Genomic DNA, 72,089 nt, shown 5'->3' with positions numbered 1-72,089 from the left:
GCTCACCCTGACTTAATTCCCAGCACCCAGATGGTCATCTAAGCCCTGCCAGGAGTGATCCCTGAGCACAGTGCCAAGACTAAGCCCTGAGCACTATCAGGTATGGACTCCAAATCCAATAATAATAATAAAGTGATTATATGAAAAGAATAACAAAGCTAATAAAGGAGATAAATCCAATTTTAATAACCCAGTTTAGTAGTCTGGATAGGCTACTGGGTAGACAGTAGTCTAAGCACATGCTTTGAACATGCACATGCTAAGCATATGCTTTGCATGTAGGACAAACAATTCAACCCCTGATGCCACATTTTCCTCCAACCACTGACAAAAGCAACCCCCAAGCACTGATCTGGGAGTACCCCACAATACTGCTGGGCATGGCCCCCAAATTTTAAAGATCTACTTTAGTCATTGAAAACAAGTTATAATCTTTATTCATTGAACAATAAAATGAGAATATGACTGATTTTTCCCTTAATACAAGAAAATTGAGAGCTTCTACTTTGGAATTTTTGAGTTATCTCTCTATCAATATCACCACCTTCTTCATTGTGTCTTGATTTTCTTTCCCAGTGCACAGCTCTGTGCCCACAAGGCAGGGCTATTGTACTCCATAAATCAATTTAATGGTACCCTTCTAGGCATTAGTTTCCAGCACCTCCTTAATTCACATGCAGCTTTTTGCATTCAAGGTTTACAATAGGAACCCTATAAGTATGCAGCATGCTTGACAGACAAAGACATCAGTTCCCAAAGAATGGGGAGGCACACAGATTCTTATTCTTCACCCAAGCATATTCTAGTCTTCTATGTATGATCAGAGAATATGTATAATAGTCTAAGATATGAAGAAGAACTCGAAGGAAAGCAATTTTGGTAAAGCTGTTCTTGGGTAATGGCACAAGGAATTAGAGTCCAGACTTTTAAAATCCAAATCTCTAGATCTCATTCTTTGTTTGTCTTTAATTTACAACTTCATTAACATGGTGATTTAAAAATTGCATCAAATCCTGGAAACGTGCTGTATTTTTATTCTTGTTTATAATATCAGTTATTCTATTCTTGGGGTAATTTATACTGGAGACCTAATTATCTCCGAATTCTATGAGTTGAAGTCTTCGATTTTGTGTTTTGAGATAAGAAAATTGCTTCTCCAGCTGTGCTCGCTTTTATTTATTTTTTAAAGTAAAAACAACCCCAAGAACAAAAAAAAAATGTCTACCTATGGGTGGGGAGAGAGTAGGAGAAGAGGATGATCTATTTGCCTTGTGATGTCAGTGTGCCCTACTGGAGACTTATGTGAGGCAGGGAGGAGAAAGACGGTCTTTTTCTCCCCATCTGACTCTGCCATCCAAGTCCCTCAGGGAAGACCAGTGTGGAAAAGTCTGAGATGAGCCCCTACTTGCCCAGACTTGAGACCCACCAGCCCCGCTAGGTGGTCATTAGGCCACGCCTGAAGTCCACTTGATCTTCTAAGTATGGGAGTTGATCCCCATCACCCAATTTCTCAGGGAGCCATGGACTCAGGTTGAAGTAAGGATTTGCTCTTTGCAGGAAAGGAGAGGCCAGTCCCAGGCCTTACCCAGGGTTTTCAGGGATCTTGTCCCACCTCGCAGAAAAGAATTTCAGGAGTAGACAAGCAGTGAAATAAACAAATTTTATTTGAAGGTTTGAAAGGGAGAAGAGAAAGAATACCGCACTCAAGGGAGAGTGTGGGCTTCCCCAAAGATGGAGATGAAATGGCCTTTAGGGCTGGCTTTTATATGGATATTCCTAAGGAAGCCTTAGCCTGGAGTTTTCTGACAGAGGTGGGGATTGATGGGGTATTGTACTGAAAGAACAGCTTTGAAGTTTCTGGTGAATCTCTTTCAAGTCCTTAATTGTACTGTTATCTTTGTTGAAGTTCATCATTTCTGTAGGGGTCTAGCTTCCAAAGTTTCTGTTTCTGATTGTTGTTTTTTTTTTTTTTTGTGCTGATGATCTTATCAGGCTTCAGTTCCTGTTTTTTTTTTTCCTGCTTTTCTATTGAGGGTCTTATCAGGTTCTCATAACTTCAGGACTATTTTTTCCCAGATCTTTTCCATTGCATTGGGAGGGGGCCTTCCCTACCTGGCTGCCTGCTTACATCACCTTGCATGTGGTACAAAGTCCTAACTTTGGCTCCTGGAACTGCATGGCCCATTGGAGCGCTTCCAGGTGTGGCTCTGGTAGCTCCTGATTACTGCTGTGGTGAACAGCACCACATTGCTGCCCTGAGCAAGGAACCATCAACTTGCAGTGCCACACCACTGGGCTGGGCCCCCGAGCATCACTGGCGTGATGTTCAAAGAAATTCTTCTTTACCTGTTGACATTGTACTCATGTTAAATGCTGCAGTTTCTTATAAGCACATGTCCTATTAGGGTGCTGGAAAAACAATGGCTTTCCCTAGAGTCAGGGTTGGATGAAAGGGTCCCAAGTGTGTCTTTGGATAGGGTAGCTCAACATTCACAAAGAGGGAACTTGAAGTGATTTCTAAGAGAACAAACAGGGTGGAGAACAATTATTCTTCCACCTACTTTCACATTCGCTGGAAGATTTCAAGACTTGAAAGACAAGCACAGTAGCCAATGAGCTTCTTCAATGACCTTTTCTAGCTCTCTAGGCAAACTAGCTAAAGAGACTCAGTGCTTACCATTTTTTTGAGTTTCTGGTTCAAATTTGTTTTCTGGATTTCTTTGTCCCTCTAAAGGGAATGGTTTTGCGAAGAGTCACAATCCCTGTTTGGTTCGTAAAATGTAACGAGACCTCTAGGCAAGAGGAAGAAGCAGTTGTGGGTTTGCATGTCACTGTCACTGTCCTCCCATTGTTCGTCGATTTGCTTTAGTGGGCCCAGTAACATCTCCATTGTGACACTTGTTACTGTGTTTGGCATATCAAATACTTCACGGGTAGCTTGCCAGGTTTTGCCAGGTGGGCGAAATACTCTAGGTAGCTTGACAGGCTCTCCAAGAGGGGTGGAGGAATCAAACCTGGGTTGGGCGAGTCAGTTGCATGCAAGGCAAATGCCCTACCCACTGTGCTATCACTCCAGCTGGGGTTTGCATGATAATGAAAAAAAGTGTCTTCCTTTCTCAGCTGTCCTGGCTGACCCACTTTTCCACAGGCTCCCCTAACTCCCAAGCAACGGACTCTGAGAAGAGTGAACCCAGAACTCCCCAGGGCTGTCAAGAGCACCCCAACACATGTCAAAACAGAGGACTCTCTCTCCCTCTGACAAATCAGCCTGTAGGGTGAGTGCTCAAAACTTGTTTGCCTGTGCTTTCCAGAAAGTAGAGGCAGTTTGCCAATATCTAGCCACACACCAAACTGAAAAAACACGCAGCGCTGACTCAATCCTGTGCCTGAGTTTTAGTGACTCAATCCTGTGCCTGAGTTTTAGTTTTCAAAGGATCCACGTCCCCTTCAAGGCTATAGCGCCACCTATAGAATAATGTGTGTGTGCGCATGTGTGTGTGTGCGCACGTGCCTGTGTGTGTATGTATGTGTATGTGTGTATTGAGTGGGAGTACAGTGGAAATGGCAAGTGTGTGCTTGGGAGGAAGAGTTCAAACTCAAGGACATCAGCAAATTGGCATTCCTTTCAAAGGGCAGCTCTGAATTTTTCACTATCATCACTCTATTTTAAATTATGGAAAGGGTGACGCAAAAAATGAAATGAAGGAGATAATCAATTCTGAATGAACGGTACACAGTCTGTGTGCATGGATCATATGGGAGCTGCGTGGCGAGGCAGCCAACAGCCGAGTTGACTCTCTCATCCCTCAGCTCCCAGTTTTCGGGCGAGGAAGCAACTTGGGCTCAGGCGTGTTGTGATGGAATCTGCACATGCAGCAGAGAGCTTGCCTCTCTGGGCTTCCCCACAAAGGTCGCTGAGGACCCTCCTCTCTCAGAAGTGAGCCAGACCGATTCTGTCTGAACCAAAGTCGACTCTATGATAGAGCAGGAAAGTTAGTATCTGGTAGACGTGAGGCAAGCATCTGGGATCCTGGGCTGCAGCCTCCACAGAAAAACAGAAGTACCCCCGGTCCTGCTGCATTCCCAGGAACACATTAGACTCCTCTCAAGCTCCATTTCCGGTCTTAAGTGGAAACACAATGGCTAATACGAGGGTGGAGGGGCTGGAGCTATAGTACAGAGGGTGGGGCGTTTGCCTTGCATGTGGCCAACCCGGGTTCGATTCGCAGCATCCCATATGGTCTACCGAGCACCACCAGAATTAATTCCTGAGTGCAGAGCCAGGAGTAACCCCTGAGCATAGCTGGGTGTGACCCAAAAAGCAAAATAATAATAATAATTATAATAATAACAATAATAATAATACAAAGGAGGAAAGAAAAAGCACCAATTGTTTATCTCCTAGACTTGTGACTGGCTGAGCCTGACTGCCACAGGTGTTTGGGATATTATATTTGCAGAAACTGAAGATGATATGTCAAAACCAGATAATGTCGCTGGGAATCATGAATTTCTTTTATGCCACAAACCACTGACACCGATTCCAGGAGAAATAAAAAATTAAATAGGCCCTTAATAAGAGGTTGAATAATAGATTCATTCAGCTCTCAGCATTATGAGGTGACCAGGGTTATGGAAAGGGAGAGGACAAACCAGAGTAGTGCCATCCAAACCAGAACAGTGACAGCTCTCTCTGGAGAAACATCCCTACTCTGGAGACTCACTGGATTTCCTGGCTAAGCTCCCTTGATATTACTAGCCAAGAGCTCTAATACTTTTTTTTTTTAATTTTTATTAGTGAAACACCACGAGGTACAGGATGGGAGAAAGAACTCTAATACTTTAAGAGGAATCTGAGCTCGAAGAATGAATAAACAGAGACCTGAAGAGCACAGCTGCCCTTGGAGGAAGACGGCAGAGTAAAGGGCCAATGTAGTCATGCCAAACCAACGCAAGGAAGAGATCAAGAACTTAAACGATCCCTAAAGCCGTTAAGAAGTGTTACAGATTCCACTGACATGAAGAGAAATCTCGGTGACAAAGAACACTCAGGTTGACATACTCAGTATGAAAATCATAAAATTTGAAGGATCGATATTTTACAAGTTGGAATCTAAAGGCAAAGGGGGTGTAAAGATTTGAACTCTCCTTCCCTCCATCCTTCTCTCTCTCTCTCTCTCTCTCTCTCTCTCTATATATATATATATATATATATATATACGCTTTTTGGGTCACACCCAACAATGCACAGGGGTTACTCCTGGCTCTGCACTCAGGAATTACTCCTGATGGTGCTTGGGGGACCATATGGGATGGTGGGAATCAAACCCGGGTCAGCCTCGTGCAAGGCACATACCCTACCCGCTGAGCTATATCACTCTAGCTCCCCTACATATATTTTTAAATTTGGGGGCCACATCAGTGGTTCTCATAGCTTATTCCTGGCACTGCAGTCAGGGATCACTCCTGGCAGTCTCGGGGATATCATATGTGGCTGGTGATTGAATCTGGGTCAGACAGCAAACCAGGCAAGCACCTACCTGCTATACTATCACTCCAGACTCAGCTCCTACTTGTACAACACATATTCTCTCCCCCGCCCCCTTTTGCCCTCCTCTCTCTCTCTCTTCTCTCTCTCTCTCTCTCTCTCTCTCTCTCTTCCTGCTCCCTTTTATCCTCTCTCTCTTCTTTCTCCTCCCACTCCCCTCTTTTTCTCCCTTATCTTCTTTTCTCCCCTTTAACCTCAGAGACGGAAGAACGCTCTGCTATGATTCTGGCATCCCTGCTAAGGGTTAGCTGACATTGCACTAACCCTTCATTGTTTTTGCCTTTGGCATCCTGCTCACTCCTTTTAAATATTTCTCTCATTCATTTCACCTTAAATTACTCAATTTGATTATCCACCTGTCTCCAGATAGCACTCTGATTTATGAAACTTCTTCAAGAGTTTTGCCATAAAACATAGTTTGGAAAGAGGTTTTTACAGAAGTTTCTATTAAGTAGTTAAGAAATGGGGGTGAGTGAAGTATTTATTTCCTGTTTCTATAAACTTTTTATTTCCCAGAGTTTTATTAATGTCTGGGTTCCTTTTTGCTACCATGTTACCAGGCTTGCTTTATGGTAGAAAAGCAATATCTTCCATGTCTCTGCAAAGCCAACTCGTCTGTAGATGGCTCATCAATTCATTCTCCCCATTTCATCCCGCTCTCTCACTCTCCAATGCTCAGAGCTGCTAACAGACCCCAGATCTGCAGGATTCTGCTGAAGAGAGCACAGGTTCCATCTCCTACTGTGTTTTATTCTGGCTGTACTAGAATGAAACCCATGCCTCCAGCAGTGCACATTTTCCACCACCAATGACCCCAGTATTCCACCCACCTATCCCATCTCTCCCCTGCCTCTATGGCAAACAATTTCCCCCATACTCTCTTTCTACTTTGGGACATTATGGTTTGCAATATAGATACTGAGAAGCTATCATGTTTGGTCCTTTATCTACTTTCAGCACACATACCCATCCCGAACGATCCCTCCAACCATCGTTGACTTAGTGATCCCTTCTCTATTCTAGATGCCTTCTCCCCCAGCTCATGAGACAGGCTTCCAACTATGGAGCAATATTGCTGGCCCTTGTGTCTACTGTCCTTGTGTGTCAGTCTAATATTATGTTATTTTATATTTCACAAATGAGTGCAGTTATTCTATGTCTGTACCTCTCTAACTCATTTCACACCTGGTTTTCATCTTTAAGCAATGTGTTGAGAGACCAACGAGGTGGACACAGGTTAAGGCCAAGCTTTGCATGCAGCCAATCCTCGTTGGCTTCCCAGCATCACAGGGTTCCTTGAGCAATCCTCATACAGTCCTGAAGCCCACAAAGCACTGCCAAGTGCGCCTGTGCTGTTCCCTGGCACTGTAGGGCGCTGGCAGCATCAGGTCCTGGAGCCCTCACATAAAACTGCTAGCCTACTTGGCTAAGAAACTCTGAGAGTGACCCCAGGCCTGCTAAGCAGTGCTTGGGAGACTCTATGCAAGGAACACAAAAAAACAGTATTTTTTTTAAGTTCTCAGGCACTGTGACCCCTTCACTCTTTTCGTCATTGTGGTGGGCTTATCCTCTTGGTTGCTCCTTTATTTTCCTCCTGGTAGGACCTCGGGAGGAGAGGAAAATATGTTTACAGCTCGCTGTTTTAAACAGGAAATGATTCCTTAATTATTTTTGAACCCGCTCAGAGGTGGATTTTAGACAACTGTTACATTTGAAAAACAGACTTCCTGTAGAGGAGAGATATAATTGTAGGTTTCTCAGATGCTCATTTTCCTTAAAAAAAAAAAAGCCCTTGCCAGTTCATTAAATACAGATTTTAAAAGAATTTTTTAATTTTTCATATCTAGCTTTTCAGAAGTTAATATACTTCTGTAAATAGAGTAGTATCCAGTCAAGAAATGTGGAATTTGAGTGACAGTTCATTAACTCCTATGCTTTGAATTCTGATAATTTACATAGGGCCATATTTTTTTTTATTTCTCTGTAGTATTTTATTTGAATATTGAAATAGATTTAAAGTTTTTTTCTTTTTTTTTTAAATTTATTTATTTATTGAATCACCATGGGAAAGGTTACAAAGCTTTCAGGTTTAGGTCTCAGTCATGCAAATATCAAGCACATTTCCCTTTACCAAAACTTATTTTTTACCATGAAGAACCCCAATAAAACCCCACCCCCCACCCCTCCCAGTCCCTGCGGGGCAGATGAATTCTAGTTAACACTCTATCTGCTTTGATTAGATTCATTGTTTCAATAAAAGATTCACCACTATTATTTAGAGTTTACTGCCCCCCCCCCCCGAATCAGACATGCTGACAAAGCATTGTGAAGTGATTTGCTTTCTACAGCTGGGTTCAAGAATTATATGTTGGTTTTGGATTTCTGCTATTTTACTTATTGACCCTGGAAGTATTTCTACTGAAAGTCAGATAGTTAAGAAACTGGTTTCTGTGCTCTGGAGCCGTGGCCGTGCTGGAGAGCCGCTACTGGGGGGCAACTGGTGGCCTCGGTAGGGCGTGAAGGGCGGACCGAAACGCCCCCCTTCCCATGAGGTTTTAGTCGCCCCCAGTCCCCCGGCTCATACCTGCTGTCCACAAGGCTCCCATGCAGCCGCCATCTTTCTTTCCAGAGAGGAGAAGGCGACTGGGGCAACACCCTTTCCCCTCCGGACAGACCTGATGGCCTGGATTAATGCATAGTCCGTTCACTTTTCTGCTCCAAGCTGCCGGGTTCTGCATTAAGTCCTTGTGCTTCTGGGGCCGTGGCCGTGCTGGAGAGCCGCTCGCGGGGGGCAACTGGTGACCTCGGTATGGCGTGAAGGACGGACCGGAACGCCCCCCTTCCCATGAGGTTTTAGTCGCCCCCACATCCCCGGCTCATACCTGCTGTCCACAAGGCTCCCATGCAGCCGCCATCTTTCTTTCCAGAGAGGAGAAGGCGACTGGGGCAACACCCTTTCCCCTCCGGACAGACCTGATGGCCTGGAATAATGCATAGTCCGTTCACTTTTCTGCTCCAAGCTGCCAGGTTCTGCATTAAGTCCTTGTGCTTCTGGGGCCGTGGCCGTGCTGGAGAGCCGCTCGTGGGGGGCAACTGGTGACCTCGGTAGGGCGTGAAGGACGGACCGGAACGCCCCCCTTCCCATGAGGTTTTAGTCGCCCCCACACCCCCGGCTCATACCTGCTGTCCACAAGCTCCCATGTGGCCGCCATCTTTCTTTCCAGAGGGAGGAGGGCGGAAGGGACCAACACCCTTTCCCCTCCGGGCAGACATGATGGCCTGGATTAACGCATAGTCCTTTCACTTTTCTGCTCCAAGCTGCTGGGTTCTGCATTAAGTCCTTGTGCTTCTGGGGTTGTGGCCGTGCTGGAGAGCTGCTCGTGGGGGGCAACTGGTGACCTCGGTAGGGCGTGAAGGACGGACTGGAACGCCCCCCTTCCCATGAGGTTTTAGTCGCCCCCACTCCCCCGGCTCATACCTGCTGTCCACAAGGCTCCCATGTGGCCGCCATCTTTCTTTCCAGAGGGAGGAGGGCGGAAGGGACCAACACCCTTTCCCCTCCGGGCAGACATGATGGCCTGGATTAACGCATAGTCCTTTCACTTTTCTGCTCCAAGCTGCTGGGTTCTGCATTAAGTCCTTGTGCTTCTGGGGTTGTGGCCGTGCTGGAGAGCCGCTCGTGGGGGGCAACTGGTGACCTCGGTAGGGCGTGAAGGACGGACTGTAACGCCCCCCTTCCCATGAGGTTTTAGTCGCCAACATAGGGCCATATTTAAGTCATGTTATCTCTTTTCTGGTGTGTGTGCGTGTGTGTGTGTGTGTGTGTGTGTGTGTGTGTGTGTGTGTGTGTGTTGTCCTTTTATAGCTTTATTAAATCTTAGTTCTGGAGAAATGAAACTTGGGTGAGCTGGAGGAAGAAGTGTCTGAAAGCTGAGCCAGGAAAAACAACTTTTTAAAGCTTAACTTTTCACAGTAAGGCTGTAATTTGCTTTCCTTAAGGGTGAATGTGAACTCACCCTATTTTTACCATGTTCTTCGCCCTGTTCTCTTATTTACCAGCTGACCCTGTTGAGATTCCTCTGAGTTGGTGTTGAAAGGATATTCTTCATATTGAAATGGAAAGAAGGTGTCAAGCTTTGACACCTAGTGAGGGCTTGACATGTACTCCGGGGATCACTGAACCGAGCATATTGCTAGACTATGCTTTTTAACAGGTGGGTCAAGTTTTGAACATTTTGTAAGGAATCATGTGCCTTATAAAATCTACATTCACTACATTTGAAAAGTAGCTGCTTTCCACTGTCCTTCTAGCTGAAACTTTTCCATGCCCTATTGAAAGAGCCTGCTGCTTTTACAGATAAAAGAATTAAATGACTTTACCTTACATTTTAGGGCAATAAAGCAGAAAATCATGTTAAAGTTACTTTGGTGAGCTCTAAAAATAAAAACTATTATGAAGTGACAAAGGGATTTTAGTTTTACAGAGTGAAAGGGGGTGTTTAAGAGGTGAGATTCAGTATGGGAAGGAATTTTTCTAATGGATCCTATTCACATTTTGTTGGCATAAATTCACCTGATGCACAAGCAATCAACATTCTAAAAAATACAGATCCCGTGGTTATAATGTTATACTTCTTCCCCTTCCTCTCTCTGTAGGTGTTCTAGTTTTTCCTTTTTATATTCCAGTAAATGCTTCTATAGCTAAGCAACAAGTGCACCTCATTTCAAACATTGTATTAAATATATGTAAAGATGATCCTTTAACAATGCTTTGGTTGTCAATGCCCCTGTTGATACTAGAGATAAAAAATTATATTGTATTTGTTATACATATATAAATATATTATATTTGTTATATTTCATCATAACAAAGTGGCCCCTCATTTCTTTGAATGAGGTAATAAGATCCCTGAAATGAGGCTTTTTTCAAAATTGTTTTAAAAGAAAAAAAATGAAAACCAACTTTATCATTGGGCTGGGGAGATAGTTTAAGCAAAGAGCACCTACCTGTACGCGAGGTTCAGAGCCAAACCTCCACCACCACACACCTGCTAGTGTGTGAGCACCACCAAGGAATGAGGATAATACTGTTGGGTTGTCCTCAATGCAGTAAAGTATCTCTGGGGATGACTCCCCCTGGTCTGCTCTCCCAACATCACTGGAAATGCTCCTTAAGAAAATCAGTGGTAACAGGGTCTGGATCTATAGTACAGTGGATAAAGTGCTTCCCTTGTACACAGTGACCTGGGTTCAGTCCCTGTTATCCCACATGGTCAGCTGAGTCCACCAGGAATGATCCCTGAGGGCAGAGCCAGGAGCCTTGATCATTGCTAGATGTATCCCATACCCCCCACCTCAAACTATGGAGGAGAGGGAGGGAGTTATTTAGTCAAGGGAACAAATATGCAGACCTCTTGGTGCATGGTGATGCAGAACAAAATAAAGGGCTCCGTGTCTGAGCAGGGCTCTGCCACGTATCTCTCACTAGTTTCGCAAACATTTCACCTCAATACTAGCAAGTGACTGTGAGTGTTCTGCACCCCTTCTTCTCATCCCTGCCTTTGGGATCCAGGTATCTTTTTCAGTTTCCACTCTAAGCACCAGAGAAGGGAAACTGAGGCAGGATGAAAGGAGGGCCGCCTAGGGCAGAGAGAAACAAAGGTAATGAGATGTGGGTGGGAAACACAGAGTTGGGGCTGGGGTTCGAGGACATTGTGGTAAAGAGAAAGAAAAGCTACAGCCCATTCTCCTTGTGCAAATCCAAGGTGAACCCTCTTTTCTTTGTTTTGCATGAATTTTTTTATTGAATCAATGTGAGCTAGACCTACAAAGCTGTTAGTGATTAGTTTCAGTCATACAGTGTTCCAACATCCATACCTCCACCAGTGTACATTTCCCAGGACCAGAGTCTCCAGTATCCCTTCCATCATCCCCCGCCCCAGCCCCCAGCCAGATGCTGCCCCCTTGCTCTCTCTCGCTTGCTCGCTCGCTCTTGCTCTCTCTCGCTCTTGCTCTGTATCCCTCCCTCCCTCTCTTCTTTTGGGCATTGTGATTTTTCAGTACAGATACTGAAAGCTTTTCAGGAATATCCCTTTACCTAACACTCAGTTCTTCCCCAGTGTAATCATTCCTATCTATTACTGTCACACTGGTCACTTTTCTATATTACCTACTCTCTGTTCCATACACACTTGTGGTTGATTCCAACCATTGGCCAGTGTTCCTAGCCCATTTTCCCTTGTCATGTATGTTAGTCTTCTACTTTATATTTTTATACACCACAAATGAATGCAGTCATTCTATCTCTATTCCTCTCCTTCTGACTCATTTCACTCAGCATGATACTCTCCATGTCCATCCATCTATAGGCAAATCTCGTGACTCTATTTTCCCTAAGAACTATGTTGTATTCCACTGTGTAGCTGTACAGAGTGTTTCTTTATTTATTGTCTACTCTCGGCACTCAGGTTGTTTTCAGATTCTGACTGTTGTGAATAGTGCTGCAATGAACATAGAAGGGCAGATGGTGTTTCTGCTGTGTGTTTTTGGACTGCCAGGATATATTTCCAGAAGTAGTATTGCTGGCTCAAATTGGAGCTCAATTTCTAGCTTTTTGAGAAATATCCATATTGTTTTCCAAAAAGACTGGACCAGTTGAGGGCCAGAGTGATAGTACAGTGGGTAGGGCATTTGCCTTGCACACGGTCAACCTGAGTTGAATCCCTGGTGTCCTATATGGTTCCCTGAGCACTGCCAGGAGTAATTCCTGAGTGTAGAGCCAGGACTTAATCTCTGAGCATTGCCAGGTATGACCGAAAAAAAAAAAAAAGACTGGGCCTGTTGGCATTCCTACCAGCAATGAATAAGGGTTCCTTTATCCCCACACCCACTCCAGCACTTGTTGTGATTGTGGTGAACCCTCTTTGGCAGCTGCTCTGGTACTATTGTTGGGAGTCAGGGCCCATGTTGCTCTCAGAGATATTTCTGACCCTTGGTTTTCCTGACCTGGAATTTCTCCAGTGGATGAGACCATATTTTTGTTCTAAAATGTTAATTATAGAGCAACATAATTAGAGTTGAATGGATAAAAAAATAGGCTCTAACTACTATTAATTTTGTAGCAGCATTAAGAAAAGGGGAGCAAAAGAGGAAAAAGGAAAGCTTTTATAAGCTGTCTTCATATTTTATGATAAATATTTAAAGTATTTCTTATCTAATATTTTCCAATCAAGCAGCTCAATGTTTATGAATTTTTAAAGACTATCATTTTGATGGTCAAAGTGTTCACTGATCTGTTTTTCTATTCAGTAATATTTGAAGCATGTGTACCTCTAATATAAGAAAAGTCTATGAATCTTTGATGATTAAATAAGGATAATCAAAATCAATGAGTCTGAATTATTTCCAGTTATTTAATGATGAAATAATCTTCACTGTTTTGCTACAGAGTGTTCAGGACAGAAGGATAAAGTAGAGAAATAATCCACAATAAGTTCACTTCAACACAATCGAAATCATTTTGACTTTGTCCATTTTCCTGACATGCAGGTAAGTGTTTGTTTCTCTAATAGGAACCACTGTGTTTCATCTTTGTATTTTAGTACATGCTTATATTAGCACATATAAACAAAGAAGTGATTTTGTCTCAAGAGATCCCAATGCTGTGAGTTCTCTCTGGATCCCAAGTCTTAAAGCTTTACAAATAAAATACCCTAAATATTTGTGTTTTTCGGCCTTTATGTCACCTGCCTGGAAGCATCAATGTTGGAAAACCAACACATGTGCTACAGGACTGTGGCTGGGTTCGGGGGATCACAACTGTTGACAGGAAGTGATAGGGCACTGGGATGGGGGTCTTTGGACCATGATGTTTGGGAGGAAGAATGGAAAAATGAAAAGAGAGGGACTCTTTGAAAAGAGAGAATAAAGGGGATTCAGATAAGAAATGTGGGTGGGGAATCCACTTTTCCTGATGGCTACCATCAAATTACAGGCCCTGCAATTGACTCCCTCTCTCAGCTACTCCACTGAGAAAGCTGAACAGAGTCGTGGCAAGTTTCTGAGAGGAAATGGAAACCAAAGAGGGTGGCCCTGAGAGCTGAGGCACTAACCTCATGTTTCAGACAGGGAGGATACTTTGGGGAACTGAATAGTGTCCTGCTGGTCAGGTTCCACCCATTTCTGGCAGCCACTTCATGGAGGAGAGAAGGTTCTGCCATATTGACGTAGGAAGTGGGGGAGTATAGCAGAGAATCAGTGACTTGCTGGTCGCCACAGTTGTGGTAGCTGATAGCGCCACAGAGTAACTCCAGCCAGGCCCCTGCCTCTAAACCCTGCCCACTTGCCATTTCCATCATTTTCAGCTTCATGACTCTTTGGACAAACTTCATTTGCTAGAGACTATATCACTGATCTTCAACAGGGCACTAACTTTCACGATAGAATTCACTGTTACATGTGTGCAAGAAGAAACAGTTGGCAATATACAGAAAGCCAAATTATGTTGACTGCAAGCAGATGAAACTTATAGTCAATCTAAGTTGTTTCTGCACAAGATTTTTTTAAAAATTCATTGTTATGATCTGTCAGGATAACACTTTCATTTTTTTAAAAAATGTGTTTTTGAATACAATTGTCATCATTTTGGTGGGAAAATGGTCTGAGATTTCCCTTCTTTTCACCATGCTAAGAATTTTTTTTAAAAAAAACTTGTTCTTTGCACAAAATAATTTTCTCTCCAAGTTAAGACATGAATGACATGAATAATGAAAATAGTGGTATATCTAATGCACACTGCTGCCTAAAGCAGAATGCTCAGACTGTTCTGAACTAAACAGAGTAAGATGTCGCTTGAGACGTTTTTTCTCTGCTGATTTTTCACACAACTTTACTTCAATTGTGCCATCACTGAACGCTTCTCCTTTGGTCTCTTCTACATGATTTTCTCGCTTGGAAAATGCTGCTCTCTTTTGCATCAGAGTCATTCCTGAATTCCCACGCCTACGAACTGGAGAGAAGGTTTCTTTCATCAAGCAGTAACAAACGGCAGATAAAAAATTCTTCTTGAAATTTTCATTCATAAATGCATAAACAATAGGATTACAGATGGAATTGGAAAATCCGATGATTTGCACTATAGCAAAAATCATCTTGATGGTGACATCGTCATATTCCTCTTCAAAATTACCTAAAATGAAAAGTAATACTTTAGATTCCATAGTTGTTGAGGCCAGAGAAGATAGTACAGCAGGTAGATTGCTTGCCTGGCATGTGATTCACCTGGGTAAAATAATCAGCAACCTGAGTTCCATCAGGAGTGGTCCCTGAGTGCAGAGCCAGAAAAAAAAGCCCTGAGCACATCCACGTGTGGCCTCAAAATCAATAAAATAAAATACATATATAAAATAAAATTTTGGTCTCTTGTGGACCTTTACCACTCACTCACAAGCAGACAATAAACTAAAGGTATGGAACATTTTCAAGATTGTTTTTGGGGAGAATCACTGGTGTCTAAAGAAAGATAATCTGGGCCAGAGCGGTAATACAGCAGGTAGGGCCATTGCTTTGCACATCCTGGCTGACCCAGGTTTGATCCCCAGCATCCCTATGTCCTCCCTGAGGCCATCCAGAAGTGAACCCTGAGAAGAAAGAAAGAAGGAAGGAAAGGAAGGAAGGAAGGAAGGAAGGAAGGAAGGAAGGAAGGAAGAAAGAAAGAAAGAAAGAAAGGGGGAGGGAGGGAGGGAGAGAGGGAGGGAGGGAAGAAGGAAGGAAGGAAGGAAAGAAAGAAAGAAAGAAAGAAAGAAAGAAAGAAAGACAGAAAGAAAGAAAGAAAGAAAGAAAGAAAGAAAGAAAGAAAGAAAGCAAGCGAGCGAGCGGGAGAGAGGGAGGGAGGAAGAGAAGGATGAAAGAAAGAAAGAAAGAAAGAAAGAAAGAAAGAAAGAAAGAAAGAAAGAAAGAAAGAAAGAGAGAAAGAAAGAGAGGGGGAGGGAGGGAGGGGGGGAGGGAGGAAGAGAGAGGGAGAGAGGGAAGGAGGGAGGGAGAGAGGGAGGGAGGGAGGAAGGAAGGAAGGAAGGAAGGAAGGAAGGAAGGAAGGAAGGAAGGAAGGAAGGAAGGGTGGGTGGGTAGGTTAATTTGGAATAGAAATCTTTGTTCTTAGACCAACTAGAAATCTAGGAGAGCTACTAAAATAATGCAAAAGAAGCGGCAGTAGCTTCAGGTGTAATTGGCAGGGGTTGGGGCACTTTTTGTTTGTTTTGTAAAATAAGGTTGATTTTCAAGGGATTGCTACTTTTTTCTGAGAAGAAGGGAGTAGACCAATATGCTTGGAAATATCTGATTTAGACTCAAAGTTACTGCCTAGTGTCCAAAATGTATTGGGGTACTCAGTACATTTCAATTTAGATCCAAACTTCATGTAAGATAGACATAGCAGTTACCTTTCACATGTTCATTTGTGGAACAGAAACTCAAATTTCGGAGAGCCATTCAAGTCTCAGATCCTCAGAAAGCACATGAAGGTTTGAAGGCAGCTCTCGGTGTTATGACACTCAATGGGTTCAAATCACAACTCTAAATAGGAAGCTCTTAGAGCCTGTTTCACCTCCCAAAGTTTAAATGGCACAGCAAGAAGATAAGGTGTAGTACCTGAGTGATAGTACCACAGGGAGGGCTTTTGCCTTGCAGAAGGCTGACCCAATTCAATCCCTGGCATCCCACATAGTCCCCAGAACACCATCACAGTAATTCCTGAGTGCAGAGTCAGGAGTAAGCCCTAAGCATTTCTGGGTGTGACAGAGAGGAAGAGGAGGAGAAGGAGGAGGAGGAGGAGGAGGAGGAGGAGGAAGAAGAGGAAGAGGAAGAGGAAGGAGAAAGAAGAAGAAAAAGAGGAAGAGGAAGAAAGAAGGAGGAGGAGGAGGAGGAGGGGGGAGAACAGGAGGAGGTAGAGGAGGAAGAGAAGGAGGAGGAAGAGGAGGAAGAGGAGGAGGAGGAAGAGGAGGAGGAGAAAGAGGAGGAGGAGGAGGAGGAGGAGATAGTGTGGCCTGAAACTAGAATTGCAGAAGAATTTCTTATCTTGTATAATTCCTACAGTTATAGACATTTCATGTCTAATTACCCAACTACCACATAATGGTCTTGAAAAAAAAGAAGATTTCACATAATCATCACAGATTTTATCCCAAATTTTAGTGTACATCAATTATGTAAAACTTTTTTGAAGGAAAAACTGGAGCCACTATTACATAAAATATCATGTACTTCTATACTGCCTTTAGTGCAAGATTAGGCGGCACAGAATCCTCATGAATATATGTCAAAACTGACGCAAATCACTTCTCTGTGTTAGTTCAGCAAACATTTTCCAGTTTGAAGTAATAAAGTGAACACATTAGTCGTTATTGATTTGTTTATTACACCTGAGAAAATTCACTACAGTGCTGTGACGTGCTATGTTAGAAAATTTAATCTCTGTATTCAAAGATTCTGTGCCACTATCTTTGGTCATTTCTCTATTGACCTTTTAAGTAGCATGACATACCGAATTGCACCATGAGAAGATGACAAGAGAAAAGATCATAAACCAATTTTGGGACTGAAAAAAAAAAACCCAACCAGGGAGTGTTGATCATGTGGTAAAGCATGATGTTAAATGCCTGATGTTTGGTTACCCCTGTGGATGGCAATATGTTTCAGTGATTTCTCATCTACCCAGCAGGAAATGAGCTCGAACTGCCACCAGCACTCACTGTATTCAACCATCATGTGGACGGCGTGAAAAGGTGCCCAGCACACAGCAAAGAGAGCCACCACGGTCACCATCATAATGACAGCCCGCTTCTTCTTCCTGGACCAAAAGTATTCATTAGTCACAATGGCAACTGAATGCAAAGTTATTAAAGGCCATTTGAACCCAGACCTCTCTCAACCATCAGTTTTCAATTATAAATGAAGCTCAGGATAGGTTTATCGAGGGGCGTTACTCATCTTTTCCCATTGCCAGACTCTTCACTCCTGTATTTCTCATCTCCTAAACATGCATTATCTCCTCATGTACTCAGGAGTGAGGCTAATGGAAGTCTGCTATTTGACTGGCATGAATTATGTCACTAAATCTTCCCAGAAGCCAATAGACAGATGCACATACTGAAGCACAGAGAGAATTAAGGATTTTGCCTGGTGCGATAGCTAATATAGGATTTAAAACTCCCGAGGGTGAGTTTGGGAACCGCCTATGTCAGTGCCTAACTCTTCGTCTACTGAATAGTGATCACGCCTGTGAGAGAATTGCATCAATTGTTATGAAATATGGGAAACCCTTAGGGCATAATTGAAATTTTATTATGTATCCAAATAATAGGAGTAATCAAAATTCCACCCAATTTTTGTTAGGATCCCCAGAAAGGAGGGCAACACCTAAAAAGATTTACCCATTTTCAGGGCAATTTAAGTTTATTAAAGGTCACATTTGTCATTTTTTTAATGTCAGCATAATAGCCTTTTCCTCCAGGAAAGGTGGAGAGCGAAATCAGCAGGAAGTCTCATTTAGGACCCTGGATGTTGGGAGGACAGGAGCATTTATACAAACTGGGCACTAGAGGGCGCGATCCACTTAAAGAAATGATTCCATCTCCACAGCCAAACTTCCTGTGTGGGTTTTGTTGCTTTTGTTTGAAATCACTTTTAAATTCTTGTTTCATTTTACTTTTCATAACATTATGTACAACAGTCTTAACATTCGTGGTTTTATGTACAAAGATTCTGCATGGGCACCACTACCAAGGCACCCAAGACCTCCTACGTGTGCTTATTTGTCACCAGTCAGTTCTGATCTGCCTCTTTCTTATTCCAGCTTCCCCAACTGCTCCTTAACTTCACTGCTGTGATCAAAGGTTAAGGGGTTGATCGTGTCTTTTCCCTTAGTTTTTTTTTAAGAGCGATGCAGAGTAAATTACACAGACTACAAGCAATGGAGCAGTAAATTGTGTGTTCAAACATTCTGTTAACAGCTGTACACAACTCAGCTAACAAGCCCTCAAGTATAAGTAGCACCATAGCACTGTCATCCCGTTGTTCATAGATTTGCTCATCGATTTGCTCGAGTGGGCACCAGTAACATCTCCATTGTGAGACTTGTTACTGTTTTTGGCATATCGAATATACCACAGGGAGCTTGCCAGGCTCTGCCGTGCGGGTGAGATACTCTTGGTAATTTGCCAGTCTCTCTGAGAGCGGCAGAGGAATCAAACTCGGGTTGGCCGCGTGCAAGGCAAACGCCCTACCTGGTGTGCTATTGCTCCAGCCCACACTGATAGTAATAAAGTTAATGGATGCTCTGGTTTTGAGGATCATTATGGGGCCATGCAGGTCTTGGGTGGGAGGGAGTCAGCGCATTACCATGCTGGGGGGATATCTCCAAGCCATGTAGCTGATGAGGAGCAGAGCCCTGACAGATGGACTTCATAATGAAGATCAATTGCCATTTTCTTTAGGCCAATATTCCTCTCCATAGCAGTGGCTTCCCCCTTTGATTTCGAAGCCGGTGGTCTTGTTCCTACTCCCTGTCATCCAGAAAACCTCGACATTTTAAAGTTAGCCTCTACTTGAAAATGGAATTTCACGCTCTACTTTGACTAAACTGTGCAGAGATTCTGAGATCCCTTATTACTTTCCCTTCCAGCGCTGCCATGGGGAAAAATATAATCTTAAAATACAAGTGAATATTTCCTGCAACAAACCTGGCGATTTTTGACATCTCCTTCCCATGAATTGTTCGAAGCACCGAGCCATCACCCACTCTTTTCTTAATCCACAGTTCATAACCAATTTTACTGTACAGAATAAGCATCAGCATCAGAGGCAGGAGGAAGAGGATGACAAGGATGAAGGTCGTGTAGATTTTCTGGTGCGTGGGGCTGGCCCACTCCTCCAAGCAGCAGACATGTTCTTTCTCATATAAGAAGTCATACTTAATCTTTAAAATAAGAACAACGAGTTAGAAGAACCAGAAATCAGCACCCAAGGAAAGCAGAGAATTTCTAGTGTAATACACTTTTTAGCTCCTTACATTATTTCCCTTGGGTGGATCATATTCCTAGTGTGATTTTAACTGTTCGTTTGTGTAAATTGAGATTTGTTTACTTCACAGCCTAAATTCTTAAAAGTTTTATACTTTCTTTTCTGTTTTGCAAGGGTATATCCAGTACTCTGGGCTTACTTCTGGCTCTTTGTTCAGGAATCACTCCTGGCAGGGCTAAAGGATCATGTATGGTGTTGGGGATTGAACTAGGTAGCTGCCTCACAAGGCAAGTTCTTTGCCCTCTGTATTATCTCTCCAGCTTTCTTTTCCATTTTAAATGAAATTGAGGACTATAGCTGATTCATTATTTTTAATCTTCTTACCTACTTACACCATAGACATAATTGGGTAGAGTAATACAATGACAAAATATGTGTGAGAAAAATACTTTCTACTGCCAGTTAGTTTAATGTCATATTATTTTGCTTCTGCTGTTAAAACATTTTTCCAAGGCATCAGACTTATTCCAACTCATAATACTGAAAATCCCAATTTTGTTACTGTTGTTTTGTATTATAATGTTTGGGCTATTCATAAAGATACCCTAAAAAAACAATTGACTGCTTTCAGATTCTGACATGAATGTGAAATTATTAATTGAATGAATGTTTATCTATAACCACACAGACTCATTTATAAGACTTTGTCATGTGTATTCTACAGAAAGACAAGTCTACATCTTAACATGATCCTCAATAGGCTCATGACTTCAAATATGTCATCAATAACAATAATATTCATCGGTGCTAATATGGAGCATATGAAACACTTAAAGCATATCCCAGTCATTTCTCTGGATAATAGGAATGAAAGTTAGAGACTGCATCAAGACAACTGGAGCTTTCCAGATAATCCTTAGGTCTTAGACATTGATCTTGTTCCATTTCCAGAAAATTGTCTCACCAATCTTGGAGGTCAATAGAAGGGAATCAAAATGCTCTTTTAAGGGGAGAAAAGTCAAGTCTGAGTGAACAGGGGATCAAAGGACCATTTGTTCTGATTCCACATAGGCAGAGGCCACAAGGATAATCACCAGGGCAACCACATGTGGCCAAATCCTAAAGCCCAATGCCAGATTGGCATGTCCAGATGGGCTCATGTTGCCCTGAGCAATCAGAGACATCCCAAGGGCATGCACAGGGAGTTGGATGGCATCAGTGAGACTTGTCCATTTCTAAATACAGGTTGCCCTAAATTCCATAGAATGTCTGAGGAGGAAATGTCAGCTTGGGTCTCCATTCCTCTCCCATCATCCCCTTCTTCCCATTGGTCCAGATTCTCCCTCCTACCCAACCAAAATCTCAGGGACGTACCAAGACAAGATGGTTCAGATGAATGAGATCAAGAGCCAGAGAGGCAGTACAAGGGTTTACCTTGCATGGGACTTATTTTTGTTCAATCCCAGCACTACTTATTATCCCCTGAGCATTGCCAGGAGTGAGCTCTAAGCACATAGCCAGGAGGAAGTCATAACACCCACACACCTCCCAGGTCACTGAGGTCAGTATACCCTCTGAACTCAGGCTCCTTACTTACTTTCATCATAGGACTCTGTGATTTTCCATGGACTAAATATATTTTCATTTAGGGCAAAGCTAGGCATTATTAAAAAAGAGGTATTTTATGCATGGGTATGTGGTACATTCACATTTTTTATATAGTGAAGGGGGAGGAATGATGATAAATTGAATCTAATCGCCCTTTGCTGTCGTTCTCTGAAAACTGTCAAAACAGAATCATTCCTGAGAAAGAATCTGCTGAGGGAACAGAAAAGGGAGCACTGGGGAGGATCAGGGAAGGGAGTGGGGCTCTGCATCCTCTAGGTGAGTACTCCAGACTCTGTGTCATCTCACACCTGCTCAACCAGGGCTCAGGAGTGACAAGCAGCTGTCAGGAATGCCTGTTCACCCACTTATTTAACACAAAAATTATATATCATTCTCCTGACAGAAAGGAAATCTAATTTGGTCGACCTGACTGACAGTTTTGCCAATTAGATTATATGCCTTTTCTACCAACCAAACATGGTTTATACTCAAAATGTATTTAGGGTCTATGATAAGACCAAGTAATGTTATGTTAAAAAAAAAACTGGACAGAACTCCCTGGGTTCTGTAGGCAAAAAATGAGCTTCCATGAGCCTCCATGAGGGGAAATAGGCTTCGGATGGTCACAGATGGTTCCTACCAGGATGGGCATGCTGCTTAAAGGAAGGAGGGCCTTGGTGAAAGCAACTGACAACTATGGCGGGGGTGTTGGTGCAGGGTGCATGGGGTGGAAGGGTTTCGTGAATAGCTGACTGGTGAGGCTAGTACAACTGGAAGCTTTGATGCTACAACCTTTGAAAAGTCCATAAAGGCAACCATCAGTCAAGAGCAGCTGTGCTGCGTTGATGGTGCTGATTCCAGAAGGTTCCTGTTCCCACCAGCTCCAAGGAGCCAGCTGAAGAGGGAGTGAGAAGGAGAAATAAAAGGCAGCAGATACGGAGTCTTGCCCCTATACCACAGGGTAGGATTCTAGGCCAGAAAATGACAAGATGGAGGAAAGAAGTCCTGGTTGTTAAGTCAACTCTCAGTTCTCAGGAATCACTCCTGGCTCTGTGCTCAAGGATCACTCCTGGCTGGCCTTCAGGGATGGTACCTAGAAGGCCATGTGCAAGGCAGTCACCCTACCTGCTCTACCATCCCTCTGGCCCCATGGACATGTTTTGAGGTGACTGAGGTTTTGGACAGAGGTGGTGCTATCATTGGACAGGTGGCCAGGACATATCAAGATCAGCTCTGACATTATTCTTGTGACTGAATGTGACAGAGGGGACATCATTCAGTTAGAATAACTGACAGAGTCCCTTTCCCCACCCGTTTCAACAAGAGTGACAGTTTAGATCCCACTTTGAAATGTAAAAATCAGATTCCCCTTCCCTTCCCTCCATTGTTGCTGAGGCCACTGGGGTTCACACAGGCCTGGATGGGGTACTGGAAGACTTGCTTAAGCTAGCTTCACACTTAGTTGTGACATGTGCTGTGTGTGGGATGGAGGAGGTACCCTTTTGTTTTGTTGTTCACACACGCTTGGTTTCAACATGTCAAAGATGACACACTTTGTAGTAGCATCTGGGTCCTCAAGTAGCTGTATTGCTGGACTGTACTTGGCATGTAGGAAGCAGATACTGGGATCAAACTCAAGGTCTGCTGCCTACAAGGAAGAGGTAGACCACTGAGTCACATCCCCAGGCTTTTTTCCCCATCACATTTGTATAGGCAGCAAAGGCCAGCACAGAATTAGAACAGGATTCCTTTGTCCCTAACCCATGGAATTCAGTTCAATGTGCCAGTTCCATAAAGATGGAAGTCACTTTTGAAATGGGCCTTGTCTAAGAGTTCATCTGATATCCTGCCCAATGGACAGAGGCTGCCCAGTAGTTTCACATTATTAATTTTAAAAAAGCACAAAAGTATCTCTAGTTTTAAAAAGACACTTACTGGGTATGTGAGTAAGCACCCCCTTTTGTATCTTTGAATAGAACCATCTGACCAAAACTGCCTATGTAGGATGTGTTGACATATGTCCCAATGGATAGTCAGGCTCCCTGAGGGATACATGGGGCTCCCTTCATGACAAGGCCAAGGTTGGGTCAAGAGATTTTTGGATAGGGTGTTTTCTCCCCAAGGTTCCAAAGGGAGATGCAATTGGATGATGAATAGGGCACAGGAATGAAAGGACTTGTGGAAGGAGAGGTAAATAGCACAAGAGTAAGGTACCTGACTTGCATGGGACTGATCTGGTTTGATCCTCACACTTTGCTGGGTACAGGGATGTCCCCCAGTATCACCAGTGTGACCTGTGTCACCCACAGCATGGTACAGCCTAAGCAGCACCATCTCCAGCCAGCCAAGAATCACCAGGAGGGCCTATCTTGCAAGGCATGCTCCCAAAAAAGGATTTGTAAAGGATTTATGAGGGATTACTAATAAGTAGACAATTAGTGACAGTTTTATAGCAGGTTTTTTGGGTATGACTTAAAAGAAGAACATAGCGTGACTACCAGACTCTTGATATACACAGTGGGGTGGGGCGGGGATGGGGGCAGTCATCCTCCCAAATGGTATTCGACTCTTGATGATTCTCCACCAACTGGGCCACATTGGCCAAGGCTCTGTGGGGAAGAGAAGGTACACGGAGGACCAGGGATCAAACTCAACCTCAACCATTTGATCTGTTTTTCCACTGGACTCAAACTGGAACAAGACACAGGAGGAAAAGTCATGTGCCACCCACAGGAAAATGTCGAAAGAAATCCCCATTAATTTCCCCCTAAGTGGTGAAACCTAGAAGGCCATGTGCAAGGCAGTCACCCTAAATGGTGAAGTCTTAACCATCTAAGATCAAGGCAGAGCTAGATAAAACAGAAACAGCCCTCCACGTGGATTATTGCATTCCACCTGAGAAAGCTCCAGAAAAAACAAAAAACAAAAAACGGATACCCTACGAACACTCTTGCAAGAAGGAAATGAGTCTCTTTAAGAGAGAGGGGACATCAGCTCAGCTGATCTACCTCCAGGCGCTGCACGTGCCACATGGGCGAGCCCACGATGACTGCCACCAGCCAGACCACACCTGTGAAAACGTGAGAACCATCAGAACACAGCCATACCCTCCTGTGCTTAAGTACTCACCATAACCCCTCCCCCAAAGAGCCACGCTCCCCTCACCCCTGCATTGAAACAGCTTGCTGGCCTGCTCAAGCCTCCTCCCTTCCCTCACCACACCCCTTGCCACTGCTGCTCAAACAATCATTCTGAATTATAAGTGCTGAAAACTTTTCATGAGGGTCGCATTCCTGGAAGATCCAAAAATCCAATTAACATGGTCCATGAGGTCCCCTCCAATTTCCTATGCTTCTCTGTACCCCTCTGACATTAGAGACTGTGCCCTTCCCAATAGGGTCTTTTACTGAAGTCTCCACCAGCTGGCTTTGGTGTCTGTTTCCCAGAAAGCACTGCGGTGCCTACAACTCAGAATGCATTGGGTCACTCAATGTTAGCAGGAAGCCACCCCCTTTAGCAGACTGTTCCCATTATCTATTGGTGAACTCACCCTTGGGGAGTTGACCCACAACTACATTGCCCCAGGGAAACTTTGAAGGCCACAGCCATTGAGAGAGAAGAGACCACTAATTGCTTGTCTTTAAGTGCCCTCTAGCCTGGTTTGCCCTTCCTCATCTCATCTCCACTTCCTGAGTATTCCCTCTCCCACCCGATATTTATTTTGTGTCCCTAAATAAGATTTCAAGGAAAACTCTCTGAGCTCAAAAAGGGCTTGTTTGTAGACTAGATTAGTAACTTAAAAATGTTTGATCATCCTCTATAATTTATTTTTAACACTGAAAATACATCACGTGAAACATTAGGATAGGGCCCATCTGATGTTCCTTACAAAGCAAGTACTTCTTAGAAACTAGGGTGCTCTTTTTGAAGTCCTTTTCCTCCATGACGTTGGAAGAGAATTGCTTTAATTCAAGTTGTGTCCTGAGCCAGGAACGAAAGAGCATCTTAACCGAATAGGTCAGAACTGAGAGTACCAGCATAGATTTTGAGAATATCTCAGAATTTCAGCCTCTGCTAATTCTGGCTATTTGTGCTGAACCATTAGGAAAACAATGTATTGTCTTGAATTTCAAGGGACTTGGCCTCACTTAAGTCCTAATTGAGGTTTATTATAGAGCAGCTTATGAATCAATTTTGTCTGCAGAAAGTCATTATGATTCAGTGGTTCATCCCTCTTCATCTATTTTATCTACTTCATCTACTCTAATCCTAATATTATGTTTTCTTATGTTCAATCATTTTGCCACCTTTAGTAGAAATTCTGAAGAAATGGGGTCTAACTGGCTGAGGTCACTGCCAGTTCTTGGGATTCATTGCGTGTTCTGAGTAGGGGGAGGGCATGGGGATCCAACTGGATATTGCTAATCTGAGATCTCTCTGGACAGGAAATAGGCAAGTTTCAGTTGGCTGAGGCCTGGAGGCAAGGCAGTCTCAGCCAGAGGGAGGTACAGGGCAGAGACAAACACAGCTGGAAAAGGGCCCAAGAGATAAATCCACCTGACTGAAAATCTCCTTGCCTCTGGCATTTTTTGAAAGTTGAAACTGAAAACACTGCCTGTTCCCAACTTGGCTTTTAGCTCTTTATACTTTTCCGTCCCCTTTCCTAATGCCTCCCTCCTCCCTGCATCACCCAACACACACACACACACACACACACACACACACACACACACACACACACACACACTCAAATACTCCATGCTCCAAGGTTCTGATGTTGGAAGGATGTCAATTATTAAAAACCAAGAGATCTTTGAATTCTTTGCAGGAAGGGAGGATGTGACATAAAGTTGATACTCATGGAAATGAATGAAAAAAAAATATCCCTATGAATTTATCTATTCATCTCAGACCATTTCAAAGGAGTTGGTCATTGCCGAGCCTTCAGGGGTCATTAGAAAATTTTACTATCCCTACAGGCCCTATGTTTAAATCAGAAATCAAGGTTTCTTCATTTCCCTTAAAGGGGATATTAGTGAAAATTGCTCTCTTGGATGATCACATTAATTGCTTCCTATTCCTCTGACTATTTAGCTCTAATACCTTCAAACCACTGAGATGCATATTCAGCTTTTAAAATGGCTCAAGTAGAGAAATCCTCCCTTCCTACTGGGGACCTGCTGACGAGGCTCAGCTGCAGTGAGCAAGCTGGGGACTCAGAGAGCTTGAAGTGAAGTTCTGAGAAGACAGATGGGGCTTTGCTAAACATCTGGTACTCGGCACCCAGAACTCAACTTTCTCCTGCAATCCTGGACCTTCTGCAGCAGGGACCTCAAAACCAGAGCAACCTCGGGTCTCATCTCCACTTTTCCCAATCCATTTCTCCTGCTTCCTCTCAGAATCTGCCTGGCTTCCCAAAACATCTCAGCTTGTTTGGAGACTTCTAATCTCAGGATGAGAGTTGACCAATGAACTCTGACCCTGCTAGGAAGTCATAGATTGACTATCTTAGGTCAGTGGAAAGTAAGTCAATACTTCAACAGAAAAAAATAAAAACATAGGAAATGAGAGTTTTCCAAGGCAGGGCAAGGCCTAAGGAGGGGCTAGAGAGAGGGCGAAGACACTTGGAGAGGCCTGAACCCCTCAAATGATACCTCAATACCTGCTTACTAAAGCTGTTTGTGTCATATGCAAATATGGTTATCTTGGAAGCAATTCTCTGTGTTCTAGAGGGCAGAATGGCATTTCCTCACCAAGCATGCTGAAGGCCCTGCGCTGGGTGTACTGCCACTTCATCTTGAACGGGTGCACCAGCCCCTGATGCCTTTCTACAGCGATGCAGGTCAGCGTGAGGATCTCTGTCACGACGGCCGTGCACTGGACAAAGGGCACCATCTTGCAGATGAAGGCGCCTGCAACAGGGCAACAGGCTGAGTTAGACAGCAACAAGGATGGCGGTTGGTTCTCTATCTTGGGCATTGTTTCAGCTAATGCAAGCCCGGGGCCAAATCTCATGACGTTAGTGCAGGATAACCACAAAGTGAAAAAGAGAGGTGGCCAATAGTTTCACCCCTAAACTAGAGTCCGAGCTTCTCAATTACACATCAACATGTATAGTAAAAGGAGAGGGCAGGGAAGTATCTGGCCTTGAAGACAGCATGAAAGGGCCCAAGAAAGGGCAGTTGTGGTGAACGGATCTTCTGGGGTCAAGCCACAGAATAGACTTTGCTTCTTTCTCCCCTTTCGCTTTCCCAGCCAATGAGAGAGAAGGGATAATCTTCATCAAAGACTCTCAGAGATCTTTCTCATTCTCCTCTGACTCCTTGTTCAAGGCTTTGTAGCTCAGTGACACCAAGCTGCTTCGCTCCACCCCTCCCACCCTCACCTCACTGTATGGTTCTGTTTAACTTTACCAAACAAGGTACCAAGTAACACACCACTGCACTCAAGACTGATTTTACTTGACTAATACGAGGTGTCTCACTGGTGGCCCCTCAGCAAAGACTTAACCTATAGCACTGTAGCACTGTTGTCCCGTTGTTCATCGATTTACTCGAGTGGGAACCAGTAACGTTTCCATTGTTAGACTTGTTACTGTTTTTGGCATATCGAATATGCCACGGGGAGCTTTCCAGGCTCTGCCGTGTGGACGGGATATTCTTGGTAGCTTGCCAGGCTCTCCGAGAGGGACCAAGGAATAGAACCCAGGTTGTCCATGTGCAAGGCAAATGCCAAAAAAGTTGTGCTATCCTAGGGCCCCCAAAATAAAAACCATGCTTTTTTATGGTTGAATACTTGGCCGGGATTCAAGGATCGCCCAAGCAATAATCAGGGACCCCGGGGACCACTCCTAGTGGTACTCAGACACAGACAATAGGATCAGCTAGTTCAATGTGCATCACTTGGGTCCAGTGGAACTGGGGTCATCAAGGCTACACCCACTGGTAGTTGGGGGGCCGTGTGGTGCCGGAGATCAAAATCAAGACCTCACACATGTAAGGCCTGTGCAAGCAACCTTTTCTGTCCCTTAATTAATATTTGAATGTATGGTCAGTATTTTAAATTATTTAGATTGCTTATCTGATTTATATGTATTGGGAAACCCTGGCACTTCTTATTTTTTTTTTTTTTAGTTTTTGAGTTTGGGGTCTACACCCAGCAATGCTGAGGACTTACTTCTGGTTCTGTGCTCAGGAATCACACCTGACAGAGATAGGGGATTATGTTGGGTTCCAGGGATCAAGCCCAGGTAAGCTGAGTGCAAGGCAATCACCTTACCTATTGAACTATCTCTGATCCCTGGTATGACATTTGTTTGAATATGTCCTCCACATTGCCACCCCATTCATTATTCTGAACCTCATCCACTCAGGGAATATTAGAAATTGTAGGGACTCTAGTGGTCATGTAGCCCAGTTTTCCTTCAAAAGAGAAAAACGTGTTGCAGTTTGGCTGTAGCATGTGCCTGGGACCCTAGCTGTCAGTTCCCATCTCAGGCCTGCTCCTGGCTTACCTTCACGCACTGGTGCTCCTGTCTCAGAAAATCCCCTCCCATCCTTGGCTGAAGTTGCCACTCTCCACTGCCACTTCTCCCCCTTCTCACCTTCCTCACTTCTCTTCTCCCACTTTCTCTTTAACCTTTTCATCTTCCAACTCTGATGCAATTTACTTATTTGTTTCTCTTCCTGTTTGTGGAGACTTTCCCCACCCCAGTTAGGAAGTAGGCCCTCCAAGAGCTAGGAAGTGTACCTGTTTGCAGTCTGGGCCATTGCCAATAGCATTCGGGCAATTCCTGGAGGGTTGGATTGAAGAGCATGTGTAAGAAAGAAGATCTTTTTTTTTTTAAGAAAGAGGATCTTAATTTCGGAAGGTACCTCCTTTCTGCAGCACTCTGGTGTGGGTATCTTGGGGGAAAAAGTGTTTCTTCATAATTTCACTCACTTCTAAATATGTTTGCTGAAGCTTTCAGAAGAGCTTTCCAAAAAGCACCCTTCTGCATATTTGAGAAAGCTTTTGTTTCACTCCTACATCTCTGTCTTGCTCTGTGGTTCAGAAAAGAGCAACCACATTTAGGCTATGGTACATCCATGGCAGAAGCTAGCAAAGGGGACTGCTCTCTCTGCCCACCCTCACCTGAAAGCCTTCTATGGCTGAAGTGGAAATTTACTCTTCAAATGTTTGGTTTCAGTTGGATTTGAAATCAACCTAAAATAAATTGGCTCCATTTAAAAGAAACTTCCTGTTAGCAAAGATTCTTTTGTTTCCTCGCCTGTGAATTAGGGTTAAACATGCAGACATGTGTTACTCTAAGCACTCTGCTTCTTTCACATCTTAGAAGCTTCGAATGGCAAACCAGGTACCAACTGATTGCATTCCCTCCCATCCTCCATTCCAGTTCCCCAGATCACAATCTACTCCATGTTAAAGTTCTACCTTATCCCCACCAAGCAATTTTAGATGTCAAGTGAAGGGATGGACTTTCAATATTAATATATTTCAGGGTTGGGAGACTGATTATGCTGCATATGAATTAGTTTACTTCAAGTCCTGTTTTTTGATATGCTTCCTGCACAAACAAGTATGCAAACATATAATTCATCTGAATATTTTTCCTACTTTTTCAATGCATTTAATCAGAATGTCTTTATTCTTTCAATCAAATTGTTTAGGGAAAAATCTGGGACAGAGGCCAGATGTGGCTCAATAGTAAAGTGGATGCTTTGCATGCATAAAAACTCATTTGATCCCTGACACTGAAAAAAAAATCTTAAAAAGAAATAAAAATGAAAAGTTCGACCAGCCTGTTTAAGGAACTCCAAGAGAAACTTGCTGTGAAATGGACTGGGATCCATTATCAATACATTTTAGGTCCAACTAATCAACCACTGCAGAAATGACTGCAACTTTCTCTATGGTGTTTTTTTTTCTCAAACGTATTCATCTACTCTCTCAACCTGGGACATTGTCAACTGATGCCCTGATGTCCACGCGGATCGATTCTGACACATTGGATCTATTAGGCCTTCAACTGACACTTCTATGTCATTATTTGTCGAGAGTGATTCAAGTAGTCAAGGACCCCGAGGTGAGAAGCGCCGGTAGGTACAGGCTGTGCTGTGTCCTACAAAGCCTCCCCCTCATCAGACTGGCTGATGGCGAGAATTGAGGTAAATTCAGTCCATTTGTGGCCAAGAGGCTCTCAGTGGCTAAAGGACACCGAGCTCTATGACCTGATTTTGCAGAAAAAAGACCCTGCAGCACAAATGAGTTAAGTGATTTGTGTCCACACAGCTGTTTATTGACAGAAAGTGGGTGGGTGTCCAGCTCCTCTGGCTTAGTTCTTCCCAGCCCCACTTATTTTGGGGTGCCCACTCTGCAGGCCCTTTCTGGGGTCTGCACACACAAATCACCTCTTTAAGAAAACACTTGAGAATTCTGCATCAAACAGCAGTTCCTGAGTTCATCTGGTCGATTTGATGAATCCAGACAAGCGTTTGCCCCAGCTCATCATTTCTGAAGTTTCTCCAAAGTTCTAACAAATTATCAACCAGATTTCCTGGATCCTGTCTCTAAGATTCCTCAGTGTCGCAGCCCACACTTTACAAGGGCTGCAGCTCCAAGTTCTTTGAAAACTAGAGAGAAGCCTCTCAGCCTTCTTCTACTCTCGCATCTGGGACCTCTCACTTCTTGCGAACCAACTTTGCTTTGCCCTGTCTCAGGGATCCTTTGTGGGGTTTAAACAACATTGAAGAATTTAATAGACATTGAAGAAAATAACCTGGTTGACATTTTTTCCTCTTCACTGCAATTTTAATTGCCGATTATTTTAGACCCTCCTGGCTAGGGCACTGATTTCTTGGTTTGTCCCATTTTCTGGTTCCTCAGGGGATGAAGCAATATTCAGCGGGCCTTTCCACAATGGCTATGGCTTTTATGAAGCTCCCTCAGCATATACCTGCATTTGTATCAGCAACGTCTCTCTGCAGGCACTTAACACAGTGATTTTAGTAAGAAATGCCACTGGGAAAGATGAGGCAGGTAGCTCATCCAGCTGAAATGGGGAGGAAGGAGGAAGGGAGGGTTGAGGACACATAATTGAAACTCACCAGACTGCATGTAATTAGTTCCTTCTGTAACCTCTGAGCCACCCTGGTGGTTGCTGTGCTGTTCCATCCCTTCAGGGACCTGCCATCCTTCCCAGGAAGCTCGGGCATCCAACCTCCTCCCCCTACATTCCATTCTGTTAAGCTCCTTATCAAGCAACTGTTGTGCAGAACAAACCAACTTATTTGGTGTATTTCTCCCTTATTGCATCACTCAACTGAAAGACACATTTCCTAAAACGGGCATTCTTCCTTCTGTGTACTCTGTTAGCCAGAGAATAAAAAGAGCTAGATCCCACCAGTATGGTTTGCCTCTGTGGCCAGTTCCATATCTGTCACCTCTGAGTCTTGCCTAAGACGTGACAATATTTTATTTTCTTTTTTAGAGGTTAAGGATAGGGTGTTTGCACTACTACCCGGAAATGCTCAGGGCTTGTTCCTGATTCTGTGTTCAGGGATCACTCCTGACGGGGGCTTGAAGGGACAGTATTTGGTGGGGGGGATTGAACTGGGGTCAGCTGCCTGCAAGGAATGTGCCTTGCTCATTGCATTATCTCTCTGGACCCCATAGTAATGATTGTCTTTTGTCTGCTGGATTAGAAACAAATTCTCTGGTTTAGTATTTACTGCCTTCCGTTTACCCATTTACATAGCTATACATTAACATGTTTATGTAACTTTATCATCCAGCATGTGAACTCACTGCTGTTAACATAAATGGGGCCCATTCTCCTACATTCTCATGCCTCTGACACGATGTTTTTTTCCCAATCCCCCCATGCACCCCATATAGCCATACACAGTGTAGGTCTCAATGATTAGAATAAAATTGTTGGTCTCTTTTTCTCTGAAAATGATGCCTGGGAATTGAAAATGGTTTGGCCAGAATTAGTTCTCCTCCTTGTATAATAGTGATTTTATAAAAGAATCAAGTGGAAAGGACTGTGTGAAAGAAACAGATCATTCATATGTAGAAAAGATGACAAATGTTCCTTAATTAATATAGAAAATAGTAAAATTGAGCTATGATTTCTGGAGTGTCTAATGATATAAGCACTCTGTGAAGTATTTGTTCCAAGGCTGGGGGAAAAACAGCAACTTGAATAGATATTTGCAATTTTGAAAGAAAAGACCCATGTACATTTTCTGTGCTTGAAATCATGACCGAACCCAATATTAAAAACAACCTGACCTATAATCACATTAATTTCTTATACACCAATAAACAAAAAACAAAAAATCCATAGTAAAACCAGTGATATATCCTATCTCAACTCTTTCATAGCTGGAAGCTTCTCATTTTGCCCAACATGCTCCTCAAGCAGCTATGAATGACTGATCTTGCCACCTTCTGACCCTATCCCATTCCTGTCCCCTAGAGCAGGAGGAGATTGGGGACCTAATTCAGTATAGGGAGCGGATGCAAATCTTTGCTCTCTACACTGTGGTTAAGAGCAGCAGAGGGCCTCTGTGATGAGGACAAGAGTGACACATGGGCTCTGTGTCACTCTGTGTCACTGTGTCTTGTTCTTACCAAAATTCATATGGCTTCCACCCTCACCTCCGTCCTCAGACCTGCACTCGCCATATGCTGCGTCCCTGTCTGTCCTCTGTGGGTGTCAGAGTGCTACTCCACTGCATTCACGTGGTCCACACAGCACTGCTTCCCTGCCAGGACGCACTCTGGGCCAAGGGGAATGCAGCCCTGCCTCTGCCCCATGCTGTCCTGACAAATCCAGGTGGAGTGGCCCCTGGAGATGTAGGGACAGCACAGCATGGCCGAGGTGCTTCAGAAATTCTGCATGCTCTGAATCTGCACCAATTGGTACCATTGATTGTGACCCCAATTTGGTGAAAAGAAACAAAAAACTAGATTAAAAATGATGGAGAGAGAACAAAATAGAAATCTGCACTAAAGCAATAGTGGAGGTAATAACTAAAATCTTCTGTTGCTTCTCGTCTACTTGATAATACCGGTGGTGGGGCAGAGCTGACAAATGTCACTCACCAGTTCTCCAAGGGAAAGAGAAAAAAAAAAAGTTCTCACTCCTTTCTGTGTTCACCCCTGGTTTAATTACTCCTACCACAGCTGATTCCAAGTTCCCAGCCACCATCCATGGACATGGTCTTGGAAAGAGATGGTGCCAATGGGGCACCTGTGGGCAGCTCCATCCAGCCCCAAATGTCACAGGATGCCCTGTGAGTCTTCAAACTCATGAAACGCCAGCTGAAGTTTGCTTTCTGACTCCCTCTTAGTTTTCTTTTCTTCTCTATTCCTTCTGTGGATCAGAATCATTTTTTCCTTGACAGTGGCCAGACCATGGTGCATTAACAACGATTTACTATGACAGTTAATAATAGGCATCAGCTCAACTGGCACAAAATCAATCCACCTGCCCCTGCGAGGTTCCTGTCAGTGGATAATTGGGTGCAGCAAACAAACAAGATACCTTCTAACTGGTACAATGTAACTGGTACAATGTTCCCTGGGGTTGTCTTTGAGAGGGTGTTTCTAGAAGGGATTAGCATTTGCACTGAGGAACAGAGGAAAGCAACTGTCCCCTCCCTTCTCTCTCCCAGTGTGGAGGAGCTGCTTCCAATCTGTTGAGGGTCCAAAGAGAACAAAAATGTGGTGGGAGGTTAAAAGTATTTGCTGCCTGGTGATGTGATCTCAGTAATTGCTCTTCAGCCCATGAGGTTCCAGGGTTTCCAGGCTGCAGAGTCATAGGGGAATCTATTTTTTCTTGGGTTCGAAGGTCTTCCGCAGCCTCCACCATCTGCTAACCCATCCTGCAGGGCGACACTCTGAAACTCACCAGCCTCTGTGATCATGTGAACCTAGCCTCTCCATTAATTCGGGTATGTGATATCTCCCCCACTAGAATTTATCTAGCACATGAAATGCTATCTCTGCTCTCTTCTGCATGCTTGGTTCTCTCTACTTTGGCCCTATTTACACTACCTCTAGACCTAATGTTCATGAATATTTATTTAGTCCTGTGCCAAAAGTTCTTGACATTGGGGGGCTATTAATAAGTCAATGGGAACATCCCAAAGATGCCAAGAGGTTCTTGAAATTTGGTCTTGTCCAAAACATACACACTTTAAGGGCAGAGAGATATTACAGAGGGCAGGGCGCTTGCCTTCCACGCGGCAAATCCAAGTTTAATATTTGGCACCCCATACGGTCCCTTGAGTAGTACCAGGAGTGATCCCTGAGTGCAGAGGCAGGAGTAAGGCCTGAACATTGTCGGGTGTTCCCAAAAACCCCAAATTAAAACTAACAAAACATCTGCACTTAGAAAGCACCTATAGGATTGGGACATTTGCCTTACAGGGTTAATGCATTAAAAACTACAATCAGGACTAGGAAGATGATCCACGAGACTGGAGAGTCCATTGCAGGCAGGAGTCCGGGTCCCCTGAGCATCACTGGGAACATCCCCCAAACACAGATGTGATTCCAAAACAACAAAACCATTTTTCATTGCTCCAGTGACTATTTGGTGACTTCACAGCCAACAGGGATCCCGTGCCTGGTTGGTCAGACTGGGAACTGCACATGAAGCAGGAGAGATAGGTTGGGATTCAAATCCCGTTTGAGAGCCCCATGCAATAATGGACAGCTGGGGATGGGCTCTGAGGATAGCACACAAATTTAGGAGCATTCAGCACGTTCCCAGCATCCCCAGGGAGGTTGAGAAATGGACCCAATGTCCTCTATGGTTTCTACCTCAGACCTTTTCAAAGACCCGGGTCCTGGCTGTGCCCACTGAGAATGATACTGCAAGTTCCAATGGCCACTTGAAGAACACCTGTGGACAATGGGCATGTGGAAGTTTTGGGCGCCACAATTAATGCAGACCCTCCCAGCAGCACCCCCATGTGGGGACATGTTGGCATCTCCACTAGCCTGAGCACTGAGGAATATATCAGCTTCCCCTAAGTCCTCTAGCCCAGATCTTCCCTGAGCAGGCAGAGCAGGCGGCACCACGCTTGGGGGAATAAATCCCAGCGGGCGGCGGGAACCTCAGCTGAAAGGGGCCACTTTCTGTTGGTTGGCTTGAAGAAGGTAGATTTCCAGAGGAGCACTGACAAGTTTTCTCTGAAAAGGGGATGGTGGGACAAATAAGTTTGGGGACCTCTGGATCTCCTGCAAACAGTGGAGCCTCTCAATGCATCCAGAATTGGTGTCTTTTGCAGAGCCTGAGACTGACCACAGAGCTTCATGCCTTCAGGATGCACACTTGACCACCGAGCCAGTTCTTTAGCCCTGAATACAGGTCACGGTCACAGTCACGGTCCTCCTGTTATTCATCGATTTGCTCGAGTGGGCCCAGTAATGTCTCCATCGTGAGACTTGTTGTTACTGTGTTTGGCATATAAAATACGTCACGGGGAGCTTGCCAGACTTTGCCGTGCAGGTAGCTTGCCGGCTCTCCGAGAGGGGTGGAGGAATCAAACTCGGCTCCAATTGGTGTCTTAGGACCCTAAAAACTAGCCCCCAAATCATAGGTTTCTCGGAACTGTTGGGGGAGGGTTCACTGACGTTCAGAGGAAGGCCAAATCCAGAGTGTCTCCCTGATTTCAGAGCTTTCATGCTGTTCCTTTGAAATTACCTGCCAGCTTTCAGCAATGCTCCTCATTCCTACCTCCCTCTTCACACCTGAACATAGCTGAGGACCACCCAGTTACCTCTCATCTCTACATCATTTCCATTTCCCAGATGGATGTTTTTTTTCTGAACATGATTTCTCAGCCCTCCAACCTCACCCCCAACTTTGCGATGGTAATAATTTTCCAAAATATCTCTGGGTGCTCCTGTGTGGGGCAGATGCACTTAACACATTCCCAAATGTGCTTCATCTGAACCTCTGCACTTAACACAGACCCAAAACAAAAACATCCAGAAAATTGCTCGCACATTATTATGGGTTTGTTTTTTACCTAGTACCAGCTCTGCTTTCTCGGCAGTAATAAAAAGAGAGCTAGGCAGTGTGAGAAAGTCCACTACTGGGAACATTTCTCCCACCCAGATACCACTTAGGTCTTTGGCTATGATGGAAGCAGGTTTGCCTTTAGGGCAGTCTCATCTGCCACCATCTCCAATAGCATCTCAAGCTGGACAGCAACCAGTTGTGAGTGAATGGACACAGTGCGAATGTAGGAAAGAACCCTAATTGCAGACTCCTGAGTTCTCACTGCTTATGCTCCACTGAACTTACCCTGACTTAACTCCTCTTTCAGCACCGATCGAAAAAGAGGCACAGTCAGATAACCCTTTAATCCCATACTTACATAAAAACACTCACACATATGGTGTTTGCACCATTTTCTTACCATGTGTGCAACTCTGTGTGTGCGTGCACACAATTCCAAGCTTCACTATGCAAATGCTCTTTGGTAATTTTTTTATCCTTATAGATTTTGTTTTACGATAGCACAGCGGGTAGGGCGTTTGCCTTGCACGCAGCCAACATGGCCGACCAGAGTTCGATTCCTTCTCCCCTCTCCGAGAGCCCGGCAAGCTACCGAGAGTATTCAATATGCCAGACACAGTAACAACAAAGTCTCCAATAGAGACGTTACTGGGCCCGCTGGAGCAAATTGATGATCAACGGGAGGGCCTTTACTTTACTTACTGCTAATTCAAATTCACCTAACCACCTAATCTGGATTGCTACCAGATTGCCATTCCCAGCCTGACATCCCTTGGTCGAGCAAGACCTAGGCTCCAGGACACAGTTTCAACTTTGATATCTTGGCATCTCAAGGATCTTCAGATCTCCATCTTCCTTTTCTCTTTTGCTACATGGCTCACCCCTTCCTCTGCATGCTGAATTTAAGGCATACAGAAGGACCTGGATTTTTTCAGGAAGCTGAGCTCTCTCCTGTTCTATAGCCAGAGAATAGTGCATAGAACGCCACTATGTACTGTTCCCCTCGTATCTTGAATTTGACATCATGGGTAAGCATTTACCAGGCATTTCCTGACTTCAAACTGAATGAGTAAATGCATGAATTAATGAGCAGAGAACAAAAACTCTGTCAAAATAGATTCAGATTATGTACTCTAACAAACAACATCGCCTGGGTTTCCTTGGAAAAAGCCAGACTTGGCTCCAGAGAGGAAGAAAAGCATTTAATAACCTAGAGGCCGATTAAGGAAATTGTAATTTCTAAAAACTGGAGTAGAAGGTTTCATAAAAGCTTATTTAGGGCCATGTTCACCCACTTAATTTGGGGCAGCTGAATCTTGTTCATCAACAAATCAAGCAGACAAGTAAAGTTGATTGTGAATAAAACTCTGAACCCTCTTTGGTGTAATGACAACTTGGAGAAATAAGCTCTGCTGGCATAGTTCCTGGTTGCTGTAGTAACAGTTTGTGTAGACTAAGAGACCATCAGAGAGAACAACTAAACCAGTCTACTTGCTCCTGAAAGGTGCTCAGCAGTGCCTCCTCACTGCTAGCCAAAAGAATCAACCACACCTTTGTCGAAGGAAAAGTAAGACACGGAAGTGGTGTATGAGAGACCAGAGGGGTGTAAAATGTTCTTGTGTTTGGAGAGCACAGGAGGAATTGTGTTTAGATACAGATTCTGGGACCAGAGAGATAATACAGAGGTTCAAGAGCTCCCTTGCATCATGCTGATGCAGTTCGGTTCCCAGAACTGCGTGTTCTCCTGAATCCTTTAGGTGTAGCCAACCCCCTACCCTTACTCCCCATCCCAAGAAAGATTCTGACTCAGGAGGACTGAGATTTGAGTTTTGTGCTCCTCCCCAGCCTCCTCCACACTAAGCGCCCCTTCCACATGAAAGAGAAATCAGAGTTGTTGGTTCCAAAATAACAACGCTCCTAGTTCCTACTGAAGCAGCCCTCTGTATTGACCACTTTAGGACAGAAACTGGCAAAAACTTAATTGTGATGCCCTACACAGTTAGTGCCTGGAAGTAAAATGGGTTGAAGTAAATGTCTCAATATAACCCCAACAGTTTAGTAGGTAACTGTGACTCATAGATCCTTCACACAGTATTTTGTTTTCCTGTCAAAGATTTCTAAAGATTTTGTTGGGGGTCATCACTGGGATTGAATGCAGGGTCCCATCCACAAGATACACATGCTACCCCCTAAGCTATGATCTGGGCCGCTCCTTAGGATTGTTGGTAAAGAATTATGTTGCCTGTTCTCCTGTCACCAACTCATCTGTCCAGAGGGTTTAAGTCTGGGTGTTCTGGCAGTAATAGGAAAACGTAAAAACGTAGGTGTTTATTTTCCAGTTCTCTCACTTAAAAAAAAAAAAAATATATATATATATATATATATTTGATTTTTGGGTCACACCCGGCGATGCACAGGGGTTATTCCTGGCTCATGTACTCAGGAATTACTCCTGGCGGTGCTCGGGGGACCATATGGGTTGCTGGGAATTGAACCCGGGTCGGCTGCGTGCAAGGCAAACACCCTACCCGCTGTGCTATCACTCCAGCCCCTAAAATATTTTTAAAGATATATTCCCTTTTCTCAAAGAGTGAGACTATTTTTAAAGATATAATTCCCTTTTCTCAAAGAGGGAGACTTGTATACACGCCAGTTGGCTTTGCCTACAGAGAAAGTATTTTGTGGGTCTGATCATTACCAGAAAGTTTAAAAGGAAGTTGACAGAGTTCAAAGGGAAAATTTAATTTAGAAAACAAATCTTCTTAAGATATTGAATAAGAATTTCGTTATCATCGTGGTTACCGAGTTATATTTGCAAACACAGATCCCAAGAAGCGTTTCTGCAAACTTGAGGTAGTCAGCGATTTCAGACACATTTTGCTCTGCAGCTTCCGGAGATGTCCTGCAGAGGGCGATAACGCCTCCCTGGGTTTAGATGCCCCGGCGTCCGCTGGGGGCGGGGCCCGAAGCTTCCATACCTTTGGTTGCCAGGAACTTGGACCCAAATTCTAAGTCAACCGGATTCGTTGTCTGTAGGCTATGAGTAAGTCTAGAGCAGATAGGATGGGAGAAGGACATGCAGCAAAAGCATGAACGAGAGAAGGAAAGGTGAACTTCTCCGAAGATGCAATCTTGGGGAGGAGGTGTTGAAGAGCTGGAGACAGGGCAAAGAACCCCCAGACTCAGGGTGCAGGAGTCAGTTTCATGTAAATTGCTACGGAAAAGGCGCTGGATTTCCCCCCCTCTTATTTAGCTTCTCCTGAATGCCAAACAAGTATCTGAGTGTCTCTGGGCCCACTTGGTGTTGGCAGTTTTCAGCATCCAATTCTGTTGGTGCACGGATGGGGCAGAAGTGGGAGAAGCGGCAGGATGCACTGCAGGAGAGACTTAGCCCCTGTCCAGCACCGCCACTGTGGTTACAATCCCAGCGCCGAAGCCCATTTTTATCAAAGCGTGTGCAATTCTCCATTGCTCTCTGCAAGAGCCCCCTCTGCCTCCTTGCCCTTTGCAGTGTGGCTCTGCTGCTGCTTCCAAACACGGGAATCTATTTTCCCACTCATTGAAGCGGGGCTGGTGATGTAACTTCGATGTTTTCTCTTTTTCCCTGTTCCCAATAAATCAACGGTTTCACAATACATTGCTCTTGATGCAGATAGCTACAGAGACTTTAAGCTCAAATTCAAGAATTTACAACTATGCAACACAGACCAATAAGCCATATAAGGTTATCTGGAAAATACTATTCTGGTAATAATGAATGATAAACTGAAAAAGAAACTAAAAGTGGATATGGTAATGTACAGTTGTTTTGTATGGATGCATATTGTACATGTTTGCCATATTACATAGCAATTTACCTTTTATTTTATTTTGGGGGTCACACACAGTGATGCTCAGGGGTTTCTCTTGGCTCTGCACTTAGGGATTACTTCTGGTGATGCTTGGGGGATCATATTGGATGTTGACGATTGAATCCAGGTCAGCCACATGTAAGGCAAACTCCCTACCCACTGTACCGTCGCTCCCAGCCCCTAGAACTTTTACTTTCACAAGTCTTATCATACTTATTGAGCACAAATCGATTCTACACATAAGTATCTCAAATTTTCAGTATAGATTTTCAATAGAAACAGAGTGCAGCCAAGCAGCTATGATCCACTTCAGCTAATTTCTTTAATTCTAGAGTGGATCACTTCTTTGCTGCAAGGCAGAAATGTTCTGTTCCCAGGCCTGTAGATAAAAAATCTACAGCAAAGATAAATGACAGCATTGCCTCAGCATCAGCACCGTGTTCCCCAACCTACATTATGGTCAGAGTAAGAGGACCTTAATGCCACAAGAAAACGTTGTTAAAAAAAAACACATTTAGATACGTTATTAAAAGGTGGTTCTCGACTTTAAAGATTTATTATTTATAGGGAGAGATGTGGGAATTCTTTATTCTCAGGGAAGTCATAAGAAAGACATAGGTATGAATAGGAAATGTCATAAGAAAGACATAGGTATGAATAGAAAATGTCATAAGAAAGACATAGGTGTTGAAAGTGCAAAATGCCTGATTTGCGTCTCGGTTTGTAGTTGCTGTTCTGGGATTGACCGCGGGGGGGCAGCAGCATCCATTACTTTATCATTCTTCAATTTGGTCTCCCCAAGAGGCACAGGGGCAAAAGTAACCGTTAATCTGCATGAAGACAGTCAGGAATAAATGGTGCCATGGGGTTACAACCCACGAGGGTCTGACTCTAAAATACACAGTCATTGCCATTGTATTAGTTGATCTTTTCTGTTTCTGTTTCTCCCAGTTTATGGGGATACAGTAAAAGGTAAAGGTAAAGGCCCTCCCGTTGTTCATCGATTTGCTCCAGCGGGCCCAGTAACGTCTCCATTGGAGACTTTGTTGTTACTGTGTCTGGCATATCGAATACTCTCGGCAGCTTGCCGGGCTCTCCGAGAGGGGCGGAGGAATCGAACTCGGGTCAGCCATGTTGGCCGCTTGCAAGGCAAACGCCCTACCGCTGTGCTATTATGGGGATACAGTATTTTATTTTAATATAGCAGCCACACCTCATCCTACTGGGGTTGGGTAGGGAGAAGGACCACTCCTTCCGGCCAGGTGCATGGGCCTGGGAGAGCAGTGCTTGAGCCCCAGTGTTTAGGGGCCACCAGGACTACACAGTGGGGCCGTGTGGTAATGGGGATGGAACATCAGGTCTCTCTCACGGGGTGCACGTACTCTAACACTTGAGGGAGCCATCTCCTGGGTCCTGGTAATTTTAAGAAGAATCCCTGGGTCTCTAATAAGCAGTTATCTTCATTACACTAGGTGATGTCCTTCTCAGAAACTCAGTCATGGCTATATATATATATATATATATATATATATATATATATGCGGTTTGAGCCTAGTTAGATGAAAATCAATAACCACTTACTGGAGCACTTCAGAATTCATCTCAGAAACCCATGCTTTTAAGACCTGAAAAGAAACAAGAAGTTCGGGTCCTGTTGAACCTTTTTTTCTTTTCTTTTTCTTTTCTTTTTCTTTCTTTCTTTCTTTCTTTCTTTCTTTCTTTCTTTCTTTTTTTTTTTTTTGGAGACAGGTCAACAGTAAATAGCCAAGATGAAGTTTCTCAGTGTCATTCAGTGACCTTCCAAGAAGTACTCAGCAATGTGTCCTTGACTCTTGTTCAGGCCAAGCATGGACATGTGGTTCTCAACACAGTCCACCCTCCTTCCCCAACCAGGGAAATGGGCACAAGAATCAAGGCCCGATGTGAGCCAAACAGCTTAAACCTATTTGCTCTGGGAATTACTGTGGGGATTTTACTGGCTGCGTGTCTCTTCCCTGCCTTTCTTCCTGCAGGAGAACTTCCTGTTTAAGCATCATGCAATTTGAACCACTTTTTTAAGCATACAGTTGAATGGGACTGATTACATCCCTCATGCCAGCCATTTCATCCTTCACACAGAAACTCCACATTCCCCTTGCCTTCCCTCTGAGGTCATGTTTAATCTTCTTGCTGTCTCTATAAATTTGCCTGTGCTAGATAGTTTGTGTAAGTGGGATCTTATAAAATTTGTCTGCCTGATTTCACGGAGCATAATGCTGAGTATCAGAATCTTATTTCTTTTTATGGCTGATCCATATTCCATGGTGTATATAACCACTGTTTTTTTCCCTCCGATGGAAAGAATTGAGGTAGAGCGTCAGAAAAAAAAAAAGAAACAAACAAACAGGAGCTTACAATACCACATCCTCCTCAAAGACACCCAAGAATAAAACCACAAGAGCGAAGAAAATGAAACTAAATGTAGAGAGAGCGAATGAGGAAGCCCTGGAATAGTGGAGACACCTAGATGCAGCCGTGTCTGAAGCTAAAAGAACCCTGTTCCAGAAGACAGAATTCTGTCAGCCCCCACCTTTGCTAAGTTAAACTTGAGCATCTCTACTTGCAAACCAGAATCTTGACACAACACTGGTCAAAGAACAGGCTTGGATGGGTTCTTCAAAAAAGCACATTTAAAGGGAGGTTCTTTTTAAACCTCTGCAGTATCCAGTGAAATATTTCAAACTTTCTCAGTTACTTTTATATCTTATGCTAAGTGTAAAATGTTCATCCTGGGGAAGGGAATATTTTCAATGTATGCCATTGGTATTATCACCACCCTGCCCACCAAATTTAGTGATTTTCATGGCCCCTAGTAATTTCTCTTCTCAAAATGTGTCCTAATAGATTCCAGGGGGCAGTACCCAGAGTCTAACACTGTGGCAGCATTTTATGTTGGAAAGAGTTAACTTCCAAACCATCATTGCTGTTGGACCTTTCTTTGTTTTTAAAATTTTTATATTGCTTTACTTTGCAATATTTATATAAATGATTCAAATGAATTATTTTATTTTCCCAAAAGATTGAAGCAATATTTTTAGTTGCAAAATGCACTTTTATGGTGGGAGTATATTTTTATGTTGCGTTACTTTTAAAATTAAACCACTCTTCCATAGTTTATATCATTCCTGTTTAATGTTTTTCAAAAATCCCCACAAGACTGTTGATTTTGACATAAATTTTGTCATATTTAAATTTCCCCAGGAGCGCTGATATTTCCAAAATGTCAGCATGGAGGGAACATTATTCAAACACATTTAAGTGATATTTTTTAGCCAACAATCTAATAGCAAAACAGGCGCCGGGACATTCCAGCCTTAGGGCTCAACTCTGAACACACCTGAAGAATAAAGAACCTCTCACCAAATGAGAGCCCCACAGTATCTTTTTAATTATCTGTTACACAATCAGACAGCTCGAAATCACTGGAACATCAGCTAAGTGTTTGTGCTAGTTCATGGTGGGTCACCTCCTCCCCTCTCTTCACTCCCTTGCAGCAAAATTCTTGCTTTTTTCTTTCATATGATACCTTATGCAAAACCCTTCAGAGAGGGGCTGAAGGCTGGTCTTCCCTACACACTATTCACCATGGCTGCAGTATTAAGCCTCAAATTCTTACAATGATCATTCATAGCCTGAGTTAAATTCTCTAGAAGAGGGAGTCATTCTTTTAGTCCTTTGTATGACTTATAGCCCGACCTTTCCATCGATTTTGACTTCTTTCCAAATCCGTCTTAAAAGATTGCAAAAATAGACTCATTCTTAACGACTTTCACAAGTAACTGACTATATATCATAGATGGTTGCTTCCAAATTTCAGAGTCTTGCCTCTCCCTAAAATTCTGAGTCTTATTTCTATTTTGAATTGGATAAGACACTTGTCTTGCCCACGACTAGCATAAAATGGGATCGCAAGCCCCATCTGAAGTGATCCCTGAGCATGGAGCCAGAAATCGGCCCTGAGCACTACTGAGTGTGGCCTCCAAACCAAAATTAAATTAATAATACTCAGTGGCACAGGTCCATAGAATGGGCACTTTGTTTTTATCTTTCTTAACAGCTCGAGTCTTGGTGCTGTCCATAAGGGAATATAAGAACCTCTCAACCTTGGCTGCAAATGACAATTTCTCTTGGGTAAGAGGGTGGTTATCGGAATTAACCAGAAAAATCGCTCCACCAACTAAGAACGGCCATGCACCACCACCCATGGAATCAAGAAAGAGCTATCAGTCTGTCAATCCTGTCCGTGTCCGGGCCGGGTGAGCTTTCCCATGTTGAGTCAAATTAAGCCGCAGGCTCCACTCCTGGTGGTGCCCTTCTAGCACAGCGGGTAGGGCGTCTGCCTTGCACGCAGCTAACATGGCCGACCTGAGTTCGATTCCTCCGCCCCTCTCGGAGAGCCCGGCAAGCTACCGAGAGTATTCAATATGCCAGACACAGTAACAACAAAGTCTCCAATGGAGACGTTACTGGGCCCGCTCGAGCAAATCGATGATCAACGGAAGGGCCTTTACTTTACTTTACTCGAGCAAGAGGGTGGTGGGGATATCTGAAAATTGGATCCTGGATTATCACACTGAGGTCAGTGGCATCAGAACATCTAGGGGAGGGGGCGGGCATTGTTAAAAAACTTCTGGGAAGGAGGAAGGGGTTCCTGGTATTGTCTAGATTAGAAATGTTACTGTTAGAGCAGGTGCCCAGAGAAGGAGTGTACTGACCCGGGCAGGCCTGCTGGGGGCAGCAGGCAGACCCGCACCTGCGCCTCTCGGGGTGTCGCTGCGGTAACTGCTCAGTCATTGGGAAGACTCCAGTATTTTAGGCCTCTTCCTGGTCCCTTAGAAAACTCCACTCACTGCAGGGGACCTGAAGGCTACACACTCCACCACACTCCCGTACTTCCATGGCCCTCATGAATGCAGATACGCCATGAACAGCCACGAAGGAGGCAGAGGCCTAGGAGGCTCCAGGAACTCAGCCCTAAGCCCCCTGCTTGATGGCAGCCACTCTGAATCTCCTCGACAGTCCTTGACCTGGAGAGCTGAGCTAGCAGACACCCCGAAGTCAGACTCATGCCTCCCAGCCCCCCAATACTGTGCATTCTGGGCCATCCCCCAGCCCCTGCATGCTCTGTCTTGCCTTTGATTGGAGAGTTTGTTCTGTTTTGTGTGGTGCCGGGGAGAGAACTCAGGGTACCACTCACACAAGGCAATTGCTCTACCACAGACCAGGCCCTTCCACCCCAGCTCTTTCCTTCAATGCCTCCTGCTCATCTTCTTGAACTGAGACCTGGCTGGTCCCCAGAGACACAGTATTCTCAACAATTATAATATCTTGGGACATACAGCACAAGTCATGCATGGAAATAGTGAGTGCAAGAAAAAGCTGTGGTCCAGGGATGAGTAATAGTTTAGAAACTGGACAGAGATGACAAGGTGAGAGAAGGCTGTGTCTCCAGGTGTCCCAGTGAAGAGTGTGGTACAGGAGAAGGATTAGGTGCTGTGTGGAGTCAGCTGCAGAACATGAGCATCCTGCCAGTGGCCTCTCCGCAGACATGAGGATGAAAGGAAAGAGATCACGTCTGCAGCTTCCAGAAACACACAGAGAAGGTTTGCTCCAGCAAAAGGCAGAACAGGGGAGGCAGGAGAGGGCTGAAGACAGGAGCAAAGTGGGACATGACTAGGCCCCAAGTTCCCCCCTTGGCACCAACATATACCCCAGCACTTCCAGTGGAGCCCTGGGCATGCCCACTCCACAAGCAGCACCGCTGGACGTTTAACCCACAGACCCACACAACTGGATCACGTATCACCAGGAGTGACCCCCTCGCCCACCCCCTGATTGCTCCCAGAAGGCCCCTCCCCCACCCCTCACCACCCCTAAAGAGGTAAAACATAAAGAAACAGGAGCATCAAGAAGGAAAAAAGGAGCTCTGGGAACGCTAAAGAGAGCAAAGGGGTTGGGAACATAGGTCATAAGGAAAAGTGTGCTGAATTTAGCTGTAAAATACAGATCATGTCCGAGAATTTGGAAGAACCTCAAGATGTTTTGAGAAAAAGAGAAAAGCAGGAGAAAGAATGAGACAAAATGAGGAGGAACAGGAAGAAAAGGTAAATTCTGTGACCACAAGAGCATAGTGGGAATGTCCTTGACATTGCCAGAGATTAGAGAATAGGGAGGGGACAGAGGTCCAAGGCCTGAACCCTAATTTCTATGGCGACACAATGCAACCTTCACACAATTGATAAAAGAAAGCCACAACCAAAAGCTTATATAATTCCTTATATAACGCCCCCCCAAACACACACACACACACACACACACACACACACACACACATTCCCACCTTCACTCATTCATCTGTGGTAAAAGTTTCTGGGACAAGTGCGGAAGAAAGTCAATGGCTGGTGTTCAGAGGGTGACGCTGTACTTGTGGACTCAGGATATGAAATTGCTTTTGCTACTTGGTTACACATAGATACTGAGGCCCTCCCTGGAGTTATTTCTGTCTTACATGTAATTCGTGGAAATAACTACATGCTGATCAATGAACTTTGTCTCACCTGTCACTTATGGTTCCAACTTGGTTCAAAAGTAAACTCAGGGTGTATAGCAGGTAGGGTGTTCAATACCCGGAACCCTAGAGGGTCCCTTAAGCCCAGCAGGAGTGACCTTTGAGCTTTGTGTCAAAAGTAAGCCCTTAGCTCTCACTGGGTATGGCCCCAAAACAAACAAAAAACAAAAAAAGTAAATTCAATGCCAATGCTCAGTGGTTTTCTGGAAAAGTGTGTGTGTGTGTGTGTGTGTGTGTGTGTGTGTGTGTGTGTGTGTAATTTAACTTTCAGTTGATTTACACAGTAGAAATAACTTGCCCCCTAATTTGAAGTTCAATAGCTGTCCCTGAACGGGCCCTGTAGAGAGGCAGGAGATGCAGAGAGTAAGGCAAGGAAAGCTGGCAAGACTTGGGAAGAGCTAGCATGACAGGGGCTGGCAGAGAACAGGTCCAAAGGCTCTTTGGAGACTGTCTGTGCAGCCAAGTGTGAGAACCTTTCCTTCCATGGGGGCTTCTGCCAGTTTCCTGTGCAAATAAGTCACCTGGGGACCAGGACTGCAGCTCTGACTCAGCAGGTGCTGCCGCTTCTGCAGAAGGGGCTGCGTGGGAGGAGAGGGTCTGTGTGCCCTTCCCTGTCAGCAATGCGAGAGGGGAAATCTCAGCAGAACAGGCATCTCTGAGCACGAGTCCCCGGGGGCTGCAGGGCGAAAGAGACTGGGGTCCACCCAACCAGCTGGGCTGCTTCCAACTGCAGCTTATTTGGGCATTTCTAGTTCGATACCCTCAACCTAAACATTTGACTCCGAAGCTTCGCTGAAAATTCAAAAGAGCAAAAACAAGGACTGGAAATGCAGACCTGACTCACTGGGGTGCAGAGTCCAGGCTGAAGCCCTGCCCCCGACTCTTTAGGGGGAACCATGAGCCTGCTTTCTGCTGTTTTCTGGGGTGCCCTCTATGCTTTTTTTTGGTTTCCAGTCTCAGCCCAAAGGCAAGATTCTAGGTTTTTCCATAACTTTTAATATACATTCTCTCCGGCCCCTTTCTGCCTCATTTCCCTCCATTCCCCACATATAAATGATCTATTCCTGAGATGCCACATGCAGTTTTCTTGAAATCCATCACCTTCTTCCCTCCAAACTTTGGGTCTGTTTCTAAAATATATTCCATATTCTTTTCTCTACTGGAAAAAGGCTAAAATGAGCCCTCAACACCTCACTCAAGCACCTGCTGTCCTGGTGAACAGGGTGAGCAGTACTACACCCGCACTGTGGCTCTCTCTCGGATCCAATTCTATTTGTGGTCATTTGGGCTTTTTCCTCCTGGTCTCTCAGGCTGGCAATGTCGTAAATGAGCTCTATTCCTTTTTGTGCCCCTCAGAGAATGCTTTGCCTTCAAGGAGGTGCTCAATAGCCTCATGAAATCATAAATTGCGAATTAATTTTAGCTTTTAGACTGCATTCCCGGATCTCTCTTTTGCTAATTTACCAAGGGAGTTCTGCAATTATTGCCTGATCACTCTGCATTTCTCTCTCCAGGACCTCCGAGGGCTCTCTCCTCTCCTTCGAACTTTTCTCTTGGCATTGCTTGCTTCATTTAGAGAAGAATGTTTATTGTAGAGCTCCATTCCCAGATAAACACAGGCCCCCTCCAGTTAAGCACTCCTTCGCAGAATGCCTTACATTTTCATGGAATGATTCTTGCCCCCCCCAGCCCTCCCCTCTCCCCCCTTCCCCCTCCCCCCGTATTGCGCTTCAATGAATACTCTCAACCCTGGCACTTAACCAATAAACACACGAGCAACATATTATGGACACAATTGTTGGGCACAGAAAAGTTGACATGTAAGGTCCCCAATGAACAAGGAAGCAAGTACCAGGGAGTGAACTAACTCTTCACAGTGCTCACTCTCCTCCAGAAACATCCCTGCAGTTTCTCCTCAGCTACCTCTTCCCACCTCCAAGCCTCTATAATTTCCAGTATCTCACCGAAACACAGAGACCCAGAGAAATGTTAATTTTTGAAAGAAACCCCAGCACTTGAGTCAAAGTACGATGTAGGCCTTTAAATCCCCAGTATAAGATCCCGCTTTAATGACGTTCTCCTTTGTAAATGGAACTATAGTCAAGTCACCCAGACATACCAGTATACTTTATGTATCAGCTTTCCCAAACATTTCAAAGATACAACTTCTGTGACTTTCTCTTAAAAGGTTAGAAAGGATGATTCTAAATTTCCCCTTATTTCTTTATTTACTTTGGTCTGGTGGGGAGGTTTGGGGGGGAACATACCCTGCAGGGCTCAGAGGCTTCTTCCGGCTTCAGGGCTTAGACGTTGCTCCTGATGGTTCCTAAGGGACTATATGTGGTACCAGCCTGGAACCTGAGCCCCCTGCATGTAGGCAGATTCTCTAGTTCTCCACGGTATCTCCTGAGCCTTAATTTCCCCATTTGCTCTATGGAGTTTGTCTCATTGAACAAGTCTGAAAAATTCCTCAGTGCATCATGTTGTCAGAATGCATCAGCAAATCTCTAAAACAATTCACACCTTTCTATGCATCTTCTCCAAGCAATGCTGGGTAACTTGGTGGCTAATGCATCTTTGAAAATATTTACACTAGAGATAAGGCAGGAAGCAAAGATATTTGCATGCCGACCCTCTCCCATTTAACTCCTTACAAGTGAATGAAGCAAAGCCAGACCAGGGAAATATTTGGGGGTATCTCAAATCGGCAATAATGAGATGAGAGGAACACTGTCTAGGGCACAAAAGAATATTTAGCAAGGAGGCCAGACACAGCTGGCTTTGCAGGTGCAAAACTCTACTTCTCTCTCATCTGAGCTTTCTATTGCCAACCTCTCCTGAGAGTAATAGGAAAGTCTAGAGAATAGAGAAGCCCAGCTCAAAAGTGGAGGAGTGTATCCTCTCCAAGGGATACCAGAGTGCTAGAGGGGATAGAAGGCAGCAAAGAGACTCGCCTACTTGGCTTCTTTGGGAGAAGCTGCATTACTTGGGGAAATACAGTGCCTTGTTTTTATCCTGACTTCCACACAATGCTCACAACCAGTGACCCCCACCTGACTTCTGAGGCATGTCCCTTCCCCAAGAAGAAAGAAGAAATTCATTTCTCATACTTGTCTTGTCTGTCTTCCTCCTTTCCCCGACTCTCCTGTGTAGTGTTTAAAACCCAAAAGAGGGGCTGGAGCGGTAGTACAGCAGGTAGGGCATTTGCCTTGCATGGGGCCGACCCGGGTTCGATTCCCAGCATCCCATATGGTCCTCCAAGCACCATCATGAGTAACTCCTGACGGCAGAACCAGGAATAACCCCTGTGCACTGCCGGGTGTGACCCAAAAAGCAAAAAACAAAAACAAAAACCCAAGACAAGTTCAAGGCATTGTTTCTCCAAGTGGGTTCCATTTGTTGCTAGAAGTTTGGAGTGTGTCTGTCTGGGGGATTACAGACAACTGTCTGGAAGGGGCGCCGGTGACCTGGGAGGGATCTGCGGGGCGAAGAAGAGGGGATCTGGTATATGAAATAGTATTACTTGCGTTTGATAAGAAAAAAATGGGGAAAGAGGGGGAAATCTTGGGAATTCTGGAAAAGGGAGTTACAATCCCTAACAAGGGGTGCGACTCCCTGTCTCGGAGTCCCTCCTGTATGATTCCTCGCTGAAACACCAAGGCATAAAACACAGGCAAAGGGTGCCCAAGATCGACCCCAACCCGATCCAAACACCCAAACCAAACAACTTCTCTCCAAGTTCAGGAGGTGAGAAGTTCTCCAAGACATCTGGGTCGGTGCGTGCGGTCGAGAGGGACGGAAATGACAGCAGCGAGCTCTGCTGTGGTGTGTGTGGATGAGGGCTGAAGCGGGGTGTGTGTGGGGTGTTCCTCCGGGAAGGCTGTTGGGATTCGGGGAGGCCGGTGGCGGCTCAGACTCACCCCCCAGCCAGTGGTCGGAGATGTTCTGCAGCATGGTGACGGGGATGCAGAAAAAGGCGATGAGCAGGTCGCTGAGGGCCAGCGAGCAGATGAAGATGTTGGTGACGGTGCGCATGGCCTTGCTCCGGGTCACCACCGAGAGCACCAGCGCGTTGCCAAAGAGCGCCAGCGCGAAGATGAGCCCGCCCGTGAGCGCCAAGGCCACCTTGGCGCGCGCGGGCAGCTCCGGGGTGTAGACGAGCGGGCGCAGGCGGTAGCGGGCGATGAACTGCTCCCGCGTCAGGTTGTGGTCCCGCAGCAGCCCGGAGAACTGCTCGGGGGTGATGTTGAGCGCCTGCATGCCGCGCGCCCCGAGCGCTGAGCGCACACACCCCACTCCGGGCGCTCTCGGCTCCGGCTCTGCTTCCGACCGGGCCGTTGCAGGGGTGGGGAGGACCCGGTGGCTGCAGCCCGCGACGCTCGGAGGAGAGGATGGAGCGGCGCGGGGAAGCAGGGATGCGCGCGCGGTCCCAGGGCGGGAAGCTGGGATGCGGAGCCTGTCCGCCGCACCCCAAAGTGTGGGGCGGCTCGAAGAAAGTTCCTTCTCCCGCTCTTCCCGGGACCGCGGCGGGCCCGAGCGCTCCCCGGCTTCTGGCCGCGAGGTGCGGCCAGCGCTCGACTCGGGCGCCGCGGAGGTGGGGCTGAGACTCGGCCGCGCGCCGCTCCCCACCCCCCTCCCCGGGCGCCGACGCCGCCCGCGCACCCCTGGGCACAGCAGCCCCGCGCCGCCAGCTCCCGCCCAGCTCAGGGCGCGATTGCTGGGCCCACGGGAGGTGTTTCACCGTCTCCCTCTCTCTAGCCTCCTAAGGGAATAGAGTGGGCCCTAGCTAGCCGATGCAAACTAGCATGTATTCAAATAATGGGTTTTCTCCCCCAGTTTTCAAAGGAAGGCACCTAGGAAACTGCAGAGGTGGCGCACAGAGCGCCCGCTTTGCTCCTGCTGAAGCCGTTTCCCTACACCGTGCAGGATTCGACCGATTCTGAGGTGTGGTGGGGTCGGGGCCTTTTCATTACAACTGTGGGTTCCTGCCGCCGCCCCCCCACCCCCAAATCAAGAAAATCTAAGGAGACTTTTAGCTCCTCAAAGACACCCCCAGCACCCTTTCACATTCACTCCCAGTTCCTGCCCCCGCGCCCCCCCTTCCAGGACGTCAACTGTTCTCTTAAGTGTATAGTGCTATCTCATTGAGCCTTAATTTACAATTTACCATGTGAATGCTATTGAACATTTTCTACGTGGGCTTCTCCAGGACCATCCCCAGAGCTTCACAGGCACATTATTCATTCCTTCTCCGTGTGGTTGCCTTGGACAGAAGGTTGTGCTGTGAGAACCTGCAGCCGGAATACAGAAGGTCCCCCTTTCTGCAGCGTGGCTTTCCGTGGGGTTAGAAGATGCTTCAGGGAAGACAGGCAGATAGACTCAGAGTCACAGAGATTCAGGAAGACCACATTCATGTAACTTTTTATTGCAGCACCTTTTTATACCTGTTCTAGTTTAGTGTCACACACTCTTGTGACTGAAGAGCACTGTGTGCTGAGGGGCTGGCACTTCGGCTCCTTCATGCACACACACACACACACACACACACACATAATTGTTTTTCAAGTAATCTTCTAGTCTGTAGCTCATTTATAGATCAAACATGATCCAGGGTCTACAAGGACAGGAAGACACTCAAAAAATATAGAGTTGATTTCTGGTGCATTTCTGGAGGTTTTGGAAAGGTATTCCATAAACAACTGGCTTGGGGTCAGAAAGATAGCACAGGGATGAGACCCAGCAGTGAATCCTGGAAGAAAGCGGATCTCTGGAGATCTCTCTAGGTCCCGGACTGAACCATTCCACCTTGGCACCTCAGATGGAGCGGGTGTGCCCTCTCTGCCCACTCCATATGAAACCCTGGCAACCAAGAGCATCTAGGAGCAAAACTCAGGTGTGCAGGTTCCAGGACTAAGACTCCAGGCCACATGGTGGCAGTGGAGATGGCTGTCCTTTCCTGTCCCCCCACCCGCTTGCCGTCCTGGCTGTTATGCCCACAATCTGCCTCCAGACACCATCTCAGCACACCAATGGCCTTGATCCAGAGACTATCAAATGAATCTCAAAATGGATTAGCTCCATACAGAGATGTCTCTGGACCCCATCCATTAGAATTTGAGAATTTGAGAATTTCAAAGCGGCCACTCGACCTCTCATGATATTCATAATAAGCAATAGAAAATAAATTATCTAGCATCTGCCCCTGGCAGGCAGGCTTGAATGGTGGTGGGAAAATTCGAGCAAACCATAATGCCCAAAAGTAGAGAGAGAGTATGGGGGAAATTGTCTGCCTTAGAGGCAGGGGGAGGGTTGGGATGGGGGAACAGGGATAATGGAGACGTTGGTGGTGGAAAATGTGCATTGGTGGAGGGATGGGTGTTCAATCATTGTATGACTGAAACTCAAACATGAAAGCTTTGTAACTATCTCACGGTGATTCAATGATAAATAAATAAAGATAGTATAGGGATGAAGACATTTGCTAAGGACCTCACCAGCTAGGAGTTGATCCCTGGTGCCACATAGAGTCTCCTGAGCACCACCAGGAGTGATCCTTGATCACAGAGCCAGGAATAAGTCCTGGCTGCCAAACAGCAACAGCAACAAAAGTGTTCCAGTATTTTGCCCATTTTCTGATTGAATTGTTTAGTTTCTTTTCTGCTGAATTTTTAGAGTTCTTTTTACATGCTGGATATTGTGGATATCAGTCTTTTGTCAAATAATTGTTTTTCAAGTAATCTTCTAGTCTGTAGCCCATTATGTATTCTCTTATGCGTCCTCACAGATCAAAGTTTTTTGTTCTTCATATCAGTTTTTTCTTTTATTGATTTTACTCTGTCAACATACCAAATCCTAGTGCTTCTGAATTTTATCCTATTTCTTTTTTCTTCTTTCTTATTTCTTCCTTCCTTCCTTCCTTCCTTCCTTCCTTCCTTCCTTCCTTCCCTCCCTCCCTCCCTCCCTCCCTCCCTCCCTCCCTCCCTCCCTCCTTTCTTTCTTTCTTTCTTTCTTTCTTTCTTTCTTTCTTTCTTTCTTCTTTCTTTCTTTGTTTCTTTCTTTCTTTCTTTCTTTCCCTTTACTCCCTTCCTCCTTCCCTCCTTCCCTCTTTCCCTCTTTCACTCCTTCCCTCTTTCCCTCCCTCCCTCCCTCCCTGCCTCCCTCCCCCCTCCCTCCCTCCCCCCTCCCCTCCTTCTTTCTTTCTTTCTTTCTTTCTTTCTTTCTTTCTTTCTTTCTTCCTTCCTTCCTTCCCTCCTCCCTCTCTCCCTCCTCCCTCCCTCCCTCTCTCCCCCTTCCTCCTTCCTTCCTTCCTTTCTTTCTTTCTTTCTTTCTTTCATTCTCTCTTTCTTTGTCTTTCTTTTATCTTTCTTTCTTTTACTATTTGGAGGGACTCTCTTTTGCTCCATTATCCATTTTTTTGTCTATACTCCAGTCCTGAGTCGCTAGCTATCCAAGTATTAAACATAGCTAGGATTATTTCTCCTACTTCATTTTTCTATTTCAAAATGGTTATATGTATATTTAGTATCTGAACACATTCATAGAAACTTTACAATAAACTTACTTGTGTTTTCAGGAAATCGTGCAATGATTTTCATAAGAACTGACAGCTTTATCATGTTGGATCTTCTATTTCATCGAGAGTATGTCTTGCAAGATCTCCTTGATTTATCTGGGGAGCCCACCTCACATTGATGGGGCACTGTGTGCTGAGGGGCTGGCACTTCTGTTCCTTTATTCAGAGTGTCATTTAAGCCCAGAGAGTTATCTCCTCAGCCTTCTCTGATTTCTTTCATTGGGTTTTGTAGTTTTCAGCATACAATACGTATATATGTTTCTTGGCTTGTTTGTTTGGGGCCTTGCTAGCAGTGCTCAGGATGCCTGGTGGCCCACTTGAAGTTCTTGACAAACTGGGCCAGCAAGGGCCTAAGAATTTAATGCTGCTTGATCCCTGCAGTGTTGGGGCTACCCAGGTCACCCCGATAATGCTGGGTGGTTTCCAGGGCTGACCTCAGCGATACTCCATGCGATGCTGGAATTGAACATGGGTTAGGGGCCTGCCAGACATGTATACTACCATCTCCCAGTCCCATGTATATGTTTGGTTAAATTTTCACCCCATTATATAACTTTAGCATTTGTTCATAGAATTGGATTTCTAATTTTTCATTTCTATGTATTCATAGCTATTCTATAGAAATTCAGCTATTTTGTTTGATCTTAAATCCATCAATATCCCTGTTTGTCTCTCAGTAATATAATAAAAATTTTTTTAAATCCATCAATATCCCTGTATTTGTTGATTCAAGAAGTGTTTTGGTTTGTTTTCTTTTCAGTAGATTTCTTCATATTTTCAGCAGAGATGATATGTCATCTGAGGAAAGAGGCAGTTGTATTTCTTCCTGTTTGAACTTTATGATATATTTTTTGGCTGATTGTGATGGTTAAAGCTTCCAGTAATGTGCTAAATGGCAGCAATAAGCACCAACATTTTTGCCGTGTTCCCAATCTTAGGGAGAAGCATCAGTTATTCATTCAACATCAAGTGTGATGTTAGCTGCAGATGTTTTTCGCTTGTCTGAGGATATTTCCCTCTATTCTTAGCTGTTTGAGAAATCTCATCGGAAATGATATTGACTGGCTCTTAGTGATTTCACCAAAAAAAAAAATAGTCTGTCTCAATTTCAGGGTGCAAAATCAGTTGTATAAGGTTTCTACATACTAACAATTAGTTGTAAAAAATTTAGGAAACCAATTCTTTTCACAATAGCACACAAATATTACCAAACAACATGTTTCAAATGGGGGCATGGTGTCACCAACAGGTCAATCTGTACCTGTGAGGCAAGTGCATCAGAAACCTGATGGTGCCTTCAGACTTCTAGATACCCCCAAATTGCTACTGTGCTTTTGGCTAGACCCCAACAACTTGGGGATTGGATTTCTAATTTTTCATTTCATTTCTTATGGGCTGGAGCGATAGCACAGCGGTAGGGCATTTGCCTTGCATGCAGCCAATATGGCCAACCCGAGTTCGATTCCTCCGCCCCTCTCGGAGAGCCCGGCAAGCTACCGAGAGTATCTCGCCCGCACGGCAGAGCCTGGCAAGCTACCCGTGACATACTCAATATGCCAAACACAGTAACAACAAGTCTCACGATGAAGATGTTACTGGGCCCGCTCGAGCAAATTGATGAACAACGGGAGGACCGTGATTACCGTGATTTCTTGGCCAAGTTTACCAAGAAAGTAAATGGCCAAAAGTTAGGTATGTTGAAGACACAGCCACAAACCACCTCCAACTCAGCTATATAATTGGCGTCAAGGCCTCTCTGGTTCCTGATCAACTGCTTAATCGCCATGATCTCAGAGACTCAGAAACAAATCTTGGAACCCAGCAGTTTTTGAAAAAAATGCGTCCGGTTCCCGCAGTAGGTTACCGGCGCCAGGCCACCCCAGGGGAGAAAGGGTGTTGTCCCTCCACCTGCTCCCTCTTGGTGGCTTGGAGGCCGCCATCCTCCAGAGGCCATTGGACAGTTACGTTCGGGTCTACAGTGACGAGACACATGGGGCCTTACAGGGTGAGGGTGGAGCCGGCCCTTTCCTCCCTGTTCCAACGAGACCCCGAGTCGCCTCCCACAAACAGCCTCTCTGGCTCCTGATCAAGCTGCTTAATGGCCATGATCCTAGAGACTCAGGAACAAATCTCAGAACCCATCATGTTTTAGCAGAAATCCCTCCAGATTTAATTGTTAAAATTTCAGAATTTCAAAATTACATGGCCACTGCTGCAGCCATACAACATCATATGCTATTTATAATCAGCAATAGAAAACAAATTGTCTATGGTTGCCTTTTTGGAAGATCTGAGTGTTGGGGTAAAATCCCAAATAATAATGCTGGGTCTGGGGTCAAAATATTGAATGAAATCAAAGTAGAGGGAGAGTAATGTGGAAACCATCTGTCCCACAGGTAGGGGGAAGGTGTGGGATGGGGCGTATACTGGGGTTTTTGGTGGTGGAAAATGGGTACTGGTGAAGGGACTGGTGTTTCGTCATTGTATGACTGAGACTTAAACCTGAAAGATTTGTAACTGTTCTCACAGTGATTCAATAAATAAATTTATAAAAAAGAAAAAAAAAGAGTAAGGTGGAGCTTATGCCCAATTCAATCAGCCTAATCAATGACTAAATAAATAGCAATACTCCTACATTAAAAAAGAACATGTTTCACACAAAAACAGCTAAACATATTTATTAAGAAAATTTCAATCAAAAAAGTAAATATGGGCCAGAGTATTAGCCGTGCATGTGGCTAACATAGGCTCAATCCACAGAATCCAATATGGTTCTCTGAGCCTGGTCAGGAGTAATGCCTGAGTTCAGAACTTGGAGTAAGCCCTGAACACCACCAGCTATGGCCCAGAAACCAAAAACAAAGAGAAAATAAATAAAAAGGACAAATAAATAGAAAAAAATTCTATGTTCTCAATGTTGCTAAGAAAATTCTATCCGAAGTCATCTGTCTGCAAATTTAATACAATACTATCAAAAGTTTGTGTGTATGTGTTTTCAAATTGAGAAAAATCCATTTTCAAACTCAAATGAAATCTTATGCCAAAACAATTTTGAAAATGAAGAACAAGGTGAAACTCTTACTTTTTGATTTTAACTCTAATTGTTAACCTACATCAGTAAACAAAAATTTGCATAGAGACAGACACATGTAATACAACAGAGATAAAAAATAGAACCAAGGCACAGAAAGAAACACTCACGTGCATGGTCAAACAATTTAACCAAGACCATTCAATGGGAAAATCACAGTTTTATCTTTCAACATATGGTACTGGGGAAATTAAATATATATGAAAAAAGTTATGTGTATGTTAATTATAATGTATTAAAACATCAATTTAAAATGAGCCAAAGACAAGAACTCTTATTTTTTTTCTTGTGGGAGAGGGGGGTGTTGGGCCAGACCAGGAGGTGCTCAGGGCTTCCTTCTAGCTCTATTCATAGGGGTCACTCCTGGTGGTGCTCAGGAAACATATGTCGTTACAAAGACTGAACTGGGTTCAAATATGTGTCACATGAGCAACTTAGCCCCTGTGCTATCTCTCTGGCTCCTACATGTATCAAATTCTTAGAAGAAATGATAGGAGATAGACTTCAGAACACTGGACTAGTAATATTCTTAAATGTGGGATAAGCACAAGCAGAAAACCCTGAGAATAATCCTTAGACCTGCATTCCCTTGAAAAAAAATCTATGCATCCAAAGCTACAATCAACAGCTTGAGAAGCAATTTATAACATTGGCAAAAGTAATTGTAAACTACTTAGCAGGTAGTGGTTGAGTTTCAGAACATAAAAAGAATCCCTTTGACTCCATGACAATGCAAAAGAAAGCAAAATGGGTGAAAGAATAGATACTTAAGGTATGCATAAAGTTGGATTCAGGAGAGCAGAAAACATCAATAAAGTGAAAAGACAACCACCCACAGAATGAGGAAAAGAATTTGCAGACTATTGATCTCATGAGGGCTTAATATCCAAAATATATTGAAAAAATTCATACAACTCAACAGTAAAATTTTAAAAATTAAATGCAAAATGTCATAAAGGACCCAAGTAAACATTTTTCCAACGGTGATATGTGAATGACCAACAGAAACATGAGAAAGTGCTCAATATCATCCGGGGAATGCAAATCAAAACCACAATGATTCATCACATAATACTTATGAAAAATGACTCTTATCAAAATGATAAAAGAACCAGATTCTGGAAAACATGCGGACAAAAAGGAATCCTTGTGCATGGTTGGTGAAATTTTTAAGTGGGCATAATTTATATAATTTGAAAAATAGGAAAGAGCTTCCTCAAAATATTAAAAGTAGAGGGTCTTAGAGATAGTGCAGTATAACACTCTTCCCTCTCATTCCACTCAAGTTTGAACCCTGGTAACACATATGGCCCCTGAGCATTTCTGGGTGAGTGGCCCCAGGAGCTGGGAGCCAGTAGACACCTCTGGGGTAACCTTCCATCACAGGCTGAACAGAACCACATCCTCTGGCCTGGTATTTACCTGTGGCTGTCATAGCTGGCTGAATATTCTTGGGAGCATTCCTCGCCCTAATACTAAAAGAAGAGATGCTATATGACCCAGTAATTTCTCTGATGTTGAATACACAACCCCAAAATCAGAGACTTAAAAAGAGAGAGTTATACAACCATGTTTAAAATCGTTTGATTCATACTAGCCAAAAGGTGGAAGTGACTCAAGTGTCTGATGGGTGAATGGGTAAGCAAAATATAGTTCCTAGGGATCCTAGGATATTATTCAGCTTTAAGAGGAGTGAAAGTGACCTTGGCTAAAACATGGGATACTGGGATCATTGGTGGTGGGAAATGTACATTGGTGGAGGGATGAGTGATGGAACATTGTTTGACTAAAAATATAATTAACAGCTTTGTAACTGTGTATCTCACAGTGATTTAATTTTTTAAGTTTTTTAAAAATTAATTAATTAATTTATTGAATCACTGTGGGAAAAGTTGCAAAGCTTTCAGGTTTAAGTCTCGGTCATGCAATCATCAAACATATTTCCCTTCACCAGTACTTATTTTTCACCACAAAGAACCCCAAATAACCCCCCTTTGAACCCTCCCAATGCCTGTGAGGCAGATGAATTCTAGTTAACACTCTATCTACTTTGATTAGATTCATTGTTTCGACAAAAGATGCACCACTATTATTTAGAGTTTACACCCCCAAATCAGACCTGCTGCAAAGGCATTGTGAAATAATTTGTTTTCTACAGCTGGTTACAAGAAGCAAATGATGTCGTGTGGCCGCAACAGTGGTCACATGATTTTGGATTTCTGATATTTTACTTATTAAGCCTGGAAGTATTTCTGCCGAGAGTCAGATAATTTTAAGATTGGTCTCTGTGGCTCTAGAGCCATGGCCGTGCTGGAGAGCCGCTCGTGGGGGGCAACTCATGACCTCGGTAGGGCGTGAAGGATGAGCCGGGAACGCCCCCCTTCCCATGAGGTTTCAGTCGTCCGGCTCATACATGGCTTTCCAAAAAGCTCCGAGGTGGCCGCCACCTTGCTGTCCAGAAGGAAAAAGGCGGAAGGGAGCAACACCCTTTCCCTTCTGGGCAGGCATGGTGGCATGGATTAACGCATAGTCCATTCACTTTTCTGCCACAAGCTGCCGGGCTCTGCATTAAGTCCCTGTGCTTTTGGAGCCATGACCGTGCCAGAGAGCCCACAGTGATTTAATTTTTAAAAAATTAGAATAAAAAATAAAGTTCCAGAATGTCTTACCATGAGAGAAAAAAAAAACAGAAAAACAAAAAACCATGAGGGCCATTGAGGGCAAAATACTAAGTAACATTAGCCAGTTATGGAAGGACAAGTATTTTACAGTTCCACTTATCTGGGGCCCTGAAATAGTGAAATTCAGATAGGAGTGGAATGGTGGTATAGGGCTTTGAGGGAGAAGAGACAGTTATCCTTTGATGAGTAGATAGAAGTAGTTTCTGTTTTACTTTCCTTTTTTTTTTTTTTTCTGAAGAGGGTTGGTCTGGGGATGGCTGCAGGAAGGTATGGCTGAGTCTCCAGAACTCAGCACTTCAAAACAGCTCTAAGCTGGCGCATTCTGTCTTGTATATGTATCATGATTTTTTCTTTCTTTCTTTTGGAAAGGGAGCATTTTGCAACCACCACCGCCTGAATGCTTTCATTTGCCCGGACCATAGGAGGCAGTTACTTTCTTTTGTATATAAGAAAGGGTTGCAGCGGGACCATTCTGACGTGATGCTTGCTTGGGGTTCACATAGCTCAAAATAGGTCATTTGCTGCTCAAAATTCCAGGCAGACTCTTCAGCCCATCTGCCTTCACTGCCAAGTTGCAAACATTCAACCGATTAGGGCAAGACAGAATGCAGAGGGAAGCTGGCGGCCCTGAAGGGGCACCTAAGAAACAAGACAGAAAGCCCGGGTGGCAGGTGGCAGAAGTAGTGCTGGGCTGGCAAAGGAGTGGAGACTGAGCCTCCCGTCCAGGCGAATCTGGGCCCAATGCACCACCCACGGGTGCATCGTGGTTCTCGGGTCTTGGAAAAAAGAGAAAGGAAACGAACAGGTCCTGTTTGCTGGCTCTGAAGCCTGCCAGGAATTTGCCAGGTTCCTTTGTAGGACGTTCACAGATGTGTCTGCAGCCGTGCGGGTGCCCGCACAGCACGCAGCCGCTCACCGGGGGCTGACTTAATGGACACGGAGGGAATAATTCAAGCCTTCGTTCTGAAAGGTGATTTGTATGGAGAGCCAGAATAATCACCTACAGGCAGGCTGCCTTCTGCTGATTTGACGCAAGCGGGAAGGCTGAGAGAAGAGGGGGTGGGGAGTGGGGGCGTTCACGTCTCATCAACCTCCAGCCCTGAATACCAATTGTTTTGGTCCCGCTTTGGACACGTGCCAACAGCAAATGGCTCCAAGTTGAAAGGAACTGGTTGAAGCCGTGCAGTTGGTTCAAAAGAGATCCGTGGGCTCTGCCTGTTGCCTGAGTCTGATCATGACCGGAGTTAGGAGGAGCCTGAAGGGGTGCTGGGGTCCTACCGTTTCAGAAGACTCCCTTTTCCCGAGTTTGCCCGAAGACTGACATGACCGAGAAATAGTAGAAGGATTAATGTAACTTTCAAGATCAAAGACTCAGAGTTAGCAAGGGTGAGACACTTGCCCTGCACGCAGCTGACCCAGGTTGTGTCCCCAGCACCTCAAAGGATGCCCTGAGCCCTGCCAGAAGTGATCCTTGAGCACAAATCCAGGAGTAAGCCCTGAGCGCACCAGGTATGGCCCCCAAACCGAACCAAAAGAAACAAAAAGTTGATGACCTGTCCCTGGATATCTGGAAGAATTGGAAGGCCAAGGGAGAGCAACACTCAGGGAGCTTCCCCGTATCGTTAAAGAGAAAAATGGGGTTTGGGGCCTTTTATATTTTGAGACAAAACTGGCAGGCTACCGAATGTAACCTGCCCACACGGCAGAGTCTGGCAAACTCCCCGTGGCATACCCAATATGCCAAATACCAGTAGCAATGATGGGTCTCATTCTCCTAAAGAGCCTTGAATATGGCACTATCTCAGGGCTAGGACGAAGGAGACGTTACTGGGGTCTGCTCGAAGCAATCGACAAATAACAGGATGGTCGTGATTGTGATATTTTGAGAAGTCTCCCAATCAGTTCTCAGGAGACCTAGAAATTCTCAGCCAACCAGTCTGACGGTTCATTGTGAAGGTTCAAGATGGTCCTGAGGTTGGAGGCCTCCAGCTCTGCACCCAGAGATGTCTGGGACACGATGTGGTACTGGGGATAGAACCAGGTTCTACTACATGTGAGGCCTGTGTCTTAACCCTCTTAACACTCTCTCTCTCGACTCTGAAAATGAGGGGCTTTACACTGTAAAAGGAAGGCCAGCTCAGGTATTACGCGATGGTGATTTAGTATGGGAGAATGATCATCAGCATCAATTTTTAATAAGAACAAGTATTTCCAGGGTGTCTCTGTGTTCCCCTTCTCTTGTCTCTGTTGTGATTGTCATTGGTGTTTCGGTGACTGTCCCAGAGGCTGCAGGCTTGTGACACGGGGTGTCCCTCAGGCTTGAACACAGGGTCTCTTGCTTGCAAGGGAGGTGCTTTGCCATGTCTTGGTCACATCCCCAAGGCTCACAAGAAATTTTTTAAAAACTGGTAATAGAGTAACTTCAACATCTCTAGTTCAGGAGATGCCTGCTTAACCATGAGTCCAGCTCAAGCCTTTATTATTATTTTTGTTTATTTGGAGCCAAACTCAGATGTGCTCAGGGCTTGCTCCTAGTTCTGTGCTCAGGAATCAGTTCAGGTAGAGCTCAGGGGGACCATTTGCAGTGCCAGAAGTCAATCTAAGCTGGACTGTCTATAAGACAAGCACCCCCCTATGAGGTCTTGCTAGATATCTGTCCCTTATTAATACAGAGACCAGGTAACTACCTGAACCTGAAAAATTCTCCATGTCCTTGACTATAATCTGATGGAATTGTGGCTATGGGGTTCAGCGATGAGCAGAAAATGAAGTGATTCACATAAAATACTTAGCATGGTAATAAAAGACAACTTATGGTTAATTTATGTCAATTTGAGGTTTTGTAACCACCTGTCTGACTGGCTGAACCCTGAATCTTGTGCTATATCCACCTCCCTGTCCCTGATTTATGCAATTTTCATCTGAGGCATTTTAGAATATCATGAGAGCCCACAGGGGGCCCATTTGCCTGTCCCCACCCCCGATGAGAAACTATTTTAACAGAATATTAACATTCACTTATAACCTCCTTAAGGGTCTAATGACCTATTCACAAGTTGTATTTAGAAGACAAGATTTCACATCTATTAATGAATGGCTGTGGTCTGATTCAATTTAACAATGACAGCATAGAGAGCCAACAATTAGCCGAGGTTCTTTCTAGATATTCCAGAGCAGAAATATTCTTGCTTCATCTGGTGAGAAATAGTTTCTATTTTCCCTTCCAATGCATATAGAAAATTCGGGAACATATTTTGAGTTTTGAAAAGTAGAGCTATCAGGGAATTTCAAAGTTAGAAACCATGGTAAGTAGACATGGACCTGCTTGGGACAACAAGGTTCTGGGCTCAGGGCTTGTGTGGGGCCAAGCCTCCAGCCCCGGGAAAAATTGACAGTCTCACTTCAGAATATCCATTAATTTTTTCATCAAATACACAGTGTATTCTCTAGATGCATCACTTGCTCTGCTGTGTGCTGACCTGAAAAGTTAGAGACAGTGTAAGTCCGCGGATCTTGGAGCCTTCATGAAGTTCTATATGAAGTTCTGTGGGCTGTGTTTTCCTGGTTAAGGTGTTCTCAGGCTTGGAGACTGGATGATAGATGGGGAACTCTTTTTCTTTCCCCCCTTTTGGGTCACACCCAGTGATGCTCAGGGATTACTCCTGGCTCATGCACTCAGGAATAACTCCTGGCGGTGCTCGGGGTACCATATGGGATTCTGGGAATTGAACCCGGGTCGGCTGCATGCAAGGCAAATGCCCTACCCATTGTCCAGACCCTCGATGGGGAACTCTTAATCCCACCCATGCCTGGCAACACCTGCAGACTTGGGGGACCATCCAGGCACCAGAGCCTGCAAGGTAAGCACTGGGATGGATGGTAAAGGAGAGAAAGGGCGTGCAGAATGAAGGAAGGATGAGTCTGGCGGTGTGGCTGGTCACAGAGAGCAGAAACAGAGGCAGGGGAGGAAGGTGCTTGGGAAGGAGAGAGTTCATGGAAACATCCACGTGCTTGCTTATGGCTGTGCCTGGGTTGCCTGTGCTCATGACATGTTTTACCCAAAGCCCAATTCAGCTGGGTATAGCCTGTATATCCGGAGCACGTCTGGCTTCAGGATCCAGCGGGGCTAGGAGAAATGGCCTTGAGCCGCGGTCCTGCTGCCACATAGAGGTCCAAGAGAAGAAATCCCAGGTTTAACTAAAAATTATCTGAGCCTTGTCTAAGGGAGCACTCTGCCCTCCAGGCAGAGCCAGGTGGCAGAAAGCACTAGACCCCGGAGCTGCTCACTGCTCACAAGTCTTTGCTCCTGGAGAGAGCAGCCCCCACAAGTCGGCTGGGTGGGCACCAAACTGGCAGATGAGGTTGCAGAAAGTCACGGCAGCCCACGTGGTCCTAGGGGCACATTTCCGCAGAAGACAATAAAGGAAATGCTTTCAGGCTGGTGCATGTTTGGCTCTCCAGAGGATTGCTGAGAACTGACACCTGGAAGCTTCCGAGGGCGCGCAGGAGACAGTCCGGGCGAGAGGTTGGATGAGGGGCTTGGATTACAGACCCCAGCAGTGCAAAATAGAATTAGGAGAAACCATCAGCATCCTCCCTGCCCCTCGCTGCCCTACTTCCAAGCCCAAAAGCCTGATAGTCAGAAAGAAGAGAAGAGAGGGACGAAGCGTTCAGAAGTGGTACAGGGTGTTTAGGAGACAGCAGGTGTCTGAGGCTCATGCTTGGCTTATTCCAGGACGGCTTGTTTGTTTGGTGTTTTGTTTATTTGTAGGACGGGGTGTTTGGAGGATGGGGTCTTTGTTTGTTTGGAGGATTGTTGAGGATATTAACCTCAAGTTAGGCTTCACCAGTGAATTGCCCCTTTCCTCCCCCCAGAGAAGCTTATAGGTGCTCTTGAGAGCACCTCTAATCTCCCAGGCTTACCTTTAGCCTTTCCTTTGTGTTTTATCTCTCATTGTCACAATTCCCCAAGTCAGTCTTGGTTACTTGTAAGTCAAAACTTCTGGTGATTCTAGACTTTGGAGTGAATTACTTGCCCTACTTCCCCTATTGCCTTTTCATATTTTACTATAGGGCAATGTTCTTTGCTTAAAGACAGAGTAAAAGTAAAGTAAGTAAAGGCCCTCCCGTTGATCGTCGATTTGCTCGAGCGGGCCCAGTAACGTCTCCATTGGAGACTTTGTTGTTACTGTGTTTGGCATATTGAATACTCTCGGTAGCTTGCCGGGCTCTCCGAGAGGGGCGGAGGAATCGAACTCGGGTCGGCCATGTTGGCTGCTTGTAAGGCGAACGCCCTACCCGCTGTGCTATCGCTCCAGCTTAAAGACAGAAAGATAGTTAATGCTATGCTCCTAATTTTGGGGAGTTGATTGAAATATATCTATTCTTGGGCATCAGTCATAATTACTTGACTCAGGTTTCCATTGGCATAGTTCCTAACACCTCACAAACTGAGGTCCTGCCAATGGGACTGGGATGAACCCAGGGTGAGCGGCAAAGCTACTCCAGCATTGAAATGGGACAGTCTAGAAAGAATAAAATAACGGTCTTGATGCAAGCTGTTAAGATTTATGAGACAGGACCCCCTCCCCCATGGGGAAGGACAATCTGGACCGGCCTGAGGACTTAGTCTGGGATTTACAATTTACAGTGAAAGCCTTGCTTGCTCTAAGAGCTCAGAGAACTAGTTTTGGAATTCATACTGTGTTTATCCAAATAACTGTAAGCATTAATAAAAAGTAAACTTAGTTGTACAACTTAAGGGAAAGAGTAATATAAATGTCCCTGGGAGACAGACCATCTCCTTGTGTTAATGTCCCTAGGAGAATTGCCTCTGCCAAGATGTTTTACCTCTGTAAATGATCAATCATACCTAACTGCAGTACTGTACATCAAACTCCCTCAGATGTGCCATATGTATGCTAACAGCTCTGCAGTAAATGGGTGATTTGATCATCAGTCTGTGGTTCCCATCTCTTGCTCTTCGCTTCTCTGCGAGGAGTCCTGGGAGTTGGCTCTTGACCACCAAATATAGGCCTTGCACAGCCACACTTTGAACTCACAGAGGATGGGGTGTTTTGCTTGTTTGAGGGATGGATGTTTGTTTGGAAGATGGGGTATTTTGTTTCTTTGTTTTAGGGGGTGGCTTGTTTTAGTCTGGGGGTCATACCCAGGTATGCTCAGGGCATACTCCTACCTCTATGTTCAGGGATCATTCCCGGTGGTGCTCAGAGAAAACTAGTGAGTGCCAGGGATCCAATGTGAGTTGACAGTGTGCAAGGCAAGATTCTACATACTGAACTATTTCTTCAGCTCCACCAAGGTTGAATCTGAACCCTGGCACCACAGGTCAGTATGCCCCTTGAGGCTAGCTCTGATGGCCCCCAAGAGCACACTGAACCATGGGAACCAGATGAGTACTGGGGCAGGGATGAGAGGTGAACCCAGATCCCCTGAGCATAGCCTGGAAGTTTCCCCACCACCCCACACCTAAATAAACCCTAAAATATCAGAAGGCATGATTGCACTTTGAGGTCAGATTTTGAGGGGTTCACATCTACACAAATATCACGCATCTAAACCATCTACATCCACTGCACCTGGATTCAGAGGGCAGCAGCTGCTCCAGAGTGGGTCCAGCTGCAGATGCTGCCATAGGCTCATTACAGGGCAGGAGAGAAATAATCCTGAGAAAGGGGCGGTGGTACAGAGGCTCTCTCTCCAGGCTCAAGGCTGTGCTCAATGCCCTCTGTCTCCTGCTACAGCCAAAGGTAAGTTTTCTGCTCCTACACCCCGTGCCACTCCCCACAGCAGGAGTCAGAAACTCCAATCTCAGAGCTTTGGCGGAGCTTATGCACAAACTCCCACAGTGCCTGGTGCGGAGGGTTGGACAGGCTTTCACTAGCGGAACCTGCCTCTGTGGGGAGTGTTGATTGTCATCTGTCTGCAGCCACTGAGCAGCAGGCCTGGAGGGCACGTGATTACGGCACCAGAAGGCAGCTGCCATGGTCAAGTGTAAGAGCCAAAGGCAGGGTGGGTGTTAGGGCTCTGCCTCTCAGTCGTCCAACCAGACCCTTCATTTCTGTCCCTTGTCTCCGCCTGCTGTGACTGTCAGTGACCCATGCCTCAGGGTGCAGTATCAATCCAATATGATTATATTCTGATGAGGAATTTAGGTGGAGTTGGGGTCATAGATGGAAATAACATAATCAGGGGTGCGGCCTTGTTAAATATCACCCTTTTAAAAGCATCACTGTGAATCAGCCCTTTCCCTTTCCTGCCCCTGCTCCCACCCCCATCACCTGGGGGTGCTTTTGTGAGACACAGACCAAGCCAGAGTACAGCCATGACAGGCAACAGAAATGAGGAAAATCAGGTAGGCCTTAGGCTCAGTTCCTGGAAATGAAACAGATTCAGTTTCCTAGCAATGAAACAATGTGCATCTGGCCAACCTGAGCCCACCTGGGTAAATTCCTGGGCTCAGCAAGCGGGATCAATCAATCAATTCTCACAATGCCCCAGAAGTTGCCTTTTGTTAATCATAAAAGAATGAGTAGCATATGTAACCATGAACTGCTAGTGGAAACTACTCTTTAACTATTGCCTGACCACTGTTACCCTAGACACTTGCCAAAACACCTTTGTTTGATAACTAAGATTTCTTTCTGAAACAGTAAGGCATCTACAGCTTATGTAATCAAACCCTATATAAACTGCTTGCTGCCTGAAGTTGGGGTCGCTATGAAGAGACCACTCTGTGGGTGAGATAGTTGGCCCCAGTATATTGGAATAAAACTCCTACTGCTTTTGCATTATCTAATTAGTATTTCTGTCCGTCTTGCCGCTTGGGAACTCATAGTCCCGGGCTTAACACTTTTCCAAAGATCCCACCTCCAGCCCACCCCCAGATTCTGCTGTAGCTCATTAAGATGCAGCCTGGGCCCCAGCTTTGGAACTGAGGTGAATGGCTGAGTCACACACTCATTATTTATTATCATTTATTAATGTAAAGCATGACTCCCTGGCTTTTATAGAAGTTTTGCATGATTCATTTCGATAACAAAATGTAAATGATTTCTTGTGGATGCTAATGGCAGCTCACTGACCCACAACTAGGCAGAGCCAAAGGAAAGGATTTGGCTTCCTAACCCAGATGCAGTGACAGGTGTGGAGTGGATCATGCTGGATCTATAGAATCTTCAGCCCTGAATGTGCCTCTGAAAACTCACACAAAAAAGGTGAATAATTGCCAGATCCTGGGAGCAGCTGAGCAGACGCTTCGTCAAAAAAGAGTTGTCATGGGTAGGGGTGGGGGGTAGGGGAGCGGTGCTCCTGCAACGGAATCTTGATTATTTTCTCCCATGACAGGGGTTTAATGAGGGTGATGTTTAATGGCTGGTGCGTCCACTCAATAGGATCCACCTGCCACTGCTGCTGCAAACAGAACTTGGCCCCCAGGACCTCCTCTCCCAAACTGCTTAGCAAGGCTACATTTTCCAGGAAAGATCCAAGCTTCCGGGAACGGAAATGAGTTTTCAAATCAGAGCTGAAGTTGCAAATAGTTTCTTTGACCAAAGGGTGGCAGTGCTTCTGAGCACAGCAGAACGCACTGCCTGCAGGACAGGGCAGGGCTGAATCTTGAGCTCTGGAAGTAAGCAAGGTGGTCAGGCTGGAATCTGGGCAACACAGTGGAAGTAACCTCTATTGGGGGGTGGGAGGGCGATCAGACCTGGCAATGTTCAGGGGTTACTCCTGGCTCTACACTTGGGAATTACTTCTAAAGGTGCTCAGGGGACCATATGGGATGCTGGAGATCCAACCGGGGTCGGTCACGTGTAAGGCAAACGCCCTCCCTGCTGTGCTATTTCTCCAGCCTCGAAAGTATTCTTCTGTCTTCTGAAGGAATTGACTGCTGGTGGCATAAAGACTATGTCTGGCAAGTAAGCAATGGCTGGGAGGTCTGATGTGTCTAAGGGATTCGGAAGGGGTAAGCCCCAGTACCCAGAGGATCTAGTCAGTGTTGTAGGGACCCTGCCTTAAGACCTGTATGTCATATACATGATTACATGCAAGCATGTTCCATCACAGAAAAGATTTGCAGTCAAGATTTGCAGCCTTGGAAAGGCTGGATGAGAGGAAGTAACACCAGGTGGCCTGGCACCATTGAATCCCACTTCAGGGTTAACATCCCCCGCTCTGCAAGATACCCAGCTGGGGGAGCTGGAGTGCATTGTTTTTATCTGCCAGTCAAGCTTGTAAAGTAGTTTCTTGACAATTTGCTGTCTTAAGGAGTAATGAAGTACATCTTTATGCCTTAAAAATGTTTGTACTCCAAGTACCTTCATACCCCGAGTACCTTCATACCCCGAGTACCTTTGTACCCCGAGTACCTTTGTTCCCTGAGTATCTTCGTACCCCGGAGTAGTGCCTTCACAGTGCAACAGACACACTAGAGGAAAGTAAATATTCACTGTGTCTCAGGTTGGAAATGCCCTTCTGAGTTTGTGTATATAGACATCTGGAGTGGGAACAGCCTATGCATTAAGTAAGACAGGAGGGAAATAAGATAAGCAGAGCATTTTTTAGAAATGTGCCTGGTCAGGATTCTTTGTATCCAGATGAGGATGTTTCTACAGCCTCTCTGAAACAAGGGGGCAGTCCACGAGGCCATTTACGAATCTGAGAGTCAATCCTTTGCCTCTTTCCCTTCAGGAAAGAGGTTATAATTAAACTGCTGTGGATTTCTAGAACTCCCAAGGTGGCTGCAATCATCCATTCATCCTAGAAACTCTATCAATTGTGTGTTTGTGTTTGTTTGGAGACTTGTTAGTTTGCTTGTCTGGCTTTTTGTGCTCACCACTTAACCTTTGTCACAGTCTGGAAAAGAGACACACAGCTAAGCCACAGAGGTTGCAGAAGCTAATGAATCTCTGTTCATCCAAGGTGGCAGAGACAAATCTGGAAATTATTGTTTAGGCCAGAGTGTCCCCAGGAGAAGTGAGTTGTGACTGGGACCATGCCATCCTTGGGGACTAATCCGTAAACAACAGGCAGAAATTCTGCAAAGCTGCTACTTGGGGGATGGGGGAGGTGGGGACGGGGTTATCGGTTTGGGAGCTCACTAGGAACCCCTGTCCCCAAGGCGATAGCTCACTGTCCGCTTCATCTCTGAGTCAGGGAGCGTTTCAGCAACACCGGTGGTTGGGGAACCTGCAGACTCCATTTCTTAGATAGCATCTAAGGATGCTGTCACCAGCCCCTGTCACCTACTTCCTGTTGATGCAGGGAAGGGATGGCAGGTGAAGTTGAAATTAATGGGCTCTGGTTAAAGTGAGAATGAATGACCAACCACTGGGGTTTTCGGTTTTTAATGCATCTAATAAAAGTGTCAGGAATCTGAGTCAACATGGGCCTGAGGACGCCTACGTATAGGTATATGTGGAGGAGTGTTTCCGGAGAGCCCCACTGCTCGAGAGCACACCCCCTTTCTCACCCATTCCTTTTCTCTTTGCAGTCAGGTTTGTGGGGTAGATTTCTGGTGGAACAGACTCTAAGCATGATACATCTCAAACTTTTCTCCATCATGGCTCCCTTCAGAACATTGTTTTCTTCCTTGCACCCCTTGTCCCACTAGTTGGTCCCCTGTTCTCATGCCATATCTCCCATTTATATAATTTTTCATCTGCAGCTCCCTTAGAATATCCTGGGGGCCCATATGGGTTCACATGGTTCCCAGTTGAAGAATGCTGATTTAGCAAATAGAGTTTATATATAAGAAGTCCAACATGGACCTTCTCTTATTTTTACAAAAAAACTAAGACAGGAGTGAATCCTCGCATCTGGGCTGTAAGTAGAGATTCGGGATGAGTTTGGGGGGCATCTGTGCTCACAGATCTTCTGACTTTAACTCAAAGTTGTCCTAGAGTTTATGAAATCAGGCCTGTGTGGGCTTTGTGAAATAAGTCACTAACCCATTTCATGAGATTTTTTTAGGATGCAAATTTCCCTTTCAGATGGTTGAGTATTGATCATTGCCTGTTTGTTTGTTTGTTGCTGTTTTTTACCTGGGGAGTACAGGGGATTTCCAGTAAGTACTCAGGGAATCTGGTGTCACTTCTGTTAAGTCTCAGCCAACATGATCAGTGGTCCAGTGCAAGGGTCTATGAATATGGTACTGCTCAGGGGCACTTGGAAGACCACAGATACCCAAGAATGAATCAGGGTTGACCATCTGCAAGGTAAGTGCTTTACCTGCTGTGCTTTCTCTCAGCCCAGTTGCCTACTTTTTGTCTGTGGTGGTGGCTTCTGGACTCACCCAGCACTGGGAACATGACAGCAATATGTAACATTACTGTGCTCTATTCCTTGCTCAGCTTCCAATCCTAAACATATCACCACATCTCCAGGAAATGGGCCCTTATTCCCTAAAACATACTTGTACATCTTGCATGTTTTAATCCTCTGTATTTCACTTAACTTTACAAAGCAGTGAACAATTTCTGTTAAGAGTCAGTGAACGTATGTGGGAAAATAGAAAGCTACTTTTACTGTCTTGACTTTGTGCTTTAAGCGCTTGCATTGACATAATTAAAAATGCATCCACCAGTTTAAGTTTCAAATATTAAAGCTTGCTTTCTTCAGAATGTACTGGAACACAATGATAAAATGTTGCTCTTGACTGCAGCAATCATGGAAATTTTGACTTCCAAACGGGTTTGTGTAGGACTTGTTCGAATTGCTTTCATTTTAGTTTGTGTCTTAGGATCTACCCCGTAAAAAGCAGTCAGGTCTTCTCTATTTTCTCCTGCATAATCAGGAAAGATATGAAGTCCTTATGCTTGGGTTCCAATCTTTACTCATTTATTTGCTATAAAATGAAAGTCAATTTATCTCTGTCTCACTCTCCTCACCACCAAACAGAAAGAGAGATAACATCAACCTCATGAGCTACTGAGCTCTCTCCTCCATAGTCTGGTGCATGAAAAACCCTTAGCCAATGCTGGCTGCTCTTATTTCAAATGACGGAAACGAAGATGTAAAGACTGACTCGTTAGAAACGGTGTTATCTAATGAAA

The 72,089-nt window shown here is 44.9% G+C and overlaps 1 protein-coding gene across 1 annotated transcript; it reads right to left on the bottom strand.

The window, feature by feature from the left end:
- Nucleotides 1–14,224: 14,224 nt before the first annotated feature.
- On the bottom strand, nt 14,225–50,958 carry QRFPR (pyroglutamylated RFamide peptide receptor). The gene is made up of 6 exons (XM_056116887.1): nt 50,591–50,958; nt 26,923–27,081; nt 24,178–24,239; nt 19,282–19,517; nt 17,293–17,390; nt 14,225–14,735 (listed from the first exon to the last, which is right to left on the bottom strand). Exons 1-6 carry the CDS (start codon nt 50,928–50,930, stop codon nt 14,332–14,334), a joined length of 1,299 nt encoding a protein of 432 aa, XP_055972862.1. The 5' UTR covers nt 50,931–50,958; the 3' UTR covers nt 14,225–14,331.
- Nucleotides 50,959–72,089: the final 21,131 nt, after the last annotated feature.

Source organism: Sorex fumeus, unplaced genomic scaffold, assembly GCF_029834395.1.
Source record: "Sorex fumeus unplaced genomic scaffold, SorFum_2.1 ptg000033l, whole genome shotgun sequence".
Classification (NCBI taxonomy): domain Eukaryota; kingdom Metazoa; phylum Chordata; class Mammalia; order Eulipotyphla; family Soricidae; genus Sorex; species Sorex fumeus.
This window is presented reverse-complemented; position numbering and strand designations above follow the sequence as displayed.

Bases quoted from the DNA above. Each gene is read 5' to 3' on its own strand.
- QRFPR (XM_056116887.1), bottom strand. From the start codon at position 50,930: ATGCAGGCGCTCAACATCACCCCCGAGCAGTTCTCCGGGCTGCTGCGG. The intron at 17,391-19,281 runs GTTTGTTGCAGG...CTTTTGGTCCAG, and splicing joins GAGATGTCAAAAATCGCCAG to GAAGAAGAAGCGGGCTGTCA. The intron at 14,736-17,292 runs GTGAGTGCTGGT...TTTTCATTTTAG, and splicing joins CCACATGATGGTTGAATACA to GTAATTTTGAAGAGGAATAT.